At 37.4% G+C, this 72089-nt stretch overlaps 1 protein-coding gene across 1 annotated transcript; it reads left to right on the forward strand.

Annotated features, from left to right (window-relative positions):
- The first annotated feature begins 3858 nt into the window (after positions 1-3858).
- LOC131156225 (phospholipase D delta) lies at positions 3859-50406 on the forward strand. The gene is made up of 10 exons (XM_058109747.1): positions 3859-5287; positions 26317-26433; positions 39698-39892; positions 43988-44296; positions 44383-44451; positions 44660-44807; positions 46699-46847; positions 47229-47396; positions 48588-48788; positions 49923-50406. The coding sequence occupies exons 1-10, from the start codon at positions 4340-4342 to the stop codon at positions 50217-50219; spliced, it is 2601 nt and encodes an 866-aa protein (XP_057965730.1). The 5' UTR covers positions 3859-4339; the 3' UTR covers positions 50220-50406.
- The last annotated feature ends 21683 nt before the right edge of the window (positions 50407-72089 follow it).

Here is a 72089-nt window from a genome sequence, read left to right on the forward strand (position 1 = left end):
TCCCAAAACAAATAATCTTCTATCTGCATCTTCTAGAAATCGAAATTGTTGCCATTGAACATTTCGATTTTTGAGCTCTTTTTGTTTGACATCTCGATTCACTGATCTAGAGATGGAATTAGCTCAAATGGATAACATGGTTGGATTCGGAACGATCAAAAACCCTAGAAATGGTTTAAGTTGCTCGAAAAACGGACCCATAACGACTCTGAAAAGCTTAGTCAAAGTAATGGTCAAACTGGTCAACTATGTTGACGTGGCAGTGGGGTTGACCTGCTGATGTGTCAGTTGGACCCACTTGATGACGTGGTTGTTGACGTGACAGTGGGGCCCGACTAACGTGGCAGCTAACTTAGATGTGCTGACATGATCGGGTTCTAAGACGACGAGTTGGATTCGGGTCGGGGACTAGTTCTTGGGTTGACCAGGTCTAAGGGTGTCTCTAGGTCGGGTCAGGTTTTCCCTGGGTCAGGTTAAGGCGATCCAGGCGAGGAAGATGTGTGCAATGCGTGCGGCGCGTGAGAAGCTGGTCACCGGCGCGTGATCAGCGCGTGTCGAAGCGTTTTGCTCCGGCGTGGTGCGTGAGGGCGCGTGTGGCTTCTTCCTAGCTCCTTTAGGGCTCCGGATTGCATGGTTGGATTCGTCTCGGTGAGATGAATGTGATGGTGGCCTCAAAACTCAATTTCAAGCCACTAGACAGAGCTCGGATTTCTAGATCACTTTCGATTTGGCTTTTCTACTCCAACTAGCTTTGATACCACTTGTTAGGAACCTGTGAACAACCAGAAAGATGTGACACCAGAATTTTAACGTGGTTCGGTCAATATCGACCTATGTCCATGGAACACACACCACAAATTCACTATTCGCTGAAAAATTACAACTCTCACTCTCTTTCTCTCTCTCTTTGTCCTCTTTTCTTCCTCTCTACTCTCTAAGCTTCTCACTTGTGTACATATCACACTCCTCAGCTCTCTATTTATAGGGCTAATATTTAAATCACAATTAATACATTAAATTACAAATTTGAGAGTTTCATCCATTAGGATAAAATCAAAATAAATGGAGAGCGTTTCCAACTCAGCTCTAGCTCCTGGTTGTCTCCTGGCTCCAACTACTATAGCCGTAAGGCAGGAAAATTTTTTTGGGCCCGTTTTGTAACCCATTTGGAACCCTGTGCACAGCATATAAAATGATTATTTTTTGGGTGATTAAGTTAAGCCGCCACACTTCACGAGAGAGCAAGAGAGAGAGTATTGTACCGCCACACTCTCTGTATTTTCTTCTTGATAATAGTGATATCCTTGCAACTCTTTGGACGTAAGCAAAATTGTCGAACCACATAAATACTGTCTTGTGCGTGTGATTGATTTCATTTTTCTTTGGCGTGTATTCTTTCTCTATTTTGTTTCTCACAAGTTTCGGGAATTTGTTGTTAATTCCCAACAAATAACAAACTTCATGCATGAAAATGGTATATCATCCACTAAAGATTATCATGACATACTTTTCACCAACTAGCATTTTTTCAACCAACTAAAGCAAGCTCTAGCTCCTCTATAATTGTTCAATATTACCTAGTAAAGTCAAAATAACCAATTTAAGTTAAAAAAAATAATGCCTATTATAGGCTTGCATGTTTTCCAAATGCTAATAGCTTGTACAAAATTAAATAAATCTACTTTTCTATACATGATAATTGATTATTGTGGAATCAACCCGAAGCTGAGAGTAGTTAAACCCAATTTGTTTACCTCAAATAAATTGTCAGGTTTTTTTTTTTTTTTGGGTCTGGTTGAAGTGTGGGAAGAAACATAGATGGAAAAGAGCAGCACACCATACTTGGTATTAGGATTGCCTTTCACCACTTTCTGTCCATACTTACGCCAGCGATATCCATCATCCAATATATCAACCTCACTAACAATTTGAACATCAACTCGTGGCTCCTGATTTGGCTTAATCTGTGGAATAATATCAGCACTATTGGAGTCTTGTTTCCTACGCTTTGAGTCGGGATCTGGGTAAGCAAGTCCATGGTCATATCTGCAAGTTTGGGCCAAAATCGAATAGCATGACAGAAAATGCATTTATAGATATATATGCAAAATTTGATAATTTAATAGAGGTGCACAAAATGTTCGAAGATATGACTGACAAAGATGCAATTTCATGGAACAATCTCATTTATGGACATGCTAGATTGGGTTAGTTGCTTGGGGAAAAATCAATCTTTGACGAGATGCTCAATAAGACTTTTGTTTCTTGGACATCAATGATATTTGGATATGCTAGAATTGGGTGCTATGCTAACGCCTTAGGTGTTTCTCTTTAAATGCAAAAGGTTGGTATTAAACCCGATGAGATCAGTATTATTGCTGTCTTGCTTGCTTGTGCGCACCTCGGAGCTCTTGAACTAGGGAAATGGATTCACATTTACATAGATAAAAATAGGTTTTTTTTGTAGAAGACTTACATTTGCAATGCACTCATTGAAATGTATGCAAAGTGTGGAAGCATAAATCAAGCCTTCTAGGTCTTTGATCAAATGTCTCAGAGAGATGTGATTTCTTGGAGTACCATGATTGGAGGTTTGGCAAGTCATGGAAAAGCTAGAGAAACTGTTGAACTATTTCGTGAAATGCAAAAAGCGAAGGTTGAACCAAACGTTATTACCTTTCGTTATCAAGGATTGAAAAAGAAGACCTCTCAAGAATTCCTCATAGATGGTGTCAACTATTGTTGCCAAAATCGAACCACTTTCACGAATCATTCCTTGATCACGACCACCTGAAAAAAAACAAATAAAAATGACTTGGAGGACCTGAGATGTATCCCGGGGGATCACTTTGATGCCTATGTAAGGGAATTGTTGAGAGGTTAATTACAACAGTAAAAGAAGGGGTATAAAATTAGATACCCTTACCTCTTCTCCGGGTCCCTTTTTATAGTGGTGAAATTTGACCTTGTGGTGATATGGTTTTAATGGGCGCATTATTGCGCAGACATAAATCGCTCTAGCCTTTAAAAGCCTTAACTTGGGTGACTTTGTAACAACCCCATTAATAGTCAATGCTGGCTTGACCATAAGGTCATTGAGCAGCTTGCGGTCCCAAATATTTTGGGGCCCCAAATAATTTTTTTTAATATTAATATTATTTATGATGCCATCTCTTCCCATACATTGTTTTTCCCATTATCTCAAAAATTTGGGGCCCCCAATTTTTTTTTAAAGTTAACATTATTTATGATGTCATCTTTTCCCGTACATCCCACTATCTCAAAAGTAAATGAAATTATATTTTAAAAAATAAAGTAAATGTAATTTAATTATTTCTTTTTCAAGTTTTAATGTAATATTGAATATAAAATTTTAATTAGTGATTTTGTATTTCAAAAAATTAGAAAAAATAATTTTAAATAAAAATAAAAATTAAACAAAATATTAAGAATTCTTAATTAAATCATTCGCCTAGAATCCCATATTGTGAAGAGACCCTGTAATGAGTGCTCTGATGTTTATGGAAGTCGTAATAATGAGTGTGGTGTACGTAATGAGAATAATTTTGGGTATGTTAGTAATTTTTTAATATGTATATTTTAATTTAAAAATAAAAATGAGTATTTTTTAGTTAAGTTTATAATTTATTTTACTTTTAGAAATATTAACCAAATATGTTGTTAATTTTTAATTTTTAGTTTCTCTTTTTTATTTAAATTTTAAATTTTTTATTTTCGTTTCTCTAATCCTGTAAATTAACCGGATGGATAATGCATTGTTGGCGGACCCCACGTGTTCGCGTATTCCAAACACCAAGTCACTTCAACATGAAGCTGAAGGTCACCCCACATCATACCACCGTCGAAAGAAAAAGAAAATTAAATAAAGGCCGCTGCACGGTTGGCGAATGAATGAATCCGCATCTCACCTGCCCAATGCCACTCCCTAGTGGGGTTGGGATCCGATGCTGCCTTCTGCCCCATTCTCGGCGATTCTCTTCTTTTCTGCTTTTCAAAGCTGGCGTGTAATTTTCGGACCCCGATTTTCATCATCCATATCATTTACATGTCACCCGCACACGGACACTGCTCACCCCGTTTAAATAAACTGTTAATCGAACAGAACTGCTAGCCACGAAGCCCCAAGCTCCATTCCACGACCAGCTCCTCTTCCTCGGCATTCGTCGCCATCATCGTCTTCTTCTTCGGCTGCTTCGATGCATTTTCGTCTCTGTAAATCGTATTTCTGCAATTTCAACCTAGAGTGCGGTTTGGAGTTAATTTGAACGGCGACGGTGATTTTTGAGACTCGAGAAGGGGGCTCAGTTCGCAGGTTTCAATGGAGGGGAATTCTTCGGACCAGCTAATCTACCTCCACGGAGACCTAGATTTGAAGATCATCGAAGCTCGTAGGTTGCCCAACATGGACATGGTCTCCGAGCATCTCCGCCGCTGCTTCACCGCCTGCGACACCTGCCGCACTCCCTCCTCTGCCGCCGACTCCCCCGGCCGCCGTGGCGACCGGGAAGGCAACGAGAAGGTGCAGCACCACCGGAGAATCATCACCAGTGACCCGTACGTCACCGTCCGCGTCCCTGGAGCCACGGTGGCTCGGACGCGCGTGATCTCCAACTCTCAGAACCCTAAGTGGAACGAACACTTTGTGCTTCCCCTGGCCCACCCGCTCTCCAACCTGGACTTTCAGGTCAAGGACAACGACATGTTGGGCGCCGAGCTCATCGGGACAGTTGCGATCCCGGCGCAGAAGCTCCAGTCCGGCGAGGTCATCAGCGGCTGGTTTCCGGTGGTGGGGACCAATGGAAACCCGCCCAAGCCGGGCGCTGCGCTTCATCTTGAGATGAAGTTCACGCCTTGCGAAAGGATTCCCTTGTACCGGCATGGCATCGCCGCTGATCCGGAGCGCTTGGGCGTGAGGCACACGTATTTTCCCTTGAGGAAAGGTGGAGCCATGACGCTGTATCAGGATGCCCACGTTCCCGACGGAATCTTACCCAAGATAGAAATAGACGGCTGTAGGAATTTTACACAAGAGAAGTGTTGGGAAGATATTTGTTATGCTATTACGGAGGCTCATCATTTGATCTACATTGTTGGTTGGTCTGTTTTTCACAAGATTAGGCTAATCAGGGAGCCAACCCGGCCCTTGCCTCGGGGTGGTAATCTTACTTTGGGTGAATTGCTAAAGTATAAGTCACAAGAAGGGGTTCGGGTACTGTTATTGGTTTGGGATGATAATACCTCACACAGTAAATGGTTCATCAACACGGTGAGACATCAAACCGCCTCTTGTTTAAAGTGTTTGATTTATTGATACTTTAGTGTATTGTTAATTGTCTTTATGACCATATGCATGCTAATTTTGCTCGGACCTTTTATATGAAATGTTTGCTTTAGAAGAAATGTGGAATATTTCGGTTCTTTTGCTTGAGTATTGCTGTTGTTTGATAGGATGCATGAAAGGACGATTTTCATGTAACTACTTTAAAAAAGGAAGATAAGTTTTGGATGTAGTTTTATTGAAAAGGGAAAGCAAATGAAAAGAAGCTTTGGGCTTTAACTTTTAATGTTTAAATCATTTTGTCTTTTGATGTGTAGGGCTTTGATCATCTTCAAGAAAAAGCAATTTCTGTGAAATTCATGTCTTTGTAGACAAAATTTGTAATTTGCGTTGACAAGATGATAAAGTTTTGCTGGAGAAGCACTTCTATTTTGGGTTTTTTGTGCACGATGAACTTGGATGCGGTTTTTGCTTCTCACTTCATTGTACTTTTTTGCGCTTAAATGCTGCATAGGAAATTCTTGTGACAATTTTCATGGGTGAGTGCGCCAATTGTAAGGGCAAATCAATCAGATGTTATTAAAAAGAATTATGTTGTCACACAGCTGGTCCCAAGCTCGGGTAATGGAGAAGGGTTGCGTTAGGTAGCTAATAGTCATTGTAAAACTTGTCAGATCTCTATGAATTGAATCCTTATCGAGTATACATTGGTGCATCCTTTATGAGCGACGCTTTGCACTTATACGACCCAATACAATGTCAAATATGTGAGGGTTCTTGCAACATTCTAGATGTGGGTGGGTAAAAAAGTTAGTTTAAGAGACTAAGGTTAGCAACATTGGATATGGGGACACTTATAGGTAAAAGTTTGGAGATAGTAGAAGAAAAATTAACTTAATTTGCCTTCAAGGAACTAAGTTGGTAAGGGGAGAAAGTTAGAGGAATTGAAAAATGAGGATTTAAATTTTGATATATTGGAATAGAAAGAACATAAGATTGGGGTAGGAATCTTCATAAACAAAGACAAGATGGTGTAGTAGATGTTAACTGATTAGGGGATAGAATTATGAAATCAAGATAGTCTTAGATCTAGAGATAATAAATGCCATTAGTGCTTATGCTCCTCAAATAGGTTTGACAAAAAATCTCAAAAAATTGTTTTTGGAAGAATATAGATAGTATTATAGAAGGGATATCTAGGACTAAGAAAATATATATAGGAGCTGATTTGTTTGTTTGCTGCAAAGCATGGTGGGCCCTATATCACCACGCGCTTCCACTGTACATTGTCTCTTGCTAATAGTGATTTGTGGTAGGCTCGTCAAGGCTTGAGTCCTTAACTATCAAAAATAATATTTATAAAACCTAACTATTCCCAAGTTCAGTCGAAAGTGGGGAAGTCGGGTGTTGATCCACAGGAACTAAACTGTGTAGTTGTAAACTTTTTCTCAATTAGTTTATTAATGCCTTGTGTAAAAGGAAAGATAAAAGGATGATATTTTGCAATGGGTGAAATCTAACCAACTTCAAAAAAGCAAGTAAAAATTATATTACCCTACTCCTGCAAAGCAGTGCTGAGATTATGAATCAGGTGTTGCACTTCTTGCCTCTGACTACGTTCAACTAAAAATACATAAGAGTACTAACCTGAGACATCTTAGGCCAAAGCGGGAGAGGGTCATTCAAGGGCATAGGGTAACAAGGATGCACCAACCGTCTGGAGCACGGTCGGGAATCGAAGTATACCCTATCTCAACAATCATGGACACCTCTGCGTATCTGTAGCCAACTACTTATCCGGACTGAAATAATAGTAGTGCTATTCCTTACTGCTGCCTTTCATCATTCATCAAAGCAATACATCAAAAGCGGTAAAGGAAAGCATATAAAAAGAAAGCGGTAAAGAGAAAGCAAGTAAAAGATCGATCTTTTGTATTTAGTATGTCCATCACCAACGCCAAAAGGAACAAGTGAATGATCATGTAATATACACGGAGATTACACAAACGCCGCCGATTGTCACATGCACACACCGAAACAGGAATTGAAATCTACTTTACTCCTACTCTAACTTGGCTCTCAATGGTGTCTTAGGTCTCTCACTAACCTAAGAGAGGCCAAAGGGGAACCCAGAGCTCATGTTCATAGTGATGGTCGAGGCTTACAAAGTTTGTTTCACAGTTTAGGAAAGTCTGCAGCATATCTCGCGTAGAAGATCGTCGCTATCGACCAAGTCGCTCCCATGTCTTCGTTGTGCGCACCCTGTTCGATTCTCTCGAGAAAGCAAGGATTTAAATCTTTAGCATTGTTGACTCAGTCACGCCATGGGGTCTTGCTAGTCGAGTTGATGGTTGAGGCTTGCAGGATCTCGAACTTCAGGGAATTTCAAGAACTTGACATAGTTGCTCCTCATGGCCTCTCTGGTCGAGCACATCGCTGAGGCTCTCAGTATTTTTGATCTTAGTCTTGCCTCAGTATCTCGACTTGGTCGCCCTTGAGAGTCACTTGGTCGAGGGATTGGTCGACCCTTGCAGCAATTCTTCCTTAGTCTGAACCTTGGATTCTGCTAGTGAGGACTTGGTCTCCCCTTGGGTTGCTAGTCGCACCACTTGGTCGAGCAAAGTCTTCTTTTCCTTTGATGATCTGGAGCTTCAGGAGTTTGGCTGAGCATCTAATTTGAGCTTTGCATGTCCCTAAATTCTCCTTTAGCTTCTCGTAGCCTAATTCCTTAGTTTTAACCTCTTTTTCCTGAAAAAACGAACAAACCGTGCATAGCTTTGAACAATGATAACTCTGAGTAATTACATATAAAACAAGGATAAACAAAGGTAAATGAGGGTATAAAATCATGCATTTTAGGGACTCATCAATTTGGAGGAGGTATTTCCTAGTTTATTATAGAAGATCCATGTCAAGTTAGTCTTTAATCATTTTCCCCAAATTTTGGATTCATATTCTATAGCTGGGGCCACATTCCATTCCACTTTGAAAACATGTGGACTTCTCATTCTTATTTTATGTCGTTTGTATTGGAATCTTGGTAATTGGGATAGTAGCCTGTGTGAGGGGTGTGAGGGCTTTGGGTTTACCAAGAGGTTGAAATCTTTAAAGGTAGCCTTGAAAGGATGGAATAGGGATGTCTTTGGTATGCGCTGATTAAGATGTAATATTTTAAGAGAGATCGAGGATATTGTTCATGAGGAAGAGTTAGGTAATTTATCAAAGGATTTAATTTGTGGAAGAGTTTATCTTAAGGATGATTTTAAGTTTCTTAACCAAGGAAAAGTTGAGTTGGGGATGAAACGTTAGGTTAAAATGGGCCAAGGGATTGCTAAACTAGATTCTTTCATGGGATAGCTAATGAAAAACATAGGAGGAGTGGGATTGAAGAATTGAAATTGGATAGGGATGTTTCTTGAGACCAAAATGTTATTGTTGAGGAGGTTAGATTTTTTTAGAGATCTCTTTAAGGAGGATAACATTTGTCATCATACAGTTGATGGATAGGATTGGTGTCCCATTCCATGTGAGTAGTTTGCCCGGTTGGAGAAACCTTTAGAGGAGGATGAGTTTAGGCCGGCTATGTTTATCATGGATGGAAAGAAGTCTCTAGGGTCAGATGGTTTGAATGCAGCATTTTTGCAGTGTTGCTGGGAGATGGTTAAAAATGTGATTGGATGAAGTTGTTTCATGGGCTTTCTAGCAATTGGGTCATTCCCAAAAGTATGAGCTCGATTTTATCAGTTTAACTAAAAAAGGGTGTTCTGTTAAGGTTAGTGATTTCCATCCTATTAGTTTGACCATATGAGTGCATATGAGGTCATTTCAAAGGTCCTAGGTAAGAGGTTAAAACCAACCAACATCTGACAAGCACTAGCAAGACCATTCATATGAATGCCACACAAATTCACATCATTTTAGTCGGTATGAGAATAGTATCCTCCACACTAGATTCTTGAACACCAACACTGGGAAGCAGCACCTAAGAACAACAAATACAGAAGTGCCATAAATGAACAAAAACAGCAGAGTTTCAGTTAAGCACCAGCACCATTCTTCCCTTTCTTTCTACGAATCTTCTTCTATAAAACTCCAGCTCCTTGCCGTCCAAAATATATCCATCAGCTCTGTCGCATTGACCAGTGTGGGATGAAATGCAAGGCAACATCCTACCAGCACCAAACTGGTTTCAATATGGGGATCAAGTTTGCGATCCTTCTTACGGCTCTCAAGCTTTTTGAGGACTTGATTGCTCTTTTTAGTTTCCCCTCAGTAGTGGCTTCCCCTTCCTCTACTGTTTCTTACTTGGCCACTGCCTTCTTCTTGCCAATTTAAACACCATTGTGCTGAAGATACCACTGTTAGAAATTTGAATAGAGCTGCATCCACATGAACAATTGTGCTTTTCACTAGATTTATGTCTTAACAAGCTAATTGTTTGAGGCATCGTAGACCATCTCGAGGGTACAGGTCTTGTGCATGACAGTTTCACTAAACAATTTCCGGTGTCCAATCTGAGGGCTATCCATTTCACATTTCTCCCGTCACATGGAGACTCCTCACTGTTTTATCCCTTGAAAGCTTGGTGTTTGTGTGGCCAAGTTCATGGTGATGAGGTTCACCGTTTCTAGCTCTCAGGCACTGCTTCTGTTGGGGGGAGGGGGTAGATATATGTTGGATGTTGTTCTTGTGGCTATTGACGTTGTGGATGATATTAGGAGTAAGAAGGGTTTAGGTCTTAAGTTAGACTTTTTGAGAAGGCCTATGATAGGGTTAGTTGGTCTTTGTTGGATAAGATATTCAATAGGAAGTGGTTTGGAGCTATGTGGCAGTGTTGGATTAGGGGTTGTCTTCACCTCTTTTCTGCAATTATTAATGATCAGCCTAGATCTTGCTTTTCTGTTTCTAGTGGTGAGAGGCAAGGGGATCCCTTGTCTCTCTTTATCTGTCCTAGTAGCTGATGTCTTTACTAGGAGGATTGATAGGGGTTTGGTCCAGGGTGTTGCTGTTGGTAGGGAGGATGTGGTTGTTTCTCATTTGCAGTTTGCCGATTTTGTCCTTGTCAGACAATAGGAGATCTTTTTGCAATATTCTCACGATTTTACAAGTTCTTCAGTTAGTCTCTGGTCTTAAGATTAATTTAGCAAAGTGCAATCTAGCTGCAATTAATCTGAGTCCGGAGGTGACTTCTAGGTTTGCTGCCCTTGTAGGTTGTGGGATCCTATAGTGGCCTTTGTCTTATTTAGGAGCTCCCTTAGGTTCTTCAAGCTGAGGGATTTTGGGATCCAGTGAGTGCTATGATGGGTGGAAGGGCATGTATTTTCCTTGGGTTACCACATTACTTTATCCGTGACCACATTACTTTATCCGAGTGCGTCTTTCTTTGATTCCTCTGTACCTTTTTATCCTTGTTTAAGATTTTAGGGGTTGCGAATAGGCTAGAGATGATTATGAGAGATTTCCGTTGGTGGTTGGTGCGAGAGGTCATCTTGTGGGTTGGGATCTGTGGCGGATTCAGGACCTGGAGCCAATGGGTACTGAAGCTCACATGCATAACATGCTTTATGATTATTATTAGTATTTTTTTATGACATTAAATTTTTACAATTATTCGCTCATGATTATAAACTGTTATAATGAATTTAGACGTAGAGTTAAGAGTGCTAAATTCCTAGTAATTTTCTCGATAATTGAACTCATTGCATTTACTTATAACACGCTATCCTAAATTCCTAATAGTTCATATCTTAGCGACACTGGTAATAACACAAAAAATCGAATAAAAAAAAAGAAAAAAAGAAAAATCCAAACAAACATTAAAAGAAATAATGTGTTTTTTATTCTTACAAGTTCCAAATGTATTTGTTCAATTATTCTTTGGTAAAGAAAATTGCTCTACACTTCTACAATGGAGTTGGAATTTGGATGTTTCCAAAATGATAATTTCTTCACAAAAATATCAAATTAATATGGGAAAAAATAGCCATTTAGGGTTCACCTCAATTAGGGCTTTTGAAAGAAGTTTAGTAAACTATTTTCAAACTAGGAATTTACCCATAAAAATATCAAATGAATCAATATGGCAAAAATAACAATTTAGGGCCCTCTCAAATTGGGCCTTAACAAAGTAACTCAATTATTCAAGGCTCTCAAAATTTTATGAAGTTTCTGTAAAATATTTTAAAAAACAACATTACCTAGGGCTGAAGTGATAAAATTAGATCTGAATTGAGCTTTAAGGAGGGGAAGGACAAATTTGTCATGGCATGTTCAGGTAATGTTGTGAGGTGTGAGAGTCTTGAGGGAGATGAGTAGAACCAGCCATGCAGGCTGTGCAGTGTTAAGCAACTCAGGGCATCGTGGTTGCATGAGATGGTAAGGGACAGCCTGAGAGGAAGGATTGTTGAGGGTGAGGACTGTGGTGAGGGGTTTGAGCATAGAGGTAAAATGCAGATGGGCAGAACTGCTTGCAGATGCAGTATTGGGTGGGTGAGGGTTGAGGTTTCGGCTGCTTTCCTTTTCCTTCTCTCTTTCCCTTTCTTTTTAAATTTTGAAATAGCACCCAAGAATTTGTATGTTTAAGGATAATAGACCCCATGCATAAGTAAGTTGAGTTGGTGCAATTACCAAAAATCTTCCTCCCTTAACCCTAGTTATATATACTATTAAGGGATTTTTGGCCAATTGAGTGGTGGCTGTAGCCCACACTCAAGTCAATGTAGATCCGCCCCTGGTTGGGATGTTATTTGTAGGTGTAAGCATAGTTGTTAAAAACGCACCTGAGGCGCGAGGCGTAGAGAGGTGAGGAGGCCAATGCCTCATCCCATGCGAGGCGAGGCGAGGCGACCTGCAAGAGGTGCGATGAGGCGCAGAGGGGCGCCTTGAAAATTTTTAGCCTATTAAATAAAGAAATAGCCAGAGGCCAGAGCCCTAGCCCTCATTCGATTTGAACCAACAAGAGCCCTAGCCCTCTTTGACCCTTCAAAGCCCCAGGACCCTTTGTGAATTCGTCTTGCGCATTTCGAACCAGCAGGAGCCTTTGAACCAGCAGCGTGAGTTCGTCTTCGAGCCTTTGAACCAGTAGGAGCCTTTGTGAGCTAGTCTTCGTGCCTTCAAACCAGCAGCTGAGTTTGTCTTCGACATTTCGAACCAGCATGACCCTTCGCGAGTTTGTCTTCCACATTTCGAACCAGCAGGAGCCTTCACGAGTTTGTCTGTGAGCCTTCAAACCAGCAGTGTGAGTTCATCTTGGACATTTCGAACTAGTAGCGTGACTTCGTCTTCGACATTTCGAACCAGCAGTGAGCTCGTCTTCAAGCCTTCAAACCTTCGTAAGTCGTCTTCTTCTTTTTCTTCTTGTTAAGATCTTCTTCTTCGTTTTCTTTTTCACTTCTTCTTCTTCGTCTGCTGCCTGCTACTTCTTCTTATAATATTATATGTAATTAAATATGTAGTTTAATGCAAGTTTATTACGAATACATAATACTTTTTTGACTGAATTTAGCTACTGTTTTATAATTTGTTTTGTACTCTTTTATTTTGATGTTGAACTATGTTGAATTGTTGATGCTTTTTGCCTTGGCAATTTCATTAAATTTTCAATTTTTGTATTGAATGTTTTGGCATTTTAAATTCTAATATTACTAGTTATTCATATGTTCATATAACAATTACCCCAAATAAACATTTTACAGCATTTTAATAGTTGGTGAGGCGTGCACCTTGGCCTTGCGCCTCGACTTCAAATACCCTTTGCACCTTGGCTCACCTTGTGCCTCTGACTACTATGGGTGTAATGTAGTAACCCGAACCACGGAAATAAAGAAATAAATAAAAGAAGAGAGAAAAGGAAAGAAAAGAGGGAAATTGGTTTGGCACAGGACCAAACCGTCGACGGTTTTAGGGAGTCTCAGAAAAACTGTTGATGGTTACAACTACAGAGAGCAGTTTAAGTGCCAAATCGTCGATGGTTTTGTAAAGCCTAGAAAAACCGTCGACGGTTTTCTTGTGGGCTGAGTTACTTAAGGGCTAAGTAACATAATTTTTCTTCATAACTCTTATTTGCTCTCTCTCTCTAATTAGGGTTTTGGAAGACTCTCTCTCTCTCCTAAGCCTCCCGGATGACTTTTGGGTACTCCTCGATTCTCTCTCCCTCCTTCTAGCACGTAGGCCGTTGATCTTTGGTAGATTCGAGCGGCTAGGTTTCGCGGTTTTGAAGGTTTTAGGCAGTTTCTTCAGGAACAAGTAAGGGGATTAGATTATGTCAGTTATTTTTAAAATATGAAACGATTAAATTGCAATATATGTTTATAGAAATGGTATATTTGATTTTCTGAACGAATCAGGCATATGAAAATGGTTGTTTTGACTTTTATACGTTTTTGGGGAAAACTAATGTGAATGGGCTGAACATATCCTATTTTCAGTAATATGTATAGTTTGAGTTAAATTAAACCCTGGAGATGCTCATGCCTCTATTTTTAGTAACTTATATGTTTTCCAGACAGTTATGTATATTTATGATTTATCAGATGAAAATTGTGTGGTGTGAGAACGGTTTAAAATGACATAAATGAATAGATTGTTTATACAGTTATGATATAGTATGATATGACGATTATAAACCGAGATGTGAGGTGATGACTATAAGCCGATATGTGATATGACGGCCGAGTTATAAAATGCCGGTTTTATACCGAGACAGTATATGACAGATATTTGATAGAATTATGAACAACTTATGTTTTATACAGTTTATGAAAATAAATTATGATTTCAGTTTTATTGTGTAAATTGCATATGATTTAAGAACCCTGAGGATATAAGATGTTATGTTAAGAGTACGGTACCATAGCTATGTGTTGGCAGTGAGTGCAATCACACGGGGATGGAAGTGTGATGCGGGATAGTTGATTTGTGGCCTGGGTGCAGTACTACTCCCGATGTAGTTCCGGGGGACCCCTCCCGATGTAGTTCTAGGTGACCCTCCCGATGCAATTTTGGGTATAGGGTGGACACAATTGTACCTACCTTTTTCTGACTTAGCTATGGTCGGCCGGCCATGTGCTAAGTCCAACCTTCGGGCCGTACAACCCGTCATGGGGGAAACATGTCGATGGGAAAGCATGATGATGCTACTTCAACAGTACAGGGTGATTTCTTTTATGCATTATATGGACAAATTTACCATTAATGGGCTATACTGAGCCGACCGTACATTATTCATAAATTATATATTTTCAGTATTATAGATCAGTACAATTTTAAAATGTCATTTCAGATACAGTTAAATAATGGAAGTTTTATATTCATAGGAAAACTCATGTTAGCCACACACTGATGATAGTCTAATCTGCCTTACTGAGAAGTGTCTCATCCCATTATCTATATCACTTTTCAGGTCTTACAAGGAACTGTGCCTAGCTTACCTTGGGGCTGGGACTAGATGGTTGATAGTAGTAGTCAGAGTTGGTGAGACACCAACTATTATGTTTTGATATTTTGGGGTTGTAATATATTGACAGGAAGTTTATATGTATATTTGTGGATAGTTAGAACTCTGGTAATATGATTGAGGTGTTTTCTTTTGCTGTATGGTTTTACTTTTAGTTATGATAGGACCACCCGGTTTTCCCTTATTAGGGCGGGTGGAGGTATTATGGTATTAGAGTTTATTTTATTCACAAATAACACCTTGGGCCCACTTTCGGGTTTGGGCTGCTACATGTAAGGTAAGCTGGTGTCGAAGAACACCTGCTTCGGTGGTAAGTGATTATGGTGTTTCCCTTTGGAAACATATTCTTTATAGCATAGGATTATGAAAAATAAATTTGGTCGGGGGACAATTGGTGGGATGCTAATTTTATTGTAGAGTTGCTTATGGAAGTCCATAGAAATTCATTTCGCTGGTATCTCCTTTTTCTTGTATTAAATATAAAGTGGGAGATGGTTGTACATTTTGGTTTTGGAAGGATCTCTGGATATGATAATTGTGTTTTTCAGCTGCCTTTCCTTCCCTTTTCCACGTTACTTTGTGTCCTAATGCATTTATTTCTTTTTTTCTCCCCATTTTATTCATGAGTGAGGTTTCTTGGAGATGTAGGATGAGAACCGGCTATTTGGATGGATCATTTCAACCCAATTAGGAGGCTTTAGTCAAAGAATAGGGTGAATGGTTTATTGGGTCCGAAACCCAAATGTCCTTAGTTTGTTGTTCGAGTATGTTTGTGTAGTTTGCTTGTATTAGGATTATTCATGTTGGGGGCGGCTTGTTTGTAGTAATTGTGTATTCTAGGGGTATGTTTGTAATGCTGTGTAGTTTTAGGGGTATGTGTCTAATTTCATGTGTTCAAAGGCTTTCTTATAAATAGTGTGTGAGAGTCATGATGTAGGCAGTAGTTGATGAATTTGAATTGGAATTGAAAGTGAGTTTTCCCCTTGGTATCTTCTCTCTCCTCTCTTTCCCTTCCTTCCTCTCTTCTAAATTCTCCATGGCTGCAGAATCTTGATGCTGCCCCTGCATCATTTGGTATCAGAGCCCAACTTTGATCTCCATTCTTCATTTCAATCCCCCATCGTCCCCTTTTCTCTTCTCTTCTGCCCTATTCTTCCCCCCATCTCTTCTTCTCTTCTTCTAATATTCTCTCCTAATTCTCTCAATTTCTGATTTCTTCTCTTCTCCTCCTTTCTTCTCTGTTCTGATATCCTGTTCTATCCCTAATCCTTTGCTGCGCAGCAGCCTTCTCCCCTTTTTCTCATCTTCTGTCCCTAATTCTCTCCCATAACTCTCTCAACTCTCTTTCTCATTTCTGAATTCTGTTGCTCTCTCTTGGCAGTTTCTGTCCAGTAACTCCTCCAACCTCCCATCTTCTTCTTTTCTCTCCTTCAATTTGTTAATTCTCTCTCTCTCTCTCTCTCTCTCTCTCTCTCTCTCTCTCTCAGTTTAAAAAAAAAAAATGCCCAAAAGCTGTTCTGCAGTTTTTGAACATTTTCTGAAATTCCATCTGTGTCCCCATTTTTCACAAACCACCTTCCAGATCCCTTCCTGCAACACCACCCATCCCATTGAAAACAAAACCCCCTGAAACCCTCACCCTCAAGTTTTCATCACCGTCCGACCATTGGTGGAACCCCCACGCGCCGGCCAAAAAACGTCTCCAGTCATCAGCTCTTTGAAAGCTTTATCCTCCTGCGCTATTCTCATTACAACACCAATACTATTGTACTCCCCATTCATTGATCTCCTTTCGCCCCAAAAATCATTGCTGGAAAGCTGCCGCGCGACTCATGCACCCCTTGCGCCGGCGACTGCGAGTGGGATTCTGCCAGACTCCCCTCCTGCTGTCAGAGTCACGAGAAATGGGTTCCCAGCTTCGAGAAATTGGTGTTTTCTCCATGATATTTTGATATGCAGCATGGTATTTTGATCACTGACAACATATTGCAAGCAAGCCCGATAATTTTGGCACGAAACCCTGAAATTGCTGCTGCCAGCATAAAAAAATCAGGTTTTTTTTTTTTGCTGCATATGTGAGTTTTGCTAGTGAATTTGTTTCATTTCTGTGTGATACCCAAGATTAAAAGTGACTTGAAGATTGTTCTTAAATAATTGGAAGTGAAGTTTGTGATTTGTTTCATATAATTGCATCATGGCGACCAATGTTGAATTGTCTGCAAAGGTGGAGTTATTATTGGTAGGGTACAAAATATGGAAAATGCTTTGGAGACTATTATTGGTGCTTTGAATAGGCTAACAATCGAAGTTGCAGCCATAGGAAAAAGACCCATGGAATTTCCCCCCAAACAAGATGGTAAAATAGCTGCTGTCCCTCATGTTTTTGAGTTGTGTGAACGCCGAAATAATCATTTAGTAAGGGAATTAAACTAAGTCTTAGATTTTAATGGTGATGGTTCTCCTGATGAATTTGATGATTGGGTGTATTCTTTGGATTACTATTTCCGAAGATATGACATGAATGAGGCTAGAAATTTGTACTTTGCTTAATCAAAATTGAAGGGAACTGCTCAAATTTGGTGTATTAAACAAAGGGAGTTCTTTTGAAGAAGGAGATATGGTGAGATTACAACGTGGGATAAGATGAAACAAGCTATGCAGGAGCAGTTTGCACCTCCCAATTATCAATAGCGTGTTCATTGTTAGATTACCACTTTACCTAAAAGCTTAAGCTATTAGGTTGTGGGCCAACAATGTATATCAAGCTTTAATACTCCCCCACACGTGCAACCTGACCACAAGTGGAGAGATAAACACACGATAAATAACACCCATGATGAATTTTTTTAAACACCAAAGAATAAACTTGGGTGATGAGACTAGAACCCAGGACCTCCTGGTAACCAGAGCTCCGATACCATGTTAGATTACCACTTTACCTAAAAGATTAAGCTATTATGTTGTGGGCCAACAATCAAGCTTTAATATTCATCTCCAGCTTTCTGATTTGAAGCAAGAAGAAAAGAAAATGATGGAGTATACTAGTAGATTTTATCATTTGGCTATTCGTGTCGATATAGAATGGAAAGAGGATGTTATGATAGTTCTACAGAAAATGGTTGAAGCCACCTATTGCCTCCAAACTTGCTGCATGTCGTCTCATCACAATTGGGGATGCAGCACAGGTTGCCGCTTAGATTGATGAGGACATGCAATGCAATCCTCCTTGAGCTACATCAACCCTTGGGTTTGAGAACAGTACTTGTGGAGTCGTATGAGAGAAGACGGTTGAGCAATTGGGCAAAGGCGTTCAGACTAATACCTCTTGGAAGACTCTTGAGCATTCTTGAACAATTTCTAAGAGCCAGCCATTTCTCAAATGCTTTAAATGTTAAGGTTTTGGACATCGAGCTGCACAATGTCCTAACCAATTCATGGTTGTTGCAAAAAAAGACAAAGAAGATGATGATTATACTCAAATAGTTGAAGCAGAAACAAAAATTTCAAGGGACTTAGATGATGATGGCAATTTGAGAACCCGTTTAGTGCTTTGACATATGCTCTCTTCCCACAAGGTTAAAGAGACAAAGAATTGGGCGCGGACCAACATCTTTCAAACTCAAGTTGTATGCCAAAAACAGCTTTGTACTTTGGTTGTTGAACCTGGTAGTCGCACAAATGTAGTTTTTGAAGAAGCTTTGAAGAAGTTAAATTTGGAAGTGGAGCCTCATCTCGAACCATACAAAATTTATTGGGTGAATAATACGAACTTGAAGGTCCATGATTGTTGCTTACTTACCTTCAAGATTGGTTCCATTATAGAGATAGTACAAAGTGATATCCTTCCTCCCATAATTTGTTGTATCCTTTTGGGCCAACCATGGTTATTTGATAGGAAGGTGAAGCATGATGGTTATGAGAAGTTTTATTCCTTCTCCATTGACAACAAGAAGTATAAGTTGATGTCATCACCAATTCTTCCACTCACCAAGTTGAAGTGTATTGCTGGTTACTTTCTTATGAAACGAGATGACTCTATTCTTGGTGATGGACCCCTTGGCACTTTCCTCAACTGACGGGGTTGAGTTTTTTTTCGGAAGGAGGGAATTGATGTAGGACAAGAAGCATCTATTCGGATGGATAATTTCGCCCCAATTAGGAGGTCCGTGTCAAAGAATAGGGTGAATGGTTTATTATTGGGTCCAAAACCCAAATGTGCTTAGCTAGTTAGTTGTTTAAGCATGTGCGTGTAGTTTTCTTGTATTAGGATTATTTATCTTGGGGGCTTGTTTGTAGTAATTGTGTATTCTAGGGATATGTTTGTAATACAATGTAGTTTTTGGGGGATGTGTGTAATTTCATGTGTTTAGAGGCTTTCTTACAAATAGTGTGTGAAAGCCATGATGTAGGCAGTTGATGAATTTGAATTGGAATTGAATGTGAGTTTCCCCCCTGGTATCTCCTCTCTCCTCCCTTCCCCTCTCCCTTCCTCTCTTTTAATTTCTCCATGGCTGCAAAACCTTGATGCTGCCCCTGCATCACTTGGGGTTTAAAATTTTGTAGAAACCTTAATTATAGGGAGACCAAGGAGATATATTCTCTCCTAGGTTTGCTGGATTCTCTCAAATATTCTCATGGCAGGGATCCTAGGGTCTGGATTTTACTCTCATCTAAAATGTTCTCTCCATTATTTTCCACTTGCTGATTGTTTGCGGGGAGCTAAAATTCCTTTGAAGGCCATACATATCCCTTCCCCTTGATGTGTGTGTTGTGTTATGCTAATAGTAAGGATCATGTGCATTTATTTCTTTTCATTGCTCTGTGGCCTGGTGTTTATGGAGTAATTTTTTTCCCGTCATTGCTCTGTAGTTCTCAAATAGAATTTTTTGTTGGTTGATTTTGTTGTCTTTGGGAAACAGAAGGTGAAGGTTTTGTGGCAGTCAGCTAGTTTTTGCAGATATTTTGGGTTATCTGGCTGAAGAGGAATGATCAAATTTTTCGTGATTGTGCTTCATCTATAGATCTTATTTGGGATAGTTATTTTTCTGGCGTTATTGTGGGTGTTGACTTCTGGATTTGTTAATACAGCCTTTTCTGATATTCAGCGGCATTGATTCCCTTTTAGCTTAGTTTCTTTGTTTCTCTATTTGTAGTAGTTTTTGTTTTTATTTTATAATGTGAGGATTTCTCATCCTCTTTGTATTGTCTTCAAACACTGGGGTCCTCCCCAATTTCACCTATCAAAATTTTTTAATAACTTCATTTTTGTTTCTGGTCAACAATATCTCAAATGTTGTCATATTTGTCTGAATGCAAGTTGGCTTGTGAGAATGTAAACACATTACGCATTAAAAATGTTGTAAAGTTAGAGATGGAGGAGAAAAGGAAAGAAGAGAAAAAAAGAAGAAAGCAAGAGAAAGAAGGAGGCAGTTGTTTCCTGGAGAGTTACGTACAACTCCAGGTCTGCCCCCTTATATATTATTAATAATAAAATCCTTAAGGACAAAAATACTCCTACTCACACAACCTAATTGCTGAAATAACACTCTTCTAACACTACCCCTCGAGCTGGAGGTGTAAAAATATCACCCAACCTTAGCTTGTTACAACCATTAGACAAGGTAGACTTAAATAAATCCTTTGTGAAAACGTTGCCTAACTGATTCACAGACTTCACAAAAGGAGTCTCATGACCTTTTTCAACTTAACATCCCTCACAAAATGACAGTTAACTTCAATGGTGCTTGGTCCTAATGAAATATTGGACTGCTAGCAAAATAAATGACAGCTTGATTATCACAAAACATATCCATGGGCTTCGTTACCAAAAACCCCTTCTTGACATATGAAACTTTAGCCACATAAGCCCACTTATAATATGAGCCATAGCTCGGTATTCTGCTTCAGCACTGAATCTTGCGACAACAGTTCGTTTCTTCCTATGCCATGTAACAAGATTACGTCCCACGAATGTATAGTATCCAATAGTAGACCTTCGATCATCAATGAAGCCAGTCTAATCTACATGTAAGAATCCAATGATCTCACTGTTTTTCATCGCATCTATATATCAAACCTTTGCTAGGAGAGCCTTTGAGATACCACAACATCCTACAAACAACATTCCAATGTGATTGTTTGGGATTTTCTGTAAACTGACTCAGTACCCCCACTGCAAAAGAGATATGTCAAGTCTATTGACAGTCAAGTAGATCAATTTGTCAACAAACTGCCTATGTCAATGTTTGTCTCCAAAGTGTGGTCAACATCCTTAAATAGCTTTATGTTAGGATCGATAGGATATTAATTGGTTTAGCTCCAAACAAACTAGTCTCACTTAGCTGGTCAAATGTGTATTTTCAATGAGATAACTCAACCCTTTCCTACATCTCCAATTGTGCTTTGTCATTGCTAATGATGATGATATCATCAACATTAACTACTAGAAGTATCACTAGTGTGTGTGTGTGTGTGTATTTTTTTTTTTGTTTTATTGGGTTTTTGGTGGGCAAAGACCAAACATTCAGGATAGCACTGAATGAAGCCAAATGTAGAGATGACTACAGTAAATTTGTTAAACCAGGCTCAAGGAAGTTGCTTAAAATTTTAAATGCCCTTGCGCAACCTATATACTTTACCATCCTTCCCCTAAGTAACATACCCAGGAGGTTGTAACTCTTCTTGCAAATCTCCATGTAAAAAGGCATTCATGACATCCAATGGTATATTGGTATTTGGGCCAATCAATATTAGCTACCAATGAGATCAACACCAACAAAAATTAGTTGAGCAATAGGAGAGATCTTAAAATAATCAATACCATATATTAGTGTACCCCTTGGCAACCAATCGAGCCTTAAGACGTTCAATAGAGTAGTCAAGAAGATATTTGATAGTGTAGACCCAATGACACCTAACCAACTCCTTACTAGGAGGAAGTTTCACCAAATCCCATGTCCTTGAGCAGTCAACACATCCATTCTACATCCATTGCATGCTTCCACCTAGGGTTAGCAACTACTTAAGCATCTGAGGAAGGGATAGAGATAGAGATCTTTGACTAGGCAAAAGAATGCATAGGACTAGGAAGGTGTTCAAATAAAACAAAGTGATAGTAGGATAAGCAATTAATGACTGCTGAGTACATGTTTGGGTACCTTTGCTATGTACAGCTGGCAAATCCAAGTGGTCAACGCATCCATTCTGCATCCATTGCATGCTTCCACCTAGGGTTAGCAAGGGCTTTAGCATGTGAGGAAGGGATAGAGGCGGTTTTTGACTAGGCAAAAGAATGCATAGGACTAGGAAGGTGTTCAACTAGAACAAAATGACAATAGGATAAGATAAGCAATTAATGGCTGTTGTGTACATGTTTGGGTACCTTTCTTATGTGCAATTGGAAAATCCGAGTAACATTGGGATGGATCTCCAAAACTAGAAGTCGAAGTAGTGAAGAGCAGAAGAGGTGATTGCATAGTGGTAGCAGTGTTTGTGCTTGCTTTCTGTCATTCATAAACCTTTAGTTGTTTCTTTGGGTCAATAATGGATGAATTTGGAGGAGCAGAGGTTTTCTCTAGATGGATAAGGGTAGGGATAGGAGGATCAATGCTTGATAGGGAGTAAAAAATCATAGATGGACTCAAAATATATTCATCCAATGAGGATCCAACACTAGAGAAATAAGGTGTCCTCTCAAAGAAGGTAACTTTTGCACTAATACATTTCCTGTGAGTGCAAGGATCGTAACATCTATATCCTCTTTGAGTTCTTGAGTAGCCAACAAAGACACCTTTAATAGAATGAGGGGAGAACTTGTCTTATCCCACACGTGGAACATGAACAAAATACGTGCACCCAAAGACAAAAGGCACAACAGAGGCACATGGATGTTTTTGGATACATGATAGAAAAGGGAATTTTCCCCCCTAGAACACTATAGGGCATCCAATTAGAAAACAAGCTGTAGGGAGAGCATTGATAAAAGGGTTTTAGAAACGTGCGTATGAAATGGTAAAGACTATGCTATGTCGAGTAAACGCCTATTTTTCCATTTAGCTACTCCATTTTGCTAAGGGTTATGTACACATGATGCTTGCTGAATAATTCCTTTGGCCAAACAAGAAGTCGAAAGCTCATTTATGAACAAATTCAAATGCATTATTAGATAAAAAAAATTTGAATACTAATGCCAAACTAGGTTTTTATTTCCTTGTACTTTAAGAAATCTAAATTTGTCTTTAAACAGATAGATCCAGGCCATACGCTAGAAATCATCTATGAAAGACGCAAGATATTGATGATTGGTCAAATTCTTGACGACCCCAAATAGGTTTGTTAAAAAATGATTAACTTACAAGACTCAACTCTAGACAGAAAGGATGTCCTAGTATGTTTTCCTAATTGACATGTGGAACACTTAAAAAATGAGAACTAGGTTTGAGCATAGGAAAAACTTAAATACAATTTTTGGAATTGATGGACAACCCAAATGAGCATGCATTGATCCATAGAAACACCAAGGGTAGAAATTGAATGGCAAGAACTGGATCAACCACCACCACCACCATCAAAATAGTACATACCATTATTCTCAAGCCCTTGACCAATACTCTTCTTTATTTGGAGATCTTGAATAACGTAATGAAAAGGAAAGAAGGTCACAAGACAATTATGAGATTTAGTTAATTGAGGAAATGATAATAGGTTCAAAGGAAATTTAGGCACATACAAGTTATTACACAGAAGAAAGAGGATTAGAAGGAAACAATAGAATCATGGTCCTAAAATTTTCACAAAATTTTCGAAATTTCCGTAGAAATTTTTGCTTTCCATCACTCTCAAAATCGGATTGGCAGTCAATTTCCATCTTACATAATTTCCATCGAAATTCCATGGATCATCTAGAATTTATCGAAATCTCGAAATTTTAGCAAAACTTGCTGAAATTTTAACTATAGAATGAAATTTCCTCCAAAATTCAGATGTGATATTTAGATGCGAAGTGAAATTTCTATTTTAGTTTATCCTTTTTTTTTTTTTGAAATTATAAGGGATTTTGAAATTATACGAAAAATTAAACTTAGAACAACATTTTATTTAACCACTCATGTCTAAATTATCTTTATTTATATAACAAATAATATTTAATTTTGATTTATAAATTTCGTATATATCAACCGAATATGTTCAATACACATTATCTTATGAATATGTTTAATACGCATTATATGACAACAGTTGCACCTCATACGCAACATGGATGTATTTGATTTGTAATATATTAGTCCTAAACCTAACATTATTATGTCCATTAACCATTTCTCAAGTTTCGTAAAAGAATTCCATGCTTTACTACAAATCCATTGTTTTTTAAAATCGAAATCGAAATTGACATTGAAACCAAAATGTCCATACTTTTGGAGCTTTGAAATTTTAGTTGAAGTCGGAATTTAAGACCTTGGGTAGAATATTGCCTCAACTAGAGACTGGTGTAGCTGAACCATCAGCAAGAGTAGCCTTGGAGTGTAAAATAGTGGGTTTATAGATTGAAATAAATTAGGACCACTCGTCATATGGGAGGAGACACTAGAGTTAATAACCCATGGTGAAGAGGATGAAGAGGCAAGAAGCCCAATTGTACCTAAATGGGCCATAGTAGCACTAGATTTAGAAGAATGGATTTGAAGTTGTTGAACCATGCGGTCAAGATTGTTATAATCCTCTCAGGGCACGCAGATGATGTACTCAACTTGCCAGTGGAGTGGCCAAGTGCACTTGAAGTGTCAATAGTATTATCACCCACAGCTAGAGCTTTATTGGCCCAAGTAGGTTTGCTTTCTTGGTCATATTTGAAAAACTTCTCATTTAGGTCAAAATATGAGTTTGATTTTCATCTTGTGAGAAGCTTTAATGGAGATCATCCCATACAGTCTTGGCTGTTTTATGGAACATCATGTTCGCAGCAATTTGTGGCTCCATGCTGTTCCACAATTACACAAGTATTATATCATTCTCTTTTGTCCAATCTTCATAGTCCTAATTGAATATTTGGACTTCCTTTGGCATTATTATGCACATGCATTGCTTGAGATGACAATAGATATTTGGAGGATCCAACCGATTTGATGGCTGTAACCTATATGTTAACAGTATCAGTGAAGGCTCTTTCTGTGGTGGCCATCAAAACCACCCTCAATATGCCACAATAAGTGCACACCAGTACCGGGAATGAACAAAACACCAGCAAAGTGGTATCAGGCAGCGCTCACAAGCACATTGCATAACTTCAAATCTTCAAGAGGGCTGCTCTGACCATTGAACATAAGTTACAATGTCCTACAAGGAATTACTTGAACATGCAGAAGTGGGCAGATGACAACAAGCACAGCAGGGGATAAGGCCATTGAACAGCAACCAAAACCACCAAAAACTGATACACCATTGCAGCACTCACCCAAAACAAAGAACTATCATGCCACAACCAACCAGTGAACAGCAACACAGCAACAGCAGATACCGGAAACAGTGTCACTTTACATCAGCAAATCACCATGAACACACACAGCATCCTACCAAGGATGGTGCACATCAAAACTGAGATGAAAAATGTCCTTAATGATTCCTAAACCAACGAGAAGATCAGATTTGAAAGCTGATTAGGGGAAGATAAGAAAGAAAATGAAAAACAGTGTGTCAACGAAAAAAAAAAAAAAAAAAAAATTCAGAAAAACCAAATTTAGAGGAGATTAATGCTCTGTTACAATGTTGGTAAGTTAGAGATGGAGAAGAGGAAGGAAAAAAAAAAAAAAAAAAAAGGGGAACAAAAGAAGAAGAAAGCAACAGAAAGGAGGCAGTAGTTCTCTGGAGACAGCTCCAGGTCTGCCCTCTTATATATTAATAATAATAAAATTTTTAAGGAAAAAAATACTCCCATTCGCACAACCTAATAGCTGAAACAAAATATTCTCTTCTAACAAAAAATTCACATACATTGTGGGCATTTCATGACAAGTTAACATGCCATGGCTGATTTAATTTTTCTAGTTTTTGTTTATGTTTACCCATTTATGTTTCTGCTAAGTGGAATCCTTGAAAGCGTTATCCAGATATGTCCTACTCTTCAGCATTTTTGCATGAAGTTTCCAGTCTCAAGACTTGAAATATGTACTTGTGTGTGACAGCCCAGGACATTTCCCATTACATTGGGCAGTGATGCTAGAGTGTAATTTTTCCTACTAACCAGAAAATAGTAAAAGAATTCAGTGAACTATGGGTATGAAAGCTACAATTGTCACCTTATGCTTGAAAATCTCTAGCTACCAAAACCAGTTTGGAATTTTAATTAAGCTTCATTTATGGGATAATCATGAGGGGCATAATGTTGCCATTTATGTGCCTGCAGTTTGTTGCTAATTTCTACTTATGTGCAATTATTCAGTTTATGTGCTAATTGCTAAATGAGGGTGCTAATTTCTACTGTTTATGTGCAATTATTCCGTTTATGTGCTGATTGCTAGATGAGGGTTTATTTTTAAGCAATCACATGAAATGTGTCTGGATGCAGGAGGGAGTGATGCAAACACACGATGAAGAAACCCGGAAGTTTTTCAAGCATTCATCTGTCATTTGTGTGCTTGCACCTCGTTACGGCAGCAATAAGCTTAGTTATATAAAACAAAAGGCAGGCTTTATTCCATTACCCAGTAATTTGTTGTCTATTAGATAGTGAAATTAATTATCTGCAGTAAAATTGGTTCTTTTTCACTTCAAAGAAAAAAAATTCTTTTTTCTTTTGTGCTAGTCAGATTGCACCTCACATATGTATTGGATTTAGAATGGTAATGACTTGTGCTGTGCATCTTTTACTCTGATACTTGCATTGTGTTGTACATATTTATATGATCTATATTCTATAGTGTACAAAATCTCACAGTTCTCGTGGATTTTACATGGTAATTGTCTAGTCGTTTCTACATACTCTTCAATTTTACTTGTCCATGACTGGCTAAAATGAGATTTACTTTTCTTCCTATGTTCTTTCTTTTAATGTTACATCCATTATAGGCACTTATATTCATGAAAATGTCGAACATTATGCTCATCAAGATCAAAGCTTATTGGTTAGTGACGACTTAATGAAGATTTTATGAATTATTAATGTGTTCTCCCACCCCTTTGCGAACCATTCAATTAAGTGGCAGTTGTGCATGTGATGCATATGTGAAATAAATTGAACTTTAAAGGAAGAAAATAAAACTCCTCAGGTTAGAGAGGGAGAAGAGGAGAAGAGATTAGAGGGAAAAGACCCTGTTGGTAGTACCCTGGAGCTTACATGTCGCTCCCGTTTTCTGCTCTTTTTATATATTGATAACAATAGGACGTGGAGAACAAAAATATCCTCACTCACACGGTCACACCACCTAAATACTTGTTAATGGTTATTTAGTCTTTTAGCATTATTATTATTATGTGTTAAGAGTTTGGTTAGTAATAACTAATAAGTGTGAGTTAGTAAGGGTATTATGGTCATTCCCATTGTATTTATATATATTATAAATAGAGGGTGAGACCTATCATTGAGTTTAGGTCTTCCATTTTACCCAATTTCTGAACATGGTATCAAAGCGTGATCCAAACAAAACCCTACTCTCCTCAGCCGTTGCCGGAAAACACCATTCCCGCAGCTGTCCTTCCTAGATTCACCTCCATCCCATATTATTCATACACCCATAAAAGGACACCCCCCCCGATGACTCACCCCACAAAATCCCATTGCTGGAGGGCCTGGGCAAAATTCCGGCAGGGCTGACCCCGCGGGCTGGAGCATGAGTGAATTTCCGGCCACCTTTTGCTTTTTTTTCCTATGCCATGCTCTGATTCCTTCTCTAGACTATATTATCAAGCTGCTGGGTCAGTTTTTTGGCTAAAAAATTCAACCTTTTCCGACTATGCACTTGCGGCATTCCGTTAATGTCTGTTCAAGGCTTGTGAAGGCTTTTTTTGCGACTTTTTTTTTGGAGCTATGGCAGCATTCTTATGTTCAATTGTGAGGCTGTGGCAGTGCTATCATCTCTGTCGGTGACTTGTTCACCTCGTCCATGGCAGTGTGGCACCCAACGAATGGTTGTATGATGCTTTGTGAAGCTGTTTGTCAATTGTTATTGAATCTATTGGGTCTGAAATGGTGGGATTTGCTGTGTTTTTTGATTCACTATTCTAATTCTTTCCATATACCAAAATATCAAGCTGTTGGGCATGTGTTTTTGCTCTAAGATCCATTCTTTGTTGTGACAAGGCACTCATGGTAATTCGTTAGTTGTTGTTCGGTGTTAGTGACGATCATTGGTGACCTTCTTGGGGCAGTGGCAGTGCTCGTAAGCTGTTTTATTATTATTATTATTATTATTATTATTATTATTATTATTATTATTATTTATTTAATTTCTTTTTTTGTGTGAGTCTGTGGCTGTGTTACTTTCTTGGGGCTGCATCTGAGGTTGTTGGTGATTGGTTCATGGTAGTTTTTGTCAACGGAACAGCAAACAGCAAAGCAAAAGATTTATTCCCTTACTTCAGCCCACATTTATTTCCTTATATTTCAATTCATTATTTTGTACAGTTAGCCTATATTTAGTTTACATGTATAGGGCTTGACAGATTGTAGTTTACTTGTATTGGGCTAGAATAATGCTAGACCTTATTTACTTTCCATGTTTAGCATTCTTGTAAAGTCTATATATAATATATAGAACTCAAGGCCAATTCATTCGGCCATTCACTAAATATTTGACATGGTAACAGAGCCAGCCGAATGCGAAGTCTTTTTTTTCCCCTTGATTTTTTGTCTTCTCGGATTCGTGGCTGTTGTGGTTTTTTTTCTCTTCTAGAATTTTTTATCTGTTCTTTCGGTACGTCTGTGGCTGCGTGGCTGTCGGCACAGCACGTTTCTGGGTTGCCATTTATTCCTCCAGTTTCTGTCCTTGTGATTCTCGGCAAGCAGGCAACAGTTTTCTGTTGCTGTTTGTGACTTTCGGCAAGCAGGCACAGCAGGTTTCTGGTTTGCCACTTATTTCTCCAATTTCTGTTCTTGTGCTGCTCGGCAAGCAGGCAACAACTTTCTGTTGTTGTTTGTGACTCTCGGGAAGCAGGCAATAGCTTTCTGTTGCTGTTTCTGGCACTTATCTTCTCGGTGCAGCAGTTTTTTGGTTCAAGATTTAATTTTAGTGCCAGCAGGTTGTTCTTGGTTTTTCTTTGTACCTGCGTTGTTTATTTTGGACTTCTAGCTTTTGCGGTGGTCTGTTTTTTTTGGCAGTCTGTTTTTTTTGGGCTTCTCGATTTTCTCCATTATTTAGCATGGACTCCGCACCTATGTGCGCCAAGTTTACAGGCAACAATTATTCTACGTGGGCTTTTTAGTTTGAACTTTTCCTGAAGGGAAAAGATCTTTGGGGTCATATTGATGGCACGGATTGTGCACCCAATCTTGATAAATCCAAGGAGTCCGCAGCTTGTCCTTCATGGGCTGTGCTTGGTGCCAAGGATTCATCAGCTTATCCTTCATGGTCTGTGCTTGGTTCTCGGATTATGTCTTGGCTTCTTGGTTCGGTTGAGCCACATATTGTCCCCAACTTGCGACCTTATTGCACCGCTCAATCCATGTGGACTTATTTAAAAGTAGTATATCATCAAGATAATGGTACTCGTCATTTTCAGTTAGAGCATGCGATTGCCATGTTTCAACATGACAATCGTTCCATCCAAGACTATTATTTGGGGTTTCTGACTCTTTGGAATGAATATTCTGATTTGGTTATTGGGGATGTTCTTGTGGCTTCTCTTCCCATTATTCAACGTCTCCACGAGACTAGATGTCGTGATCAGTTTCTTATGAAACTCCGCCCCGAGTATAAATCTGTTTGCTTGTCTCTGCTAAATCGCTCTCCTGTTCCTTCTCTGGATGTTTGTTTTGGTGAGTTACATCGTGAAGAACAATGACTTAGTACTCAAGTTACACTGGCACAATCTCATGGTAGTTTCGGGTCTGTCCCTGTGGCTTATGTTGCTCAACGACGAGGATCACCTGCGCATTCTAGCACCTTGTAGTGTTTTTGTTGCAAAGAATTTGGACATATCAATGCTAATTGTTCCAAGAAATTGTGCTCTTATTGTAAGAAGGGTCACATTATCAATGATTGTCGTATCCGCCCGCAGAATCGTCAAGCCCAGGCATTCTAGACTTCTATTTGTGCATCCCCCACAGTGATTTTTGCAGCCCCTGGCTCTTTTTTAGGTGACTTCTTTGTTCCTGCACCTCCTTTGGCGAATTACTGCACACCCGAAATGGTGCAACAGATGCTAATTTTGGCATTATCAGCAATGGGGCTCCAAGGTAACAATTCTACTAATCTCTGGTATGTGGACTCGGGTGCCTTTAATTACATGACGAATAATCCCACTACCTTGTGTCATGTTCGGCCCTACGCTGGTCAATATGCTATTCATACTGCCAATGGCAGTTCTTTGCCAAGAGCTGCTATTGGAGATGCATCTTCTAAGTTCACTAATGTGTTTCTTGCTTTCAACTTTCCACGAATCTTATTTTTGTTGGTCAATTAGTTGATAACAATTGTGTTGTTAATTTTTCTGGTAATGGTTGTGTTCTGCAGGACCAGGTAACGGGGGAGCCGATCGCGAAGGGACCTAAACTGGGGCGCTTGTTTCCACCACTTTTGCATGTTCTAGCACGTTCTCCAGTTTCTTCTATTAAGTATTTTGCTTGTAATAATGTTTTAGATCTTAGTATGGTGTGGCATTGTCGTTTAGGGCATCCCAATACTTAGATCTTATCTCATGTATTGAACTCTGGTTTACTTGATGATAAAGAATTTTCTTCTTTATCTCTTGAGTGTGCCTCTTGCAAACTTGGTAAAAGAAAAACTCTTCCCTTCCCTTTGCATGCTAGTAGAGCTTCTCATTGTTTTGATCTTATCCATAGTGATGTTTGGGGACCTTCCCCGGTTAGTTCACATGAAAAATTTATATACTATGCGACTTTCATTGATGATCATAGCAAATTTACTTGGGTCTACTTTCTTCGCTCTAAATTTGAGGTTTTTCGTACTTTCACTGAGTTTTTAGCGTATGTTGACAATCAATTTTCTGCTTCTATTAAGACATTACCCACAAATTCTGGTGGTGAATATGTGTCTATTGAATTTCAGGCATTTTTGGCTTCCAAAGGCATTATTCATCAACATTCATGTCCTGGTACTCCCCAACAGAATAGAGTAGCCGAACAGGAAAATCGTCATCTCCTAGATGTGGTCTATACTCTTTTGCTGGAATCCTCTGTTCCATCCTTGTTCTGGGTTGAGGCTTTGAAAACTGCTACTTGATTAATCGTTTACCTTCTCAAGTCCTACTCATGGAGTCTCTCTATTTTTGTTTATTTGCTAAGTAACCTAGTTACAATAGCCTTCGTAACTTTGGTTGTGTATGTTTTGTTCATTTACCTCCTCATGAGCGACATAAATTATCTGCTCATTCTGTTCGTTGTGCTTTCTTGGGATATAATGTGTGTCAAAAGGGATTTGTTTGCTATGATCCTACATTACATCGTACACGCATTTGTAGGAATGTTATTTTCTTTGAAAGTCAACAGTTCTTTCTTGTGTCCTTTGTACCCTTCTCTCCTATTGTGATTCTCTTCTCTTTTAAGGAGCAGTTTTCGGATCCTCATCTAGTCAGTTCTTGTTTTAAAACAAGTATTGTGTATATGCGGCACCCCCGCCCACAGTCTCTTTCGGTAGCTCATCTGATATATGGTCCTACCACGCTCCAGATTTAGTTAGTTGCAGCACCTATAGAGCCTTTGGTACGTTGCTCTTCTCAAGTGTTTGTACCCCCGGACAAGTATGGGTTTCCCTCTTCAAGTTCTGGTAACTCTATTTCAGCTCTTATTGCTGCATTGTTCAATTTAGATATTCCCACTTCCTACTCACACGCTGCCAAGCATGATTGTTGGCGACAAGCTATGTAGGAAGAAATTGCCGCTCTAGAGGCCCTTCACACCTGGGACATTGAGCCTTGCCCTCCCACCATTGTTCCTCTAGGTTGTAAATGAGTTTATCAGTCAAGGTCCGATTGATAGAAGTCTAGATCGTTACAAAGCTTGCCTTGTTGCACTTGGTAATAATCAAGAATATGGCGTCAATTATGAAGAGACCTTTGCTCCTGTGGCTAAGATGACTATTGTTCGTACGATTCTGGCTATTGCTGCTTCCAGTGAGTGGTCACTACATCAGATGAATGTCAAGAATGCTTTTCTTCACGGGGATCTTAAAGAGTGTATTTATATGAAGCCACCCCTAGAATTGTTTCCCTCTCCAACTTCACATGTGTGTAAGCTTCGTCGTTCTCTTTATGGTCTCAAACAAGCTCTGAGGGTTTGGTTTGATAAATTCCACACACTTTATTACAATTTTCATTCAAGCAGAGCAAGTATGACACTTCATTGTTTCTTTAAAAATCAGACATGGGAATTGTTGTTCTTTTGGTTTATGTTGATGATATTGTGATTATTGGTTTCGATTCTGCTTTACTTGCTCAGCTCAAGACTCATTTCTCAGAGTCCTTTCATAAGAAAGATCTTGGGTCTCTCACATTTTTTTTGGTCTTGAGGTGAATTGTAGTCCCTCAGGTATTTCACTCAATCAACATAAGTATACTAGTGACTTGGTGGCCATAGCTGGCCTTCAGAAGGGTATTTCTGTTGATACTCCCATGGAATTAAATGTCAAGCTTCGCAAAGAGGAGGGTGACTTACTTGCTGATCCTAGTTTATATTGGAAGTTAGTGGGTAGTCTTGTCTATCTCACCATTACTGGATCAGACATTTCTTTTGTTGTTCAACAAGTCATCCAATTTCTTCAGATTCCTCGTCATCTTCATTTGGCTTCTGTCCATAGGATCATACGCTATGTTCAGGGCACTTCTGCCCGTGGTTTATTCTTCCCTGCAGGCAATTCTACTCGCCTTGCTACTTATAGCGATGCTGATTGGGCTGGTTGTGCGGATACATGTTGCTCCATCATTGGTTGGTGTGTGTTCTTAGGTGATGCATTAATCTCTTGGAAGAGTAAGAAGCAAGACAGAGTTTCTAAGTCATCGACGAAATCTGAATACCGGGCAATATCTCTTGCTTGTTCTAAAATTATTTGGCTTCGAGGTTTGCTTGCTGAGCTTGATATTTTTGAGACCGATCCTACACCACTACTTTGCGATAATACGAGAGCTATCCTGATCACAATCAATCCTGTCTATCATGAGCTCACAAAGCATATTGAAGTCGATTGTCACTCTATCCGAGAAGCATTTGAAACTCATGTTATCACTCTTCCACACTTTTCCACTGAATTACAAATTGTGGATATCTTCACCAAGGCTCTCACTTGTCATTGACATTGCTTCCTAAGTAGCAAATTGATGCTTGTTGATCAACACGAATCAATTTGAGGGGGGCTGTCAACGGAACAGCAAACAGCAAAGCCAAAGATTTATTTCCTTACTTTAGCCCACATTTATTTCCTTATATTTCAATTCATTATTTTGTACAGTTAGCATATATTTAGTTTACATGTATAGGGCTTGACAGATTATATTTTACTTGTATAGGGCTAGAATCATGCTAGACTTTATTTACTTTCGATGTATAGCATTCTTGTAAAGTCTATATATAACATACAGAACTCAAAGCCAATTCATTCGAAAATTCACAAAATATTTGATAGTTTTGGCTGTTCACCTCTCCAATTGTTCTAGTGCTGAATGTTGCTTTCTTGGGGCTACGTGTGAGTTTCTTATAATCATTGGTCTGAGTTTGTGAATGTTGCGATGGCGTTTGCTAATCCCAAAAGTATGATTCCTTTGTTAGTCACTTGTTTGAGTGAACCACTTAGTATGAGTATATCAGAGGAGGAGTATTCAAGGTTTCTATAGTATCAACTGTCTTAACAAGCATCTTATCACATTGTTCCTTTTGCCCAGAAAGGTAGTCCTACAATCTGCATGTCATCGGTATCCTTCCTACTAGTCCTTGGATTATCGATTCTTGCTACCACTGACCATATAACAGGTGCAATCAACTTCTTTTCTGATCTCCAATATCCTAAGAATCTCCCTCAAGTTACACATGCTGATGGGTTCACTACTGCTGTTAAGGGGATAGGAATAGTAAATCCTACTCCTATCTCTCTTTTCTTCTACTTTATACATTTTTAAATCTCCTTTCAATCTTATGTCAGTTAATAAGCTTACAAAGTCACTAAATTGTGCTATCACATTCCTTCTTGATTCTGTGGTTATTCAGGATGTGAAGACGGGAAATACAGTTGGCATAGGATGTAAGGCTCGTGGACTTTACTACTTTGAGTCAGCGCCTTCTACACCCATTGCCTGCACAGTCACAGCTACACCACTTCAAATCCATTGTCGCCTTGGTCATCTGTCCTTGGAGAAGTTGAAACAGCTAGTTCCTACATTGAGTTTCGTATCTAATCTTGAGTGCGAGTCCTATTAATTGGGCAAGCATCATCGTGTTCCCTTTGCTTCTTGGGTCGACAAACGTGTGGTTAGTCCTTTCATGCTTGTCCATTCTAATATTTGGGACCCTAGTCATGTGACATCAGAATTGGAGTTTCAGTACTTTGTTACATTTATTGACGACTATTCTAGGATGACTTGGTTATATTTAATGAAAGATTGTTCCGAGTTGTTTGGTATTTTTTGTGCTTTTTGTTCCCAAATAAAGACTCAATTTGATATGCCAGTCAAGACACTTCTTAGCGATAATGCTGAGGAGTACTTCAGTACCCAATTCAGTACTTATATGGCTAACTCTGGTATGACCCATCAGTCCTCTTGTGCTCACACTCCACAGCAAAATGGAGTTGCAGTGCGGAAAAACAGACATAGGCTTGAAGTCACTCATACCCTGTTGTATCTAATGAATGTCGCCAAAGTCTTTTAGAGTGATGCTATGCCCACATCTTGCTCCCTCATCAATAAAATTCTATCCTATTCCCTTGGTGGTAAAATCCCATGTTCCATTATCTTTCGTAAGGCTCCTTTGTTCTCCCTTCCTCCTCGTATATTTGGCTATGTGTTCTTTGTCCATCAGTTATCTCTAGGAATGGATAAGTTGGATCCTCGTGCTATCAAATGTATTTTTCTGGGCTATTGCTGTACTCAAAAGGGATATTGATGTTATAGTCCTACTTTACTCGATTCTTTTGTCTCTGCTGGTGTCACCTTTTTTGAGTCTACACCACATTACCTTGATTTCTTGAGTTCTGTTGACCTTGATGAGTCCCTTTCTTTGTGCTGCCTTCCAGATCCAAATCTAGTATCAGTGCCTAATCCTCCTATATCTTCATCCAGTTTTAGTCATTCTCATCGCTTGAATCATCCCAATTTGTAGGTATACACATGGCAACTCAAGGGGGAAGTGCCTCCAACTTCTTCTACTGTCTTGGATGGTCTTATTTCTCATGATGTTGATCCTCCAATAGCTTTTCAAAAAGGAAAACACACTTGTACCCAACATGCGATCTCTAATTTTGTTTGTTATGATTTCTTGTCACCCTTTTATTACTGTTTTGTTAGTACTTTGTCTTCTGTTGTTCTTCCAAGATCTATTTCTGAAGCCCTATCCCATTTTGGGTGGAGGATGGCAATGGTTGAAGTGATGCATGCACAACATGATAATGATACTTGGGATTTGGTACCTCTTTCTCCTGATAAGTCTATGGTTGGTTGTCCCTGGGTGTACAATGTGAAAGTCAATCCTGATGGTTCCGTGGTTCATCTGAAGGCGGGTCTTGTTGCTAAGGGGTATACTCAGGTGTATGGTTTGGATTATTTAGACACATTCTCCCCGTTTGCTAAACTTGCCTCAGTACTTTTGTTCATTTATTTAGCCACCACTTGTCATTGGTCTCTACATCAGTTAGATGTGAAGAATGCTTTTCTACATGGTGATCTTCATGAGGAGGTATATATGGAGCAACCCCTTGGGTTTGTTGTCGGCTCAAGAAGTCATTGTATGGATTAAAACAATCTCCGTGAGCATGGTTTGGCTGTTGTAGTGCTGTATTACTTGAGTTTGACCTTTATTGGTGTGCAGTAGATCACTATGTATTTTATCGTCATACTCCATTAGGTAGTATTTTGCTTATTGTATATGTGGATGACATTGTGATCACAGGTGGTGTTGATGATCGCGGCATTCAGGACATAAAACTTTTTCTACAGAGTAAGTTTCAGACCAAAGACTTGGGACCATGAAGTGCTTCATGGGTATAGAAGTATCAAGATCTCGTACGAGAACTATCCTATCACAGAGAAAGCGTGTTCTTAATCTTTAAGATGAGACGGGGCTGTTGGGATCGAAACCTGTTGATACACCCATGTATCCCAATAGTAAGTTAATGCTAGATATAGGTGATTTGTTGCCTAACCTAGGACGGTACTAGAGATTTGTTGGAAAGTTGAATTATTTTAGTCACTCAATCAGATATATCCTTCGCAATAAGTGTTGTGAGTTAGTTTCTCGATTCCCCGAGAACAAGTCACTAGGATGTAGTAATTTGAATTTTGAGATATCTCAAAGGTGCACTAGGGAGAGGTCTCTTATATTGGGATCAAGATCACACATATTTAGGGATATATAGATGTAGATTGGGCCAGATCACCTTCCAATTGAAGATCCACAGCCGACTATTGTATCTTTGTTGGTGGTAATTTGGTGTCTTGGAAAAGTAAGAAACAAATTGTGGTTGCTAGGTTGAGTGTTGAGTCAAAGTATAGGGCTATGGCGCACACTACATGTGAACTTGTTTGCCTGAAGAACATGTTGAACGAAGGGGCTTTCCACATTTTCAGCCTATGGAGTTGATGTGTGATAATCGAGCTGCTATTCATATTGTCTCCAACCTTGTCTTGCATGAGCGGACAAAGCACATTGAAGTTGATTGCCACTTTATTTGAGAGGAAGTTGTACAAAAGCTCATTATGACCACTTATGTGAAGTCTGAGTTTCAGCTTGCTGATTTGTTTACTAAGGCCTTGGGAGGTGCTCGTGTGAAACTCATTTGTAACAAGCTAGGAGCATATGATATATATGCTCCACCTTGAGGGGGAGTGTTAATGGTTATTTAGTCTTTTAGCATTATTATTGTTATTATGTGTTAAGAGTTTTGTTAGTATTAAGTGTGAGTTAGTAAGCGTATTATGATAATTCATATTGCACTTGCAACATATTATAAATAGAGGGAGAGGACTATCATTGAGTTTAGGTCTTCCATTTTACCCAAATACTGAACAATACTAAAATAACATATTCTCTTTTATCAACATCTATTATCCATGATTTGCTAAGGTTATTTCATAAGAGTTTCTACATCTTTCTTAGCATGTGTAGAGTTTTTGGTGATACAAAGTTAACATTAAGGCTACATACTTAGCAAAGATTTTATCCTAATACGTGGATGAAGTTGCACAAATCCTTTTCTGCTGACATCTTTTTTTGAATAGTGAGGCATGGTGCCTTTCCTTGGAACCTTGAGCCGCTGAATTATATTTTATTGGTAGTCATTCGACTTGAACCAACTATAATGATATCAATCTTGTGTCTAAATTTCCATGCTAATTACAGCTCATTGTTTTTTTTCTTCCATTGCTATATAGTTGAGAACCTTTCTTTCAAAAGAAAAAAAGAAGGAAAAAAAGGAGAAAGAAATAAAAAAGCAGCACATTACATGAAAAACCATAATATATTTTCTAAGTTGATTGGCCATTGATCTTGGAACAATTTTGCACTATATATGATAGTTTCATAATTTTGAATAAGTTGTGTAGAAGAGAATAATTATTGAACTGTTGGTACTATGGTGCTTCTGATGGTTTTTGGATGGTATTCAGTTATAGAAAACACAACACCTAGTGCATAAGGCTCCCACACTATTTCAAGGGTCTAAGGACGGCTTCTTGTAGGCAGTGTTGCCTCCACATTAGGAGAGCTGTTTTCCTAATTTGAACAGATAAACCTATAACCTTCATATCTTGATGTTAGATCCTTGCCGTTTGATTTTTTCGATCATATGCTTCTTCATATTTCTGTTGAATAGAACTTGGAAGTATTAAAAAGGATGATGTTTTGGCTCGTTCAATCTATTCTGGCCCTGTCCTGGATATTATGTTTTATGTTAGTCATATAATCCTTCTCAGCATATATGTCAGACAATATCATTTATATAATGCATATACTTACTAACATAAGCTTGTGCCCCTTCTCATTTGGAGTGCGAAAATTGGCATGTGCCAATGTTCTATGTCTCTGTTGCCCATGACCAAGACATCAAATTGATTCTTGCTATTTTCATGCCTGTGAAGCACTGATACTTTCATGCCATATTTTCTGTAATTTTGTATCAGATACTAAATTACTAATACTTATTGTATACTTCTCAGATACATGTCATATACTTCACAAGTGTGCCTGATACTTCAATAATGTATTTTGATTCGTCCACAATGTTTTTGATGTCTTTTTATATTGGAACAGTGTATCCTATACTTATTTGCAGATCTTTTTCACATTTAAAATACATCAGCCTGCATTTGGAAGCATGGATTTGAATTTGTATGGACATTGATGAAGGTCAATATAATCTTGTATCATGATTTGTTCGATCAACAGAACTCCAAAGTCCATAAATCTCAACTTCATGCTCCCAAACCCAATGCAAATGTTTTTTAACTTGTAGTCAGAAAACTACTAATATGTGCATGACATCCTTTTCTATATTAAAATATTATTTTTTTCAAATTGTTAAATGACTGAAGGAATCAACATGAAGCATGATGAAAAAATAGAACATTATTTATATCCTTGTACTTCAATTTATTTCACATTTTGTTTAACCCTTTTGAGACTTCTTGTATGTGTTTTAGATAAACATAGTAAGAACAAGATATTAGTGTGTGATGAAAAAATATATACTTAAATATAAATGAATCCTAACTGTATCAAATTTCACATTGTAAAAATTGTTTTATCTGTGTATCCCTGAATCCATATTCATGCTTCATAATTCCATGTCCTAGGAGTTTGCTTTTTTTTCACTTAGTGCACACAGATATTTACATTGTAGCTATACTGATTCCTTTATTGATGTTTTTATCAACTTGAATGATGACAATTTTGAAACTTTTTTTCCATATGAAAAGCATCAACTGGATTTAAAGAGGGCTTATGCACAAAACCTTTTCACTTGCTTGCATGTCAAGTTTGTGTTGCACTAAAGAACCATTCAAACCAAAAATTGGGCGTGACTCATGAGTGCCCAACAATAGATTTTGTTTGACACACCCCCTTGCATGGAGGCCTACTGGTTGAAAAGCATGGCTAAAACACAGGGTGCCAACAGCTTGCCATTTGAGATTTGGGTAGACAGCTACATAATGCTTTCAGACCCCTCATAACATCAAAATTAATTTTGACAAATCCACTGCTAGGTTGCTTCTATTGTCTGCGTTGCGGCTTCAATCATTAAGTGAGGGCCCAAGATTGAGGATGACCAGAATTTGAACATTGGAGTTCTGGTCAATGAAGATCTGATTTCGTATTAAATAACTCAACTTATAGCTTATGCAGTTAGGTCCAGACCCAAGAAAGCATTTTATTATTTGACAAGTAGAAAAATCAATAGCACAAATGCTGGCTTGAAATCTTTCTGAAATCTGAAAAATGAGTTACTTGTACAAACATTGGTTAAACATATTATTTTTCTTCAGTAATCTTTGTTTTTACTTTCTTTCCAAGAGATATGTATGTGTTTGTGAACAGAAACAACATGCTGAAGTTGCTTTTCAAACTCTTTTTCCAGGTTGTTGGAACCATGTTTACACACCATCAGAAATGTGTGCTTGTAGATACACAGGCATCTGGTAATAATCGAAAGATAACTGCTTTTATAGGAGGTTTAGATCTCTGTGATGGCCGTTACGACACACCTGAGCATCGACTATTTCGGGATCTGGACACTGTATTTAAGGATGATTTTCACAATCCTACATTTCCTGTGAGTGGTTTGACCTCTGATTTTATTCTGTGTTCTCTGGTAGAACTCTAGTTTTATCTGTATATGATTTAAGTGCTGTAAGGATTTTCACATTCTGTGGTTGTCTCATAAGCAAACTGGACTGAGGCAATAGTGTGAAATATCATGTGATTTAACAATGAAATGATAATGTCAAAAGAACTAATGGCATAATATACTAAAGAGAGGGTATTCAGTCAGACTGTCACTGTTCCCTGACACCCATTATGGTTCTAGTTTTTGTGTGATCTATTTGGGACCTATAGTTAATAGTAAGTTAATAGGAAAATAACAGCAGCTGTTATGTGGTGTGTCCATCCCCCAGAATATTTCTCATTTAAACTACTTGCTTAAATCTCTGATGTTTTGTATTCAAGGTCATATTTCCTCTTTTTCTGGGGAAATTTCTTTCATTTCCTCATTAATATCCTTATGTTTAAAGTCATGCACCTCTTTAAAAAACTCGCCTAAGTATTATTGAAATACCCTCTCATTTCTGTATAGATCTCCTTTTCTTATTTGAATTACAGTTATAAAAATGGATTTTAAGAGCTCCAAAATTGAAATTCAATGCTTCATATCATTAATTTGATGGTCAAGAATAAAGATATGGCTGAATAGCGAACTAATAGAGATGGGTCAGTACATCTGTTTGTTAATCTCTTTAGTTTATAAATAGGAAAAGGAAAAAAAAACATGTCATGATGTTTGGATTTTATTTGCTTGTAAATAAACAATTTCAATTGCCTATTTCTTTTTTGAGAATTCTTCTCGCATGTATTCTTGTTTATTTGGTTAGAAATTATCTAGTAAGATTTTGTGTGCACCAAATAGCTCTCAAGCTTAGAATACATATGATCCAAGTAAATAGATTGCCTGTTCTTGCACATTATCCCTGTATTAAAGGTTTGCTATTGAAGGCTTTTTTAGAAGAAGAATAACCATTCTTATTGAATTTCAAGAGAGACGATTACAAGATAAATAGTAGAGGAAGACCACCAAATTAGGAAGGCCACAAAATCGGCAAATCAAATCACCACAAAATCAGCAAATCAAATCAGCAGATCTCTAAGCTAGAAAACAGGAAATTGAAACTACTAGAATCTGAAATAGTAATTTCAGATTTTATTCAAAAAATAAAATTTCCCAATTTATTTCCTAGAAATCTGACACCCCCCACCCCCCAAACAAGTTGGAGCGTAGATATCTATCATGCCCAACTTGCTTACAAAGAGCTCAAAACTAGGTCTGAAAGTCCGCTGGTGAAGATATCGGCTATTTGTTGAGTAGTAAGAACAAAAGGCGTGCAAACAACTCCACTATCAATCTTCTCTTTTATGAAGTGTCTGTCAATCTCTACATGCTTTGTGCGATCTTGTTGTACAAGATTTTGAGCCATACTTATGGCAGCTTTGTTGTCGCAATACAACTTCATTGGCATATTCACTGGCATCCACAGATCTTCAAGAATTCTCCTCAGCCATAGCATCTCACAAACTCCATTAGCTATAGCCCTATATTCTGCCTCGACATTGCTCCTTGCAACCACATTTTATTTCTTTCTTCGTCATGTGACCATATTTTCCCAGACATAAGTATAGTATCGTGACGTGAATCTCCTGCCAATAACTGAGCCTGCCCAATCGGCATCAGTGTATGCCTCTATGTTCTGCTGTGTGGTCTTTTGGAAGAGTAAACCCTTGCTTGGTGCACTTTTCAAGTATCAGAGAATCCGATAAACTGCTTCAAGATGTTTCTCGTAGGGTGAATGCATAAACTGGCTTACCAAACTCACAGCAAACGCAATATTGGGCCGTGTATGTGATAAGTAAATTAACTTTCCCAGCAACTTTTGATACCGAGTTGTATTCACTGGATCACCTTCCTTGTCATCTCCAAGTTTCTGATTGGGAGCATAACCAACAAACACACAATTTTGTGGCTCGGGGTTCAAGTTTTCCTCGATTATGACTATGAATATGAACAAAAGCGGTACAACCAAATATCTTTAGTGGTAAAGAAGAAGACAACCGATTTGTTGGATAAAACTTATGAAAAACATTAAAAGGTGTTTCAAAGCTTAAAACCTTATTAAGTGTTCTATTTATGAGATATGTAGCAGTAAGAATGACTTCACCCTAAAGATATTTAGGTACCTGATTGGTAAAAAGCAATGCCTGAGCTACTTCCAATAAGTGTTTGTTTTTCCTTTCAGCCAAACCATTTTGTTGCGGAGTGTCGACACAAGAGCTTTGATGAACAATTCCTTTTTCAAGAAAAAAATTGGCCCAAAATGTTTTTGAAATATTCTCGACCATTATCACTCCGCAATATTTGAATATTTTTTTGAAATTGTGTTTGTACCATGGTGTAAAATTTTTTGAAAATTGTCTCCACTTCAAATTTTCCTTTATCAAATAAACCCAACTTAATCTCATGTGATCATCAATAATGGTCACAAACCATTTTTTGCCAGAATACGTAGATGTTCTACATGGGCCCTAGATATCATTATGAATCACAGTAAATGGTGTAGTTGGTTTGTAGGTTTGGGTGGAAAAGGATGCACGATGATGTTTAGCAAATTGACAAACTTCACATTGAAAAGAAGATGGACTCTTTCCGAAATAAAATGGAAAACAAGTATTTTAATTATTGAAAACTAGGATGGCCTAACCTATTATGTCATAACATGATATCATTATCTTTGAAAACAAAAACAGAATTTAAGCAAGTACTTTGACATTGGCTACTCGAGTTTGATTCATCGTCAAAATAATAGAGTCCATCTTTTTCTTTAGCACTGCCAATCATCCTCCCTGTGGTCAATTCCTGAAACTCACAATAAGAAGAGTAGAAATTAGCTTGACATTGATAATCAGAGGTAATTTTACTGATGGACAACAAATTGCAAGACAAATTTGGAACGTGGAGCACATTATGGAGAGTTAACAATGAAGTGAGTTTGATAGTTCCTATCCCGGAAATTACCGAGAGTGAACCATCTACAATTTTGTCCTTTTTATTGCCTGCACATGGACTGTAGGATGAGAACAATTTGGAGCAACTAGTCATATAATCAGTTGCACCAGAATCAATTATCCAATAATGAACATAATTAGGAATAACACCTAAAAACGCAGTAGCAAGAGAGTTACCCTTCTGTACCAAAGAACAAGACGGAGTTAAGTACAGTTTTGGAGATTGAAACAATTTGTATAGGTGCTCTAATTGCTCCTTGGTAAAAGGGACTGCATCTGAGTTGGTAGAAGGCTTCTGTGTCTCTTCGGACGTGGCTTGGTAGACGTGACTGTCACGTTTGGATTTTGGCTTCCAATTTGCTGGTTTATCATGAAGCTTCTAACACGTCTCCTTGTATGCGACGGTTTTTTGCAATGCTCGCACCATGGTTTCTTACGCCCATTGAGTTTTGTAACCGTGAGATAAAGGGCTGAATTCTGGGAATAGTAATCAGCAGATACAGACTTGGGAGGAATAGTGGGTTGGGCGGAATGGTTTCAGAAGTACCGGAAGAGTTGATAGGATTTCTTTCGGCACCGGTCATGCCAACTTATACAACATCATCAGAAGAAAGAACAGAATAGAAAAAAGGGCACGAGGCTCTGATACCATGAAGGATTTTTTAGAAGAAGAATAACCATTCTTATTGAATTTCAAGAGACACAATTACAAGATAAATGGTAGAGGAAGACCTCCAAATTAAGAAGGCCATAAAATCAGCAAATCAAAGCACCACAAAATCAGCAAATCAAATCAGCAGATCTCTAGCCTAGAAAACAGGAAACTGAAACTACTAGAATCTGAAATAGTAATTTCAGATTTTATTCAAAAAATAAAATTTCCTAATTTATTCCCTAGAAATCCGACGGTTATCTACCTCTTATCTGCAATTCTATCCTTGATATCTTTCTCTATAGTCCATGAACTGTAAAATCATTTTTTTTATCTGTATTAATGTTAGTATTAATTAATTAGTACCAGCTTAATGTGCTGCTGTAGTACCCTTTATTTTATTTTATTTTCCCTCTGTTTTTCATTCTTTTTTCCGTGCATTAGGCAGGAACCAAGGCTCCAAGGCAGCCATGGCATGACTTGCACTGCAAAATTGAAGGGCCTGCTGCATACGATGTCCTTATAAATTTTGAGCAGCGCTGGAGACGAGCAACAAAATGGACAGAGTTTGGGCTACGTTTCAAAAGGGTCTCTCATTGGCATGATGATGCATTATTGAAGATAGATCGTATCTCATGGATACTTAGTCCTGCCTTATCTGTTTCAAAAGATGGTATTTATACATCTGTTCCAGAAGATGATCCCTTCTTGTGGGTTTCCAATGACAATGATCCCGAAACCTGGCATGTTCAGGTACAACTATTTAAGCTTCTTGTTAAATGACATCTAAAAAAAAAAATCTTCATTAAGGAATATTTAGGTCTCTCTTACATTTGCAGGTTTTCCGCTCCATTGATTCTGGTTCGTTGAAAGGATTTCCCAAAACCATTGATCTTGCTGAGGCCCAGGTGCACATGCAAACCATTTGTCTTCTTTCTTTTTGCCATTTTGGATATAAAACAAAGTTCATGGTGACTGAAGTTGACAATGCTTCCAGATTCTAGCCATGACCTAGATTTCTAGTCAACATATTAGTGTATTTCAAAATTTCAACACTAAATGGTATTATGTGATATCACAGTGTTCTGTTTCTCAATGACAATTCTTCCACTGCAGAACCTTGTCTGTGCAAAAAATCTGTTGATAGACAAGAGCATTCAGACAGCATATATCCAGGCAATCAGATCTGCTCAACATTTCATATATATTGAAAATCAGTATTTTCTTGGATCATCATATGCATGGCCATCGTATGAGAATGCAGGTCAAAATTGTGTGCTCCTGGTATATTGCAAGATATTTAATATTGAAACAAAATTTTTACCATTGTGAAAATTCTATTTTATTTGTTTCTTGGGTGGACGTGACAAAATTTTATATGTTTCATGTGTTTTTACTATAAGACCTTATGCTTATTCAAATAGTTAAGGGGCTGTTTGGTGTCACTGTCAAAATATGAAAGAAGAAACAGAAACAAAAGCTGAAAACCAGAAACAAAAACTAAAAATTGAAAACTAGCAACCTATTTGGTGGATATTTCTAAAACTAAAAAAATTAAAAACTTGATTGATCAAATGCTCATTTTTGTTCTTGAATCAAATAAGAATTAAAATAATATGATTAAATTAATAAAAAAATACAAATGAAAATTAAAAATATTGCAAAAAATAAAAATTATTATACTTGTTTTACTGAATTATTACAATTTTGAATTCACTTTACAAGAATAATCTTATTGTACTTGACAATTAAAAAATAGTAAAAGTATATTTTAAATGGATTTATTTTTTAAAATTTTTTTATGTATATTTATTTTATTTATATTTTTAATTCATATCATTTTATTTTAATTTAGTTAATAATTATGTATAAAATGAATTTTTTAATGCACAAAAGTTATTTCTGAATATTAAAGTATTTTGGCAACAGGATGCTAAAACAGTTGAAAATTTATGGTTTTCAATTTTTTTAAAAACAGCTGAAAACTACCAACAGAAATAAAAAACTGGCAACGTAAACAAACACATTTTCATAGTCAGTTTCTTCGTTGTATAGAAATAAAGACAGAACAAAAAACATAAATGATACTAAATAGATCCCAAGTAATCCTAGTTGTCAAACTCGTCAAATCTTCTGTTAGATGGTGCGATTCAATTCGATTGACTAACATATCGATTCAAATCTAGCATGAAAATTGAAACAAGCAAGAATTGACCTTGAATCTTATGATAATCATTTAAATCTTGTGGTTCTCAATTCAATAAGCATTCACATCTGACCCAAATATAGTAGATCCAATTGGTTCCTAGTCAAACAACTTACGCCCAACTATTTAAAGACAAAAATTTGCTACTTTTGAATGCAAGAAGCTTCAAAAGATAAAACCTTTTCCAAGGGCCTGTAGAATCAAAATTCAAAATAGACAAAACTTTCTATTTTTTTAATCTCTCTTTTGAATTGTTTTCAAAATTTTAGTTTCCTATATTCTTTCTATAAAATTTGACAATTCCAATTTCCACAAAGTACCCATTTGTTTGATTCTCCTCAAGAATAGTTCTTATTTTGAATTTAGAAGTACTTATATATGGAGACCTTTTAATGTTTTTACATTTTAAAGGCGAATTACTTTTTTGCTCTCAACTTTCCAATAAATAGTACACTTTTTCATCCATACATTGATGTTGTATAAGTGTGCGTGTGATCATTCAATCTTCATCAATATACTTCATTTTTAATGTAATTTGTTTGTTGTTGATATGTACATAAATACAACAGGTCTTTAGAATTTGTGCTGCATCTTATGTTTTGATTTGATTCTGGATTCAAAAAATTAAGATTTTGGTTCTTGATTCATAAAATTAAGATTTTGGTTCAAGATTAGATTCTGATTCCACAATTATATAAATAGTTAAAATAGTTGAAATTCTTCTTGGAATTTACTAGTTATTTGCTACGGTTCCCTGTTTGTCTCTAGATTTTTTAGCAACTTAATACCGCAACTATTTGACGTTTTGACTTGACTGGTCTAACCATCTTTCACCTATGTTAGATTTATATTATTTTCTTTTCATTCAAAAAAAGAATATTTTTCCATTGATTTTTCATGAGGGATCAGGAACTAATGCTATAGTTTGCCTGATATGTTCATCCTTCAGGAGCTGACAATCTAATTCCAATGGAGCTAGCATTAAAGATTGTGAGTAAAATCAGAGAAAAAGAGAGATTCGCTGTTTATGTTGTCATACCGATGTGGCCTGAGGGTGATCCTAAAACTGCTACAGTGCAAGAAATTCTCTTTTGGCAGGTAATGTGGTTTTAAAAATCCTAATATTTTGAGTCACTAAATTTCTAGAAGCATTTAAGATGACAGAAGATGGTTGGTGGGTTCATAAAAATAACAAATGTTTTTTCTTTTGTCTCACAAGTCACAAGTCACTTTTTTCTCTAATAGCCTGCAAAATATTTTTCTCTTTTTATCTCTAAGCAAGAGTGTTCGTATTTGAACTGCTGATGATACTAAATTATTAATTATAAAAGTAACTGATTCACCAGATGTATACCATGTAGGAATGTTCATTTCAACAACTCAAAATCCTTTTGTTATAATATTATAGATTTTGTGAAGCTATAATAGTACAAGTTATGTAAAAGGACTGTATTTTGACTCCCTGTTTGCTTCCCGCAGAGCCAGACAATGCAAATGATGTATCAGATTGTTGCTCAGGAACTTAGATCCATGGAGGATAGTTCACACCCTTTGGACTACCTAAATTTCTATTGCCTTGGTAATCGGGAAGAAATGCCCAAGGAAAAGTCAAATGAAGTCAGTCAAGCTTCTGCTAATTCCATTACGGTAATTTTAATGTGGTTCATGAAGTTCTTTTAAAGAAAAAATAGAATTATTTTGTTCTTTTTGAAATCAAATTGAAATCCATCCTCAAGTCAGAAAATTTTGTCATTATTCTGTCATTACTTTAAATTTTGGTCTGTCAAGACTCTTGTAATATTGAATCTCTGTTCAAGTAGTGAATCCTAATTTCCATCAATTTAATGAGTTCAAGCAATAAATGCCATGCTCTAATAGAAGAACTAGTGAACCATATACCCTTCTGAATTTTTTTTCTATTAATTTGGGATTTTTTTTGGTTTCACTTCTTTTCTATATACTTCAAAACAACAAAGTAATGAATCTCATATTTTTTTAGTTTGCCTTCTACTGATGCTGACCATATTAATATTGTGACATTTGAAACAAGTAATTATCCCAGTGGTCCAAATAGTAGAAGAATTATAATCAAATTCCATTTTTTTACATTATTTGCGATGAATATCGCATTTCATTGATTACATAAACAACCCTTGGTTTGTTAACCATTTCTTTAAGCAACGTGAACAACAAGCGCTAAGTCCCACTAGGTGGGGTTGACTACACGAATCCTTTTTTGCCAATTCACCCATGTGAAAGCATTTTCCTTTTCTAACTTAAGAGCTATTAAATTCATCCTCACTATCTCATTTCATGTTATTTTAGGCCTACCCCTACCCCTTTTAATACCATAAATAATAACTAATGAACTCCTCACAGGTGCACTATTAGACCTGCGTTTCAAATGTCCAAACCATCTAAGTTGCCCCTCCCTTATATTGTCTTTGGTCAGTGCTATGCCTAGTTTATTGCGTGTATGTTCATTTTTTAATTTATCTTTCAATGTTATACAATTCTTCCATCTCAACATTTGCATTTTGGCAATTTTACTCCTTGTACATGTTTCTTAGTTGCACAACATTTTGATGCATAAAGCATGGCTGGCTTTATAGTTGTCTTATAGAACTTTCCTTTTAATTTTTAGGGCATTCTACGATCACACAACACACCTGACACACTCTTCCATTTTACTCAACTTGCTTTAACTCTAAACCACATCTTTAAATATAGTGAAATATTTCTCTTGGAAAATTATATAAACTGCTTGCGTTAATTTTCAATCACTACTGTATAACGGGCCTTAAATGTGTAACTATATCAATTATTATTTTTTCTCAGGTCTCAGACTCTCAAAAATTTGAGCGGTTTATGATATATGTTCATGCTAAAGGAATGATAGTAGATGATGAGTATGTAATATTGGGATCTGCCAATATTAATCAGCGGTCTCTGGCTGGTACAAAGGACACAGAGATAGCTATGGGTGCATATCAACCCTATCATACCTGGTCTGAGCAGAAGCAGCATCCAAGAGGCCAGGTAACAATTCATGTTTTTGTTCTACATCCTTTTCTCATTTTAGCAAATTTTTGGTGTCGTGGTGGTTTTTCAAGAGTATGTCATTAAAAACGAGAGAAACCTGTAATGAATGTCACACTAAATGAAGAAGTGCATTATAATTTATATGGTCTTTATTTATTTATTTTTTTCCGGAACATGTTTCAAATTTTTCTTCATAAAATATTTTCCTCTTCAATGCATGACAAAGCAAGTTAAAATGACTTTTCAGTGAGACCTACAGAACACCTGGGTTAAATGATGAACACTTTTTTGAAAAAATATAGAATATGCTTATGACATTGGAAATATGTCTCTCTTGAATCACTTTGTCTTTAACAAGCATCATTTGCTACCATATCCCTGTTGTCATGAGTTCTCACAAGATTGGGACATTGTCTTGTGTTTGAGTCTAGGAAGCACTGAGCACCAATATTGACACAGGACACAGATTGACAGGATACCAACACGGTGATACGGAGATTTTGTAAAAATAAGGTTTCGACATGTCTGGAATATGTTAGTTAATTAATAATAATATATTTAGGCATGTTTTTCCCTTTAAATGAAAAATATTGGGGTATTTTTAATTTAAAAAGAAATAGGCATCATTCATGCTCAATTATTAATTGCGTAATCATTAACAAGCTCATATCAGAGAACTCTTGTATTTTAAATTAAGCTAAATATGGTTGAATGATTCGAAGATCAACCTGAATTTTCCTAGTATGATCGTACAAAGTTGCAGTTTAAATTAAAACATTGAAACAACCATGCTTTCTCATGGTGAGAGGCATAAGAGAAGATTAGGCATTTGTTTGTGACTTGTGCATGATATGCCTAAAAAATGATTGCTTCATAATAGTGGTCATTTTACTGGAGATTTGAGCCCTTATGCAAGAGTCATGTTCATCTATTTACTCTCACCGACTTAGAGGGAGGAAGCTTCAGATAACCTGTGAGGTGTCCAGAAATTATCGCAACATTGCAAGTACTACGCTGCCACCTTAATTTCTGCTTGTTTACTTGGGTTTTTCTACATATTTGTCTCTTGTTTAGCTCTTACAAAAAAATATCCGCTCAATAACATAGCCGACATGATTAATGTCATTGCAGATCTATGGCTACAGAATGTCTTTGTGGGCAGAACACCTTGGTTTGGTAGAGGAGTGCTTGAAGGAGCCAGAGAGTGCAGAATGCGTAAAGAGAGTGAATGAGATTGCTGAAGAGAACTGGAAGAAATACACAACTGAGAATTTTACGCCATTGCAGGGCCACCTTCTCAAGTATCCAATGAAGGTAGATGCTGATGGGCAGATAAGCCCCCTGCCTGGACACGAGAATTTCCCAGACGCTGGTGGCAAAGTGCTTGGAACACATTCCCCTACAATTCCTGATATTTTAACCACATAATCGCCTGTCGCAAAGCCCATTTTATGCAGGACATTTGCTGTGCCTTAGTGGAGTGTTTGTGTGTAAATTTGCCCCCAACCTGACACCTTTTAAGCTGGTTGTGTTCCTGTTTGTAAATGTGCCCTCTAATGTATATTTGAAATGAAAAAAAGGTGAAAATAATAATGTTGTGAATTTTTTGCTTACACTCTTTTGAGTCCCAGCTCACTGCACCAAACAGACGTATAAACCGTTGAATCTGTTATTGTAAAAGAAAATTGATGGAATTAATATTGTTTGTTCAAATCCTTGCATTCAAAACGTACACGGATCCCTCGGCTCTGAAATGTTCTTGAACTCCCTCTGCCGCTTTCGGAATGAGGTTCTTCATGATCCTAATATAATATTTGGATTGTCAAATATGTATTTAAAACAATAGAATACATAATATATAGCTTTGATAATTAAAAAAAAAATAATGTGCCATCATTGTAGATAAAATGAAAATGTAAGAAAAAAAAGAAAAAAAATATTATTGTACAAGGCAAAAGACACTCATATTCTCTGAATTTGTTTAACTTTCATAAAGGTATCAAAAATTACATGAATTTTTCCTAAGATTTAAAAAATATCATAGACATTTCTTGAGAATTATCAAAAAGGCGCAAAAATCTCTTGAAAAGATTTGTCTTTTTTGTCAAATATAACGAGAGATTTGTCTTTTTGACAAACCTTAAAGAAGATCCTTAAAATTTTTTGAACTTCGAACGAAGTCAAGGTCAATGTCTTTTACCCTTTATAATATGAAGTAGACAAGAATTGACTATAGGCAAATATCATTTTAAGAATGTGTGTTTATATTTTATTTTAATTTTATTTAATAATATAATTTTTTGCATGAATAATGTTTTCTAATTATTACATTGTTATGTTACGCTCTGAGTCTTATTGTATGGAGGCTGGTGAAGTACTTGTCAAGATTATTTCATTGGGGAAACTGGAAATTGCAACTTCACACTCCAAATTATTGCTGACATCTTAAATGGTTCAATCACATAAAGCACGCAGTGGGAACATACGATGGTGGAAAATATAAATTTTCAAGACAAGAAGATTTTGACTGATTAACAAAGACAGTTTAAATAACTAAATGCGAGTTTAAGTTCAATCAACCCCTTAAAATTAATATCAGGAATAGAACCGACCCTTTTTCTGATCGTATGCCATTCAAAGCCTCTTTGTGGGGGGCTGATTTGCAGTGTCAATGAACTGCAACACTATGGCATTTTGTTTGGACGGGAACAGATACTTGTCATGTGAATGTGTTAGGCCAGGCTAGAAGGCAGAAAGCTTGGCCAAAGACACTGTCCCCTTCAATTAGGTTGTGCTGCGGAAGAATGAGCCCTTTCCCTACAACCTCTGCTCAATGATGATAGGAACAAGATTTGATTAGCTAATTTGAATTGGGCTAGATGAAAAGAACCAAAAGCAAGTATTATGATGAGTTCCTAAATTTATTTAAAAGGAATTTACTTTTTGGGTAAGCATCATTCTGATTTTTCGGTTGAAAGAGCACAACAACTAATTATAGAAAACATGAGTGAAAAAACTAACATCGACTAACATAGTTTTGCATATGCAAAGGATTCTAAAGGATCACTGCATGGGATAGAACTCATGACTAACATTGCAAACAGAACACAAGTTACGCTGCTAGGAATAGCATCATGGTTGACGATTACCGATGATTAGGCAAAAAATGGCCAAAGAAAACCAATAATTTTTGTGTGTTGCTCTTGAGATGATGATAGTAATGGGAATGGGGCCTATGCTTGGTGATTTTCAAAGAAAGATTAGCATGATGATGCCAGTATTGACTAAGGATGCAAGTTGCAGCACTGCTAGAGATAAAGTCGAGTTGGTCATAGGTGTAGTACAAGTCCACTAGCACCATTTTGGCCAAGTGTAGCAGATTGGCCGAAGTTACAATATGGGCAAGTTACTATAGCCCACAAAAATGAACGACCATGGATTAGCCAGAGTCATCTACAGCGGCTTAGGCCCTCCATGGAATCAACCAATTTGGGTTCTATTTGACTCAAGGTCTCGCCTCCGTACTAATAACACACCAACCTAACCTTAGGCTTTGGCAATCAAAGTATTTTGGAAGCAGAGGGTACTTAAGGCCAGAGTCATTCAATATTTAGTTCCTTGGAAAAGGCAATGGCTACCTCACAACCCCAGTAGGTGCCTCGTAGCAAATAGGGTTGGACACAAATTTGGTGTGCCTCGTGTGTTTTTTAATTTGATTGATCCGTTTTTTATTTTTTTATTTTAAAATTGATCGATCAAGTTTAAATGTTGATTTATGCTGATCAATGCCCTCAAACCTACAAATGGAACTTTTTTGAGAGGGATATGACACACATGGAAAAATAAGCTGTTAGGAAATCAACAAAGATTAATTGATTTGTTTGATTGATCTGTTTTTTTTTTATTTGATTGATTGATTTTAAATGTTGATTTATCAATCAAATTTAATGTTGATCAATGCTCCCAAGCCTATAAATAGAGACTTTTTGAGAGACACGGGCATTCATAGATTCACACATTCACATTCACACAATTACAGAGAATCACAGAGAGGGAAGCATACAGACAATCGTGAGGAAAGACCAGGGAATTCTGATCGAGGGACACACATTCACACATTCGCAAAGATATACAAGCACATAGAGAAATCATGCAGGTAGTTGTGAGAAAATCAGAGAACTCTGATAGAGGGTGAGTTATAGAGCTTGAGAATTGGAGATATCGTGAAAGAAAGAAGTTGGTTGGGATTCGAAAGTCAAAATTTGAGGTTTGAGAATTGCAGACATAATCAAAGAAGAATTGAAAGACTGATATTGAATTTGAAGACTGAAGGAGTTGAAGACCGTTGGTTTCGTCTTTGTTTTTGTGCTTAATTTTGCTTTTAAATTGCACAAATTTTTGAAGATCCAGTGATATGAATTGCCAAATTTTGAATTTGAAGACTGAAAGAGTTGAAGACTAAGGTTGGTTTCGTCTTTGTTTTTATGCCTAATTTTGCTTTTAAACTGCACAAATTTTTGAAGAACCAGTGATTTGAATTGCCAAATTTTGTTTTGAAACCGATCAAGATCTAACCCATTGGATTGGATCCGACCCATTGGGTTGGACCTGACTCGTTGACCCATGACCCATCGGATTTGATCCTGCTGATTGACCCAAAACTAGGTCCAAGTTGAACATGGGCCATTAACCATTAATCCTATATCTGGTCCAAAGCCCAATTGGACCCAAGATAATTAAATCCAAATACGTAGAGCCAACCATGATTTGCCACATGGCAGATGACATTATGCTGACGTCACCCTACTACAGAGAATTATTTTTAAAAGAAAACAGGAAGTCGCCACGTGGCGGGTGACGCCACCCTGCTACAATGAATTAAAAAAAAAAGTGAGCCATGTGTCATTACTGTGGGTGGACACGTGACCCACTAAGCCCAACAGGTTTGAACCCAGTTTAAATCGGTTTTAATCGATCTGATTTCTAAACCATTGATTGTTTTTTTTTAATTTTTTTATATTTTATTTTTATTTTGACTTTTAATTGATTTTTAATTTTTGAAAAATAGGAAAAAATCATAAAAAAATTAGAAAAAATAAATAAAAATTGTTGGAGTTATATTGACTCAAATAATAAAAAAAACCAAAAAAATAAGAAAAAAGTCTTTAAAAATCCTATAAATTTTTTAAGAAAAATGCTAGAAAATTTCAGAAAAATTTCTATAAAATTTTGCAAAAATCTAGGAATGTTTTAAAGACTCTTACTTAAAATTTGATGACTTTACTTGATTTTTTATGTGTGTGTGTCCCAATGATTTAACAAAGGGTAAAGAGGTATTTCAGACCTCACCTATATTAGTTATGAGTGGGATTTATCTAACAAGATCTACTTATTTGGAGGTCTTATTAGACATTCTTAAATCATACTGTAGTTTTCATTTTCCTTTTGAATTTTATTTATTTATTTTAAATGAGTTAATTGTGATTTTTGATGTAATCCCAACAGGGGACGGGGGTGAATTGGAGATTTTAAAAATATTTGGCTAATTTAAACTTTGCGCCGATTCACCACAAATCATATCCCATTCAAAATATAAACGTGTATGTAAAATGATTAAGCTATTAGTACAGACATACATGTGTGGAACACGTCTCATTTAACTTAAATGTGTGCATGCAAAATAATTACAACCATAAGTGAATAAACATACACATATGGAATTTAAAGTGCGGTAATTAAATGAGATAGAGAGAGACACACATGAATTTGTTATTGAGGTTCGATCAATATTGCCTACGTCCCCATCTTGGACATACCCCCTAAAGATTCCACTAATCTGCTCACTTAACTGGACTGAGCAGAAGCTATTTACATTCTCCTTACGGGGCAAGGAATTCCCAGCTCAATTATGGGACTAAGCCACAACCAGTACTCCTTTCGGGGCGGAGTCTCCCCAGCTCAATTACAGGGTTGAGCTACAACTGGTTCTGTAATGACTGGAAAATTTACAAACAACCAAATAACATGATTAACGATGCCATTAGATAAATGCTCTGATACCATTTACCACGAAAATTTCAACACATCATATGCATAAGTACCTGGAATGTCATATCATAACTACCATCAACACATACATGCCCTAATACCATGATTGTCATATCATAAAGAACCCAATGAGGTCCGAGGTATCACTGTCCATAACATAATTAAAGAAACAATGGAAGCATATATTTTTCCTAATATCATACCTACCAGAGTACTAACCCAACCAAGAAATCTACCAGTCCCAAAATAATACATATGACCACCCCAAATATCCAAAAACATCTAGCATAAACCATACAATATCTTGCCCACACTCACCCTCGGTGTGATGGTTTAAGTCCCGTTGTGGAGCTCCTAGGCTCGACTTCCTGAAGGACCTGAAAAGTTAATATTCTGGATGGAGTGAGACACCTCTCAGTAAGACGAAATACATTATTATTAGTGTGTGATAGATGAGTTCTATTGTGACAATTATTTATATATATATATATGTCTCTTATATTACCCCTAAATATATTCAACATCAGTATAATCAATATGATGCAGTTAGATAAGTCTACTAATGTAAGTTTTACGACATATCACATACAAGGTAGAGCAGTTTATAATAAATCTACTAATGTAAGATTTACGACATATCACAAACAATATAATGCAGTTCAATTACATCTACTAACGTAGGTTTTACAACACATCACAAATAATTAAATTTACACTTATATAGCACTTCTACATGCCACACATGCCTTCTCCTTCGATTTATACGCCACACAGGCCTTCAGCATTAGTATAGACTTTACACAAAGTTTCTATATTGAGCATCACCACTTCAAATTATATGCCACACAGGCCTTCGACATCAGTATAGACGTCACACAGAGTTTCTATGATGAGCATCACTACTTCAATTTATACGCCACACATGCCTTTTGTAGAGACTCAGATAATTTTCATAATTTAATAATAGGAGAAAGAGAGAAAAAGAATTAAAATTAGGAAATTAAACAGGGTCTCGTCGACGAACATAGGAGATTTGTCAACGAGCACATATGAGGGTCTCGTCGATAGGGATCTGTCTTATCGGTGAGAAGATACCAAGAGGCTATTTCCCAAGTTCTAAATTTCGTCGACGAAGAGAAGTCCTTCTTGACCTCGTCGACGAAAGTTCGTTGACGAAGGCTAGTGTATAAATAGCCTAAACCTCATTTTTCAACTAAAATTCTTGCACGAAATTCTCTCTCTCTCTCTCTCTCTCTCTCTCTCTCTCTCTCTCTCTCCTATTCGTCTCTCCTACCTTCTCTCTAGGTTTTTGGGCCGGATTTTCACCGATTCGACAATCTGAGGCCACCATGACGCTCCTGGGAAAGTTCTCTTCAAGTCTACTAAAGCGGATCGTTGGTGGGACTGGTTTGAATTTCGTCCCAATCTCAGGGTAAGACATTTTATACAATATTTGCCTTTACCATAGTTATAGGAAATGTAGAACACAGAGAAATACTTATATTTTGTTCTGGAAAATGTTGTTTTCAGGGTGTTGAGCGGGGAACCCTGCGAGTGTAAGGCCAGAATATAGTAGGAGCTTTCTCAAAAATTAGGTAAGGGAAATATGCTATGCTACGAAGTTTTAGAATGTATAACAGAAATTTTTTTATGTATATTTAGAAGCATGTTGATCAGTTTATTTTTCCAAAATATCATGAGTATTATCATATCAGAGAGATTACAAATATGAAGCATGAGATTTTAATTACACAGTTGTGTGGCCTGAGTTTATTATAATTTAATATGTTGTTTATGAAATTTTACAGATATCCAGTTATATAAGTTTATTAGCAGAAAGTAAGATTTATAGCATTTTTCAGAATAACATGATTTCTAAACCATAACACTTAGACAGATATTACAGATATTTCAAAAAGAAATTACAAATATTACGGACAGATATCATAGATATTTTGAAAGAAATTATAGATATTATAGATAGATATCATTAATATTTTAGAAAGAAATTACAGATATTACAGACAGATATCACAGATATTTTAGAAAAAAATCACATATATTATAGACAGATACTATAGATATTTCAGATATTACAACTCAGATTTATAGTGTTATGGTTGCTTTGAAATCATGTTAAAGCAGCAAGATAAGTATATATATATATATATATATATATATATATATATATATATATATATATATATATAGTATTACACAGTATCAGATCCTTGAGGAAATTTCAGATAGATACAAACAGCAGAGCACAATACCATTGCTATTACAGATAGAGTGCAACCACATAACTCATATAGTATGTGGATTCTGTCTAACTGTGTCAGGAGAGATTGTAGTCTCTCCAGCGAGCTGGGTTGAGGTAGCCGATTAGACGATGTTGGATTTGGAGATTGCTCGGAGAGATTGATGTGTGCTGGATTGGCAGATGATAGAGATACAGATTGACTTGCCCGGTAGGGCAACCTGAGTAAGTCCAGCCTACGGGCTGCACAACCCTATCATGAGGGGTTAAATCATAACATACAAATCCTAGGGTATAGAAGAAGTTCTTATGCACAGATATATCACACAACAACAATTATATTATCATATTAGCAGTATGTACAAATAGTAAACTCAGATACACAGTTGTATTTTAAACTACGTGACGTGTGTTTTGTACAGTATATTAACTTACTCATTTTATAATATTAGTATTATTTCAGTGTATTAAATGTGCAACTCAGCCGCCACACACTAGTAATAGCATATTTCCTCTTTATGACCATTGTCTCATCCCAGTGACTTACTATTTTTCAGGAGATCCAGTTAGGCGAGCAAATCAAGCTCGCGGGTAGAGGTTGTCTTGCGCTACCCTTGCTGGGAGGGTAGGTGTATTTTTGGTGCCAGTGAGTTGGGGTAAATCCCAGGTTTTTGATGTTGTCACTGGGTATTTTGTGTTGTAAATATACTTCAGAATATTATAGCTTTTTGGTATTGTATATATATGAAAGTTTATAGTTTCTTGTATACCGCTGCTTAGGTATGTATGGAGTACAGAGTTCGTCAGTGCTCTTTTGGGCCTGAGATGTTTCAATAGTATTTCGGTCAGTTGGTGATATGTTTTATATATATTATTATGGGAAAAAAAATGATAATATAAATAGCAGGTCGTTATAATTTGGTATTAGAGCCTAGGTTGCTAGGTTCTGTAGACTCTAGAATGCAGTGGATACAATACCAGAATATAGGAAAAAAGATTTGAGGTTTTGTTTTGTGGTCTGGAGATAGGATTTTCGTGGTGGTTTCTATGTTTTTCCTAGGGTGACGATTTCAAGAAAGCCATAGTAAACTATCGACGAGTCGTGTGTCTAAGTTACAGGATTGGATTTTTGGTCAAGAACAGAAGTGATAGTTAATAGAGAATCTAAGGTTTTAGTCGAATGAAATAAATTAGATTGGTATGGGAAATAGGATCTTGAAATGGTGTTCTTTGTATTTTCAGGATGGATCCAGGGAGCAGTGGTACAAATGCGGGAAGTGATAGACCAAGACCCTCTAGTATGGAAGGTGGAGACGCGGATGTAGTATTGCGCAGCGTTACCCAGCAGGTGATGGCTGAGATGGCTAGGAGCAGAGGAGAGTTTGGCTACACAATTAAGTAGTTTACGCAGATGATGCCTCCGTCTTTTGCTGGAGGACCTGATCCTATTATAGCTAAAAATTGGGTTCCGGACGTAGAGGAGATTTTGGCAGTGCTGGTATGTACAGATGAGTAGAAGGTGTCTTTTGCATCATTTAAACTAACAAGAGTGGCAAAGCGCTGGTGGAGATCAGTGCGGTTGATTGAGGAATAGCGGCCGAATCCAGTGCCAGTGTCGTGGAGTAGATTTAAGGAATTATTCTTCGAGCGATATTTTTTTGCTATTGTTTGGAGCGCAAAGGCAGCAGAATTATTGCATTTAAGTCAGGGGCAGATGACAGTGTTGCAGTATGCTGCATGATTTATTGAGTTATCCCGTTTTGCCCCACACTTGGCACTAGATGAAAAGAAGAAAGCAAGGAAGTTTGAGAAGGGCTTGAGACAGAACTTGTTTGAGCAAGTTATCGGCTTTTGGGCTTAGACGTTTGCAAAGGTGGTGGACAGAGCTGCTATTATTGAGAGTGGTATGCAGAGAGGTGCCGCAGCTCAGAATCAGAGGAAGAGGCCCGTGCTTTAGGATTATCAGGTGAGTTCCAGTCGAGGGCCATGAAGAGGAGATCGTTATGGGCATAGTCAGGGACAGATGGTGGGCCGCAGTGGTCCTCAGGGTGGACGGGCTGTTCCTACTTGTCCTAAATGTGGCCGTAGACACTAGGTGAATGTAGAATAGGCGAAGACGTCTACTACCATTGTGGGAGACCAGGGCACAGGTCTTGGTCATGTCAGGGATTTTTGGCTTAGGCACCAGCTCTTAGACAGTATCAGGGTGGTTATCAGGTGCCCCGTGGAGGCCAGCAGAGGAACACTGCACCGACGAGAGTGTCTGCGTTGATGACAGGTGACGTCGATGCAGCTGGAGACGTAGTTACACGTACCTTTACTGCTTTTTCATATAAGGCTATTGTTTTATTTGATACAGGTGCCACCCACTCTTTTATTTCATCGGTATATGCTAAGTTAACAGGGTATGAGGCATATTTGTTGGATGTTGGGTTGGTTATAGCTACACCGACTGGATCAGTGGTGAGATGTAGGAGAATACTCAAGAGTTTTCCAATGATTATTCAGGAGAAGGTATTGCCAGCCGATCTTGTGATGTTAGATATGCAGGGGCTTGATATAATTATGGGTATGGATTGGTTGACAGTTAACCATGCTAGTATCGATTGTCACTTGAAAGAAGTGATTTTTTGACCTCTAGGTGAGCAAGAATTCAAATTTCTGGGTTCACGGGTACGTTCTTCCCCACAGTTTGCGTCAGCTATTCAAGTGAGGAAACCGATTCAAGAAGGCTACCAGGGATTTGTTCCCTACATAAAGTAGTTGCCAAAATAAGAATTGAAACAAGTTGATATTCTTGTGGCCAGAGAATTTTCAGATGTATTTCTAGAAGAATTACTTGGTTTGCCACCAGACCGTGAAGTTGAATTTATTGTGGATCTTCTACCAAGGTCAGCACTAGTATTCAAAGCACCTTATCGAATGGCCCCAACTGAGTTAAAAGAACTAAAAGATAAATTGCAGGAATTTCTAGATAAAGGCTTTGTCCGGCTTAGCGTGTCGCCCTGGGGAGCACTAGTTTTATTTGTGGAAAAGAAAGATGGGACCATGAGGATGTGTATAGATTATAGGGGGGATAAATAAACTGACAGTTAATAATAAATATCCTCTTCCCAGGATCGTGACTTGTTTGATTAACTCCAAGGGACCCAGGTCAACTCTAAAATTGACCTTCGGTCAGGTTATCATCAGGTGAAATTTAGGGCGAAAGAAATTTCAAAGATGACATTTTGAACGAGATATGGGCATTACGAGTTCCTAGTGATGCCATTTGGGTTGACTAATGCACCAACAGTATTTATGGATTTAATGAATCGAGTGTTTCATCAGTATTTGGACTAGTTTGTGGTTGTATTTATTGATGATATACTGGTATACTCGAGGAGTTTTGAGGAGCACAAGCATCATTTGAGGCTGGTATTGCAAACACTGAGAGAGAGAAAATTATATGTGAAATTCAAAAAATATGAATTTTGGCCGGGCAAGTTTCTTTTCTCAGCCATGTGATCTCTAAGGTAGGTGTATCAGTTGACCTGAGTAAAATAGAGGCCGTAGTGAATTAGGTGAGGCCAGGAAATGTCCAGGAGGTCAGGAGCTTTCTGGGATTGGCAGGCTACTATCGATGTTTTGTTGACGGTTTCTCCAGTTTATCTGGTCCACTGATGCGACTAACGAGAAAAAATGTAAGGTTTGAATGGACTAATGACTGTGAGCAGAGTTTTCAAGAGTTGAAACAGAGATTAGTTACTGCCCTAGTGTTGGTAATCCCATCAGGAGAGGACGAATTTGTGATATACAATGATGTGTCCCTAAAGGTACTTTGATGTGTATTGATGTAGCATGACAGGGTTATTGCGTATGCTTCTAGACAGCTTAAAGAATATGAGAAAAACTATCTTGTGCTTATTGGAGCTAGCTACAGTGGTGTACGCTCTCAAGATCTGGAGACATTATCTATATGGTGGGAAGTGCGAGATCTTCACGGACCATAAAAGCTTAAAATATTTCTTTACCTAGAAAGAGCTAAATATGAGACAAAGAAGATGGCTAGAGCTTTTTAAAGACTCTGAATGCACCATTAGTTACCACCCAGGGAAAGCAAATGTGGTAGCAGATGCTTTGAGCAAGAAATCAGTAGAACCAGTACTGGCAGCTATGGAGATTCAGCACCCGATCCTGATGGATCTGGAGAGACTTGGCGTAGAGTTAGTAGAGGGTACTCCTCATACATTTATTGCCAGTCTAGTTGTGCAGCCTACACTATATGAAAAGATTGAGGTCGCTCAGGGTGATGACACAGAGTTAGCAGAAGTAATAGCCAGAGTACGAGATGGTCAGGGAGAGGAGTTCAGCATCTTTGATGATGGAGCTTTAAGATTTCGCACCAAGTTGTGTGTGCTTGCAGATGGTGATATTAGAAGAACGATTTTGGAAGAGGCTTGCATATCATTATACACAGTTCATCCCGGCAGTACTAAAATGTATAGGGATCTACGAGAATATTTCTGATGGAGTGGGATGAAAAGAGAAATTGACAAATTTGTACAGTAGTGTTTGACGTGTCAGCAGGTTAAGGTTGAGCACCAGAGACCAGCACGATAGCTGTAGCCACTCTTCATTCTAGAGTGGAAATGGGATCACGTCTTTATGGATTTTATTACTGTATTACCACTAGTACAATAGGGACCGAATGCGATTTGGGTGATTGTTGATCGTCTGACAAAGACTGCTAATTTCATCCCCATTAAAGTCAGCTATTCCATGGACAGACGGGCAGAAATATATGTTCAAGAAACAGTTCGAGTCCATGGTGTACCGGTATCCATAGTTTCGGAACGAGATCCTCGGTTTACCTCACGATTTTGGAAAAGTTTTCAGGAGGCTATGGGTATGTAGTTAGTATTCAGCACTGCTTTCCATCCTCAAACAGATGGTCAGACTAAGAGGACAATCCAAACATTAGAAGATATACTTCGGGCGTGCGTGCTAGATTTTGGGGGTAGCTGGACTCAGTTTTTACTGCTTGTTGAATTTGCTCATAATAACAGTTATCACGCTAGCATCGACATGACACCTTATGAAGCACTTTATGGTAGACGACATCATTCTCCTCTTTTCTAGGATGAAGTAGGTGAGATGCGAGTTTTAGGTCTAGAGATAGTACAACAGGAATGTGATAAGCTTCGACGAATTAAAGAAAGAATCAGTATCGTACAGAGTCGGTAGAAAAGCTATGCAGGCACTCACCACTGGGAGTTAGAGTTTGATGTGGGAGATCTAGTATTCTTGAGGATAGCTCCTCTGAGAGGGGTTATGAGGTTTAGGAAGAAGGGCAAGTAGAGCCCTAGGTATATTGGCCCTTTTGAGATACTTGAGAGAGTAGGGTCAGTTGCCTACAGGCTAGCATTGCCACCAGCTTTATCTAGAATACATGACGTATTCCATGTAGTTATGTTGAGGAAATATGTCTTAGATCCATCCCACATAATCAGTTATGCATAAATAGAACTAAAAGATTCATTAGCCTATGAAGAAGCACCAGTACAGATCTTGGATAGAAAGACTCAAGAATTACGTACCAAAGAAATTTAGCTAGTAAAAATTTTGTGGAAAAAACATGCTATATAAGAAGCTTCGTGGGAGCTTGAAGAAGAAATAAGACAAAAATTCCCACAGTTATTCCAAGAGATTTAGTTATAACCAGGTAAATGTAAGTAGTTAGGTAATGTTTCTTTTGCAGGTACATGTAATAATTTAGTTAGTAAGTAGTCTTTTAGTTTTATGTGTGTAATCTCCCAGAACATAGAATGTAACCACGATATTCCTCCGCCATAAGTGAGGGTAAGTAATAAAATAAGTAGATAATTTTTCTTCAGAGCATAAGGTATGGTACAAATAGTAAATTTCGAGGATGAAATTTTATAAGAAGGGGAGAATGTAGAGACCCGGATAATTTAAATAATTTAATAATAGGAGAAGGAGAGAAAAAGAATTAAAATTGGGAAATTAAAAAGGGTCTCGTCGACGAACACATGGGATTCATCGACGAGCACATATGAGGGTCTCGTCGATGGGGATGTGTCTTGTTGATGAGAAGATACCGAGAGGCTATTTCCCAAGTTCTGAATTTCGTCGACGAAGAGAAGGCATCATCGACGAACTTCCTTCTTGACCTCGTCGACGAAGGCCAGTGTATAAATAGCCTAAACCTCATTTTTCAGTTGAAATTCTCGCACGAAATTCTCTCTCTCTCTCTCTCTCTCTCTCTCTCTCTCTCTCTCTCTCTCCTATTCGTCTTTCTTACCTTCTTTCTAGGTTTTTGGGCCGAATTTTGGCTGGTTCGACAATCTGAGGCCACCACTACGCTTCTGGGAAAGTTCTCTTCAAGTCTACTAGAGCGGATCGTTGGTGGGACTGATTTGAATTTCGTCCCAATCTCAGGGTAAGACATTTTATACAATATTTGCCTTTACCATAGTTATAGGAAATGTAGTACACAGAGAAATACTTATATTTTGTTCTGGAAAATGTTGTTTTCAGGGTGTTGAGTGGGGAACCCTGTGGGTGTAAGACCAGAATATAGTAGGAGCTTTCTTAGAAATTAGGTAAGGGAAATATGCTATGCTAGGAAGTTTTAGAATGTTTAATAGAAAATTTTGTATGTATATTTACAAGCATGTTGATCAGTTTATTTTTCTAGAATATCATGAGTATTATTATATTAGAGAGATTACAAATATGAAGCATGAGATTTTAATTACATAGTTGTGTGGTCTGAGTTTATTATAGTTTAATATGTTGTTTATGAAATTTTACAGATATCCAGTTATATAAGTTTATTAGCAGAAAGTAAGATTTATAGAATTTTTTAGAATAACATGATTTCTAAACCATAACACTTAGACATATATTACAAATATTTCAGAAAGAAATTATAGATATTACAGACAGATATCATAGATATTTCAAAAAGAAATTATAGATATTACAGACAGATACTATAGATATTTCGGATAGATATTTAAGATATTACAGCTCAGATTTATAGTGTTATGGTTGCTTTGAAATCATGTTAAAACAGCAAGATAAGTGTATATATATATATATATATATAATATTACACAATATCAGATCCCTGAGGAAATTTTAGACAGATACAGATAGCAGAGTACGGTACCGTTTCTATTACAGATAGAGTGCAACCACATAACTCAGATAGTATGTGAATTTTGTCTAACTGTGCTAGGAGAGATTGCAGTCTCCCTAGCAAGCTAGGTTGAGGTGGCCAGTCAGACAATGTTTGATTTGGAGATTGCCCAGAGAGATTGTAGTGGGCTAGATTGGCGGATGATAGAGATATTGATTGACTTGCCAGGTTGGCCAACTAGAGTAAGCCCAGCCTAAGGGCCGCACAACCCTGTCATGAGGGGTTAAATCATGACATACAGATCCTAGGGTATAGAAGAAGTTCCTATGTACAGATATATCACACAGCAGTAGTTATATTATCATATTAGCAGTATGTACAGATAGTAAACTCAGATACGCAGTTGTATTTTAAACTATGTGACATGTGTTTTGTATACTATATCAACTTACTCATTTTACAGTATTAGTATTATTTTAGTATATTAAATGTGCAACTCAGCCACCACACACTAGTAATAACATATTTCCTCTTACTGAGCATTGTCTCATCATAGTGACTTACTATTTTTTAGGAGATCCCATCTAGGCGAGTAGATCAGGCTCGCGGGTAGTGGTTGTCTTGCGCTGCCCTTGCTGAGAGGGTAGGTGTATTTTTGGTGCCAGTGAGTTAGGGCAAATCCTAGGTTTTTGATGTTGTCATTGGGTATTTTGTGTTGTAAAAATACTTCAGAATATTATAACTTTCTGGTATTGTATATATAACAATTTACAGTTTCTTGTATACCGCTACTTAGGTATATATGGAGTACAAAGTTCCTTAGTGCTCTTTTGGGTCTAAGATGTTTCAGTAATATTTTAGTCAGTTGGTGATATGTTTTATAAATATTATTATGGAAAAATAATAATAATATAAATAGCAGGTCATTACACCTTCGAAATCAGTATAGAATTCACACAGAGTTTCTATATTGAGCATCACCACTTCATATTTATACGCCACACAGGCCTTCGACATTAGTATAGACTTTAGACATAGTTTCTATACTGAGCATCCCCACTTCATATTTTTCAATCAAATGCAAATCTAACTTGCCATTTCATATTAATGAGATTAGGGTTAAAGATATATAGAATAGGATGGATCCCTAAAGCTCATTTATGTAAAATGGACAACAATATGCTTAAACTTAAGAATTGTACATTCAAGTATGGATTAAGCATTTGAAATTAATTACTTGGCAAAGATGCCTTGTCCAATTGGAAGTTGATTTTATTCAATTTTTGAATTGTCTTGCTAATCTTATGATTCTTAGTATGGAAAAAGTGTATAGTGAATATATATACTAAGAATTTTCATTTTAAGCACAAAACACTTCCTAAGCCTACAGTCATCCCAACCCCTAAACCTAGGAACTAAGGGAAGATTAAAATATTTATAGAATTTCTATTGGAATCCTGTCTTCCTTAGATCCTACACGGTTTGCCTTCATAACTACCCACACCATCTCCTTATCTAAGCCTTTGGCACTTCTAGATGGACAAGTAAATTGAATGTGCCATAACATTTCATAGAATAAGAAAATTTTGTGTATGCGTGAAGGATTATGCTTATTTATTCTGGTTTTACTCATTAAGGCATTTTTTATGACCGTGGGACTTAAAAAATGAACCCTTTTTGAAAGATTTATTCCCTTTAGCTCCTAAGGGTTTATCATGATTCTTCATTTCATTTTCTTCCAAGCAGTTAATATTCAATATCTTCTCAATCTTTTTCTTTTCTAGAATAGCATGATAATCTTTTAATTTTTCTAATTGCTTTGCTATCCTTTTATTCTCATTTTTCAAGATTGTTTTCTTCTTAGACATCCTAACTAGAAGTTTATGCATTTTAAAAAAGTGGATTCTAGTTCTTTGTTCAAGGGCATGCTTTCCTCATAAGTTTCAATATATGATTTATCACAAGATTTATCTCTATAACTACCATATGAATCCATGTATGCTTTGTCAATAGATTTATCACAAGGAATACCAGATGATTCATCATACAATATATTGCAATATTCAGTATAAGAATCATCATATGCATTATTGACAGAATTATCATGAAATTCAACAGATGATTTATCATTTGACATATCATAGCATTCAACAACATAATCATCTACGGAGGCTGAGATAGGAACATATACCTCATTGTTTGTTAATGTAACTGCCCTATTATTTACTACTTCCTGAGTGGTGGTCTCATTCTCCTGGGACTCTCCATATTTCCTTTACAGTTCATCCCATATATCTTTTGCAGTCCGACATGCCACAAACTCAACAAAAATATCAAAATCTAATGCAAGATATAACATGTCCATGGCATATGAATTCGCATGCATTATCCTAATATCATATTCATCCAAGGGCATACGAATCTCGTTAATAATCACCCACCAAGCCATCCAATTCATTGATTTTATAAATATGTTCATTCTAATTTTCCAGGTGGTGTAATCGACACCACAAAATACAAGAGGCCTAGAAGGTGACTATTCCTCTCCGAATGGGGATACACCAATGAGAGCCATTGCAATCTTTTACAAAAGCTATTCAGCCTAGTGCAACGAGGTTCTGATACCAATTGTTAGATTTGGTGTATTCCCAAGAGGGGGGAGGGGGTGAATTGGGTGTTTAAAAATTTCTCTCCTAGGTTCAACTAGTTCATCAACAGTATATTCACAACCTAGGGTCAGTCTACCCAAATGCACCGATAAGTATAATATGTGAAATTTAAATCATGCGCATCATTCACACAATAACATACACGTGCGGTAAATATAAAGTGCAGAAATATAAATAGATACACGATATGTTATCGGGGTTCGGCCAACTGTGCCTACGTCCCCGCCTCTAGCTCGCAAGCCCAAGGATTCAACTAATGGCTCACTTAACTGGTGGAGCGACACTTAATACAACCAGGTCAATTAGCACAGGGCTGACCTCGACCTTTACAAACTCTCCTTACGAGGCGGAGAAGGCCTTAGGTCAAATTCACAGGGTTGACCCCAACCTGATCCGTTCGGGCTAGATCAAATCCCCTCAGGCCACGCTTGGAAAAACAATAGTATGTTCACTCAAATGGTATAGTGATTATGCTTTTAAGTAAAGTAGATATGTACCCAATACGCGCAATCACATACATATCAATAATGTAGGTAATGTAAGCTCAGTGATGCAAATAGTTATGCTAACAACACTCAATATGATATAATTAGTGATATGCTTAAGAATGTTTAAAACAAGCAGTATCTTGGAATCTAAGCAAAGCACAGTTCAGTAGCAAATCAATATTACAAAGATATGAATATGATAATCAAACTAATTCAATAAGATTTTCCTCAATGAAATAAGCACACTAGTAGTTTGAAAATATTTTGATTGTTTGAAAATATCTTTGTACAACCAAAAAAAAAGTTATTAGACACTTGCAATAACAATGCAAATATCCTAAGCTTACTAGGTTATCCCAACACAAGATTTATAGTATGAAAATTTGTGGGATAAACCTAAGCTAAACTTCCGAAAAATCATATCTCAATCACACAAGCACACTGGGAGTTTTAGCACTCATTAGCAATCACAAGCACACTCTATAAGCTCTCACAATCTCACAATGTATCAAAGGAATGGAAATTTGAGAGTATTTGGACAATAAGAGGGTTTTCAAAAGAGAGGATTTTTGGCTAATGATTTTTGCTATTCTTGTCCTAATCCTCACAAATGAACCCATATTTATAGGCAGGGGTAAAATTATAGCCGTTTGGGACTTGTTGGGAATTATTAGAAAAGATTCAAAATGTTTAAACACACTTAACCCAACTTAACCCGATTTATCACAGTTAAAAAAATTTTAACCCGCCAAGGTTTGGGTGGCTGAACCGTGGTTCGGTTGCCCAAACAGACACAATAAATAAAGGTCCTTAAATGGGTTCGACAACTCAAGTTTAAGTTTGGTGGCCCAAAACAAAGTCAGAAACATTTCATTGTAAAATCGGGTGCCCGGTCATAGGTTCGGTAGCTCGAACTTGTGTGTTCGGTCTCCCGGGGCTCTTTTTGAACTAAACCGCTCGATAGCCCGAGTTGGTGGAAAGTCCCTTTCGATGGGTTTGGGCACCCGTAGACAGTATGCATAAATAAGTTCGGTCGCCCGAGAGCTCAAGTCAACTGTTGACTTCTCAATAGTTCGTGATCTCGAGGAGTTTTGAACTCTTGGGGTTTGGTTGCCCGAGCTCCCTCAAAATCCCTAGAAATATTCAATTTAAGTGCATTTGTAACACTCTTATATTTTATATGATAAGTGTGAGAGTGTTGGGACCTAGAGTCATACTATGATCTTACTGAGGTCATTTTGAGATAGTTCCAAAAATTCGGCGTCGATCGACCAGTCCCCTAATGACATTCGGTACCCTAAGGTCAATCTATGGTCGTGTTGAGCTTACAAAAACCTACATGCATGACATGCAGAGATTATTATAGACCATATACCTATTTACTATTACAGACCCATATTACGATCATTGATTTGACAATCAAATTAAAGTCTTCCGGGTCTTCATGCTTTGCTTTCATGTTTCATCAATTGGTTTGCTAATATAAACCTGCACACAAACTAGATAGACATTAAAAACCAGAGTATTTGTCATAATCAAAACAGGGCATGACCCATAGGGTCAACAATTTGAAAGGAATAGAGTTTGGAAGTTAGTTCCTAGACCCGCTGATCATTTAGTAATTGACACTAAATGGATCTATAGGAATAAAAGGATGAAAATGGTATTGTAGTCCATAACAAGGCTAGATTAGTAGCTCAAGGTTACAATCAAGAAGAGGGTATAGACTATGATGAGACCTTTGGCCGTGTAGCTAGAATGTAAGCAATCCGTATGCTACTAGACTATGCATCCCACGAAAACTTCAAACTCTATCAAATGGATGTGAAAAGTGCATTCTTGAATGAATACATAAATGAAGAAGTGTATGTAGCACAACCCCTGGCTTTGAAGACTTCCATTTTTCGAATCATGTGTTTAGACTAACAAAGGCCCTATACAGATTAAAACAAGCTCCTAGAGCTTGGTACAAAAGGTTGAGTGACTTCTTGTTAGAAAATGACTTCACTAGAGGTAAAATGGATAGTACCTTATTTTTAAAATCTAAGATCGATGATATGCTCATCATATAAATCTACGTTGATGATATTATATTTGGTGCTACAAATGAGGAATTTTGCAAAGAAATTGCTACATATATGCAAGATGAGTTTGAAATGAGCATGATGGATGAATTGACATATTTCCTTGGTCTTCAAATTAAACAAGCCAAAAATGGAACATTCATAAATTAATCAAAATACGTAAAGTACTTGCTCAAGAAATTTGACATAGAAGGTGGCATGCCATTGGGAACTCCAATGAACACTTCTATCAAGCTAGAAAAAGATGAGCAAGGAAAATTAGTAGATGTTAAATCCTACTGAGGCATGATAGGTAACTTACTTTATTTGACAGCCAGTAGGCCTGATATTATGTTCAGTGTCTGCATGTGTGCTAGATTTCAAGCTGCACCTAAAGAATCTCATCAAATAGCTGTTAAAAGAATATTAAGGTATTTGATAGGTACTATGGACTTATATTTATAGTATCCTAAAGATACAACATTTGAAATGATCAGTTATTCGGATGTAGATCACGCTGGATGTAAAATAGACCGAAAGGGTACAAGTGGTACTTGCCACTTCTTAGGAAGTTCTCTGGTATCTTGGTTTTATAAGTAACAAAATTCCATGGCATTATCCACTAGTGAAGCTGAGTACGTTGCATTTGGTAGTTGTTATGCACAAATGTTATATATGAACTAACAACTTAAGGATTTTAACTTGGAATATGAGGCTGTACCCATTCAGTGTGATAATACTAGTGCCATAAATATGTCCCAAAATCTTATATCTCACTCAAGGACTAAGCATATTGATATAAGACATCATTTCCTTAGAGATCAGGTGCAAAAGGAGGATATCATTCTTGAGTTCGTAAACACATATGAATAATGGGTGAATATTTTTAGAAAACCTCTTTCAGAGGACCGGTTCATCTCAATATGATGAGAATTAGGTTTATTACACAGTATAGAAGTGATTTGAGAGGGGGAATTTCATTAAAATGAGTGTTTGAGTCAAAAGAGCAAGTTAGTCAAATTTCGGAAGGTCAGGCAACTGACCCTTCACTTTCAATCAATTGAATTGACACTGACTTGCATATTTTTCAAGACCAGGCACTTCAGGTGACTGAACTTTCATCCTTAGTAATCTGAACCACTACTGACTTATGAAGTTTTAAAAACCAAAAAAGTCAGGCGACTGACTGCTTCAGGTCAGGCACCTGAACTGCATAGATACAAATACATTTTGTTCGTGAAAATCCTAATTTTTCAAACCTTTAGGCACTTGAACACTATTTTCTCCTCTTTTGAAGGCTCGTCTTCCACTTCTTAGTGTTCTCTCACTTTGATTGAACCTCAAAACCTCCATTAAACCTTCATATCTTGCCTATTTCTCTCAATTTTAAGCAAATTTAACCAAACATTTTATCCCAAAACCATACCAAGAACAAAGCAAAGGGCAAACCAAAGCAAAACCTCAAGGAATGACGATTCTGAAGCTATTCAAAAATGGATTGTCTCTCCCACAGCAAGGAGAATATATAGAGAGCATATCAAATCCACATAACCTATCCTTGGTAAGGTTTTGGATATTTCATTCATGCAAGAGCACTTTCCCAACATCCTCCATATGTTTAATGTCTTACGATGGGGGATATTTATTACATATCAACCTAAGGGTGTTTATCCTAATTTAGTTAGGTTGTTTTATGCCAATATGGAAAAGGGTGAAATGCTATATACGACCACTGTTATGGATAAGGCGTTTGCTGTTACTCAACAAAGTATTTCCACTTGATTTAGGATTCAAGTTGGTGACTTTGAATGTCCACACCTAGGACAATCCTAAATCATGGCACAGGAATTTAATCCAAAAGAGTTCTTACCTTTAAAAATGAGTGCATAACCTATCTATTTTGGTTACCCTCCATTATACAGACAACTTACTCTTGAAGCTAGGATTATTCATATCCTTATTACCTATAACATTCTACCTAGGGTGGGGTCTCGTGACCATCTGTCCTATTTAGACTGTTTTGTAATGTGGTGTCTGTACAAATGGAAATGCCTAGATCTGTTAACCCTAATCCTAAGATGGATGATCTCAAAAGAAGAAGCAAGGTTTGTAATTCTTCCATATGGAAGAACTTTGAACCTAATTTTTTATCATATTGGGGTTACCACCTCATCTACCTTGTTTATTAAACGCACCTCATATGACAAATTTTCCTCTATTACGGTAAAGCTCATGGGATACGAACTGTATCGAGACTATGGATGGATACCTAAACATGGTAGAGCACCTCGGGGTGATGGAGGATTACCAATAGATCATCAACATGTTCAGGATCCACATTAGGATGCACCACTTGCACCAGCAGTCCCAACTACTGATGCTCCTTCGTGGTTCATTGATTATTGTCGCCATATGGACTCCTAGGTGAGTGCGTTTTGTAGTGATATGAATATGAAGTATAATGCACTCCAGTACAGTTTGACTTCATTCGATCTGTGGCTCACACGTATTGAGAGTCATATGGGTCGTTCTTCCTTTACGAAAGGAAAAGCTCCCTTAGAGGCGAGCTCAGGCGAGGATGATGATGATGATGAGGAGGAGGAGGGTACATTTTTTTATGGTG

The sequence above is a fragment of the Malania oleifera genome, chromosome 1 (genome assembly GCF_029873635.1).
Source record: "Malania oleifera isolate guangnan ecotype guangnan chromosome 1, ASM2987363v1, whole genome shotgun sequence".
NCBI classification, from domain to species: Eukaryota; Viridiplantae; Streptophyta; class Magnoliopsida; order Santalales; family Ximeniaceae; genus Malania; species Malania oleifera.

Coding starts and splice junctions, on each gene's coding strand:
- LOC131156225 (XM_058109747.1), top strand. CDS start 4,340: ATGGAGGGGAATTCTTCGGACCAGCTAATCTACCTCCACGGAGACCTA. Junction 5,288..26,316: donor GTAAATGGTTCATCAACACG/GTGAGACATCAA, acceptor GTCTGGATGCAG/GAGGGAGTGATGCAAACACA. Junction 44,297..44,382: donor CCGAAACCTGGCATGTTCAG/GTACAACTATTT, acceptor TTACATTTGCAG/GTTTTCCGCTCCATTGATTC.